The sequence below is a fragment of the Carcharhinus amblyrhynchos genome, chromosome 4 (genome assembly GCF_965287045.1).
Source record: "Carcharhinus amblyrhynchos chromosome 4, sCarAmb.v2.hapA, whole genome shotgun sequence".
NCBI classification, from domain to species: Eukaryota; Metazoa; Chordata; class Chondrichthyes; order Carcharhiniformes; family Carcharhinidae; genus Carcharhinus; species Carcharhinus amblyrhynchos.
Window position 1 is genome coordinate 138397447 of NC_137327.1, and position 72089 is coordinate 138469535.

At 43.8% G+C, this 72089-nt stretch overlaps 1 protein-coding gene across 1 annotated transcript; it reads left to right on the plus strand.

Annotated features, from left to right (window-relative positions):
• The first annotated feature begins 6951 nt into the window (after positions 1-6951).
• hmgn7 (high mobility group nucleosomal binding domain 7) lies at positions 6952-34849 on the plus strand. Its single transcript, XM_080187957.1, has 6 exons — positions 6952-7168; positions 10531-10554; positions 10677-10706; positions 10794-10844; positions 28703-28846; positions 33213-34849. The coding sequence occupies exons 1-6, from the start codon at positions 7151-7153 to the stop codon at positions 33258-33260; spliced, it is 315 nt and encodes a 104-aa protein (XP_080044083.1). The 5' UTR covers positions 6952-7150; the 3' UTR covers positions 33261-34849.
• Positions 34850-72089: the final 37240 nt, after the last annotated feature.

Sequence of the window (72089 nt, forward strand, 5' to 3'; positions counted from 1 at the left end):
AATTGGGACAAGCTCAGGGGTTAAGTGAAGGGGCAGCATGGACAAGTTGGGTCGAAGGGCCTGTTTCCATGCTGTAAATCTCTATGGCTGTATGATTCATTTTGGTAGCAGGAACAGGGAAAGAAAATATAAGATAAAGCCTAGAATTCTAGGATACAGGAACAGAAGGAACTGGGAGCACCTGTGCACAAATCATTGAAGGTGGTAGGGCAGGTTAAAAGAGGTGTTTTAAAAATATACGAGGTTCTGGGCTTTATTAATAAAGGCAAAAGGACAGAATCAAGCTGTATTTGACATTTTGCAACAAGGTAAGGGAGGCAGAATGGAATCTGAGTGGTTTGCTCTCTCCTGCTCCCAGTATCCCTGTGTACCCAATAAAGCACAGATGGTTAATGAGTGACTGTCCAGCAGGAAGGAGAACAATTATAGCTGCAAAGGAAACTTGCTTCCCAATCACTAAATCTTTCCCCATGCTCCTTCCCTTGCAGTTATTATCAGGTCTGGTTTCTCGTGCCTGTTTTAGATGGCACAATATAGTCAGCTCCTGTGGCCTTAAGTTAATATAAAAGGAAGTGTTGAATTTTTGTTTCAGCTGCATTCACAGTTGAATAGGAATCACACCCTGGTATTAATACATGACCTTCAGAGAATCAGCACTGTAGACCAGGACATCATGCGACAACAGGGTAATGCCATGATCGCAGCTAAAATTATAAAAGCTTGCTTTTCCCAGAGCTGGTTTTTATTATTCACTGAAGGTGCAAAAGAATGCTGTTAATAAATGCAATTAAGAATCATAGAGATGCTACATCTTCTCCAGCAGAATCCGCTGGCATGTTCAACCAGATCTTTCATGCCACTCTTGTGCCTCCTTGTTTTAACTGGCAAGAAAGTCTTCCAAGTTTTCTTACACCAAATACATGAAAAATTGTGGATAATGGAGTTGCCAAAATGTTTACTAGGCTGCTAATCGATGACTTAAAGAAGGTGGATGGGCTGGTGGTTTGGTAATCCATGTGCCTTCCATATTATTGGAGACTGACGTGATGACATCTGGTTGGTAACCTGACAGTATTGTGCCAAATGGTTTTGTCAATGTGTGTGTGTGTGTGTGTGTAGGTGGGGGGTGGTATGGGGGTGGGCGAGGATTGGGTAGGGGAAGTCCACTTGATTTGAGAACACAGCATCCAGCACGTTATGGTGAATCTGTGTAAAATATTGGATTGGCCTCAGCTGGACTGTCATGTCCAGATCAGCACACTTCAGGAAGGAGGTGAAGGCATTAGAGAGGATGTGAAAAAAATTCACGAGAATGATTTCAGGGGTGAGAAATTTCAATGACGGAGGTGGACCAGGGAACCTGGGGCTGCTCTCCCTGGAGATGTGAAGGTTGAGAGGAGATTTGATAGAGGTATCAAAAATGGCCTGCAGCAATTCCAGAAGGCAGCTTACCACGAGCTGCTCAAGGACAAGTTGGGATGGACAACAAATACTGGCCTTTCCAGTGACTCACAGGTCCAAAGAACAAATCCAAAAAATAAGAATTTAAATGTGGTAGAGTACAAAAAAAATCACTAAAGGTAGTAATGTGCGTTCATAAGGCCATAAAAATAGCAAACCAAGCATTATGGTTTACTTCCAAAGGCAAAGAAGTGACAAGAAGGATATTTATGCTAAACTTCTATTGAACTTTGGTTCAAGCAAACAGAAAAAAAGAACCCAGAGAATTCTTGTGCGGGGAAGAAGTGTGTGACTCGCAGGAAGAGGTCTGTTTTTTGGTTTGGCAGAATTGGTGACAGGAGCTCTTGGAGGTACTGTACAAGCTGGCGAAAGACATCTAAAAGCTGGAAAGCCCAGTGAATAACTCAGGTTCTCGGAAAAGTGGCAGATGGACTTCAACGCGGATAAATGTGTAGTGGTCCATTTTGGCAGGTTCAATGGGATGAAGGAGTACAATATCAAGGGTAGGAGTCTTAGCAGTGTTGAGGGGCAGAAAGACCTTGGGGTCCGGGTCCGTAGGACTCTTAAATCGGCCTCGCAGGTGGAGGATGCGGTCAAGAAGGTGTATGGTGTACTGGCCTTCATTAATCGAGGGATTGAGTTTAGGAATCAGGAGGTAATGCTGCAACTTTATAAGACCCTTGTCAGACCCCACTTGGAGTACTGTGCGCAGTTCTGGTCACCTCACTACAGGAAGGATGTGGAAGCTATTGAGAGGGTGCCGAGGAGATTTACAAGGATGTTGCCTGGATTGGGAGGCATGCCTTATGAGGTTAGGTTGAGGGAGCTAGGTCTCTTCTCCCTGGGGAGACGAAGGTTGAGAGGCAACCTGATAGAGGTTTATAAGATGTTGAGAGGTATAGATAGGGTGAATTCTCTGAGGCTATTTCCCAGGGCTGAAATGGTCACTACGAGAGGACACAGGTTTAAGGTGCTGGGGAGCAGGTACAGAGAAGATGTCAGGGGTAAGTTTTTCACTCAGAGGGTGGTGAATGGATTGGAAATATGGCAGCTATGACAAGTGGTTATCAGCCAGTCTCTCAGCGGTGGTAAACCTCCCATGATTAAGGGGCCGATGCAGAATACTCAGCCACTTGGGTGGAATGTCAGTTATGCTCAGCATTCAGCTAATTAATACCAATTATCGTAAAATTATAGATTCCTAAGATGACAAGAGCATAAGACATAGGAGCAGAATTAGGTCACTTGGCCCGAGTCTGTTCTGCCATCCAATCATGGCTGATTTTTTTTCTCATCCCCATTCTCCTAACCCTAACCCAAGGACACCATTCAGCCCATCGAGTTTGCATCAACTCTGAGAGAGAATCTTACCCATTAAATTCTCCCTGTTTCTCTCACATCCAGACCTTAAACAATGAAATTGCCTTGAGGGGGATTGTGTGTTGATCACCCACAGTAATTCACAGATTTTCATCATGGAGGGGATTTGCAGTCTTATTGTCACCCTTCAGTTAGAGTGAGGGTCAGAAACCAGCTGATTATTACTAGAAATTCATATCATCTCCATGGGCTGAACAACACATTGACGCGCTGCATTCTTCTAGAACACGCCGGAAAATTATTTTCAAGAAATCATAATATGTTCAACAATTTATTTCAAATTTACAATCACAATCATAATAAAGAACTTATTAAATGATGAATAAACGTCAGAAAACTGCATAATGTTAAGTGCTATAGTATTGCAGGTGTGAAAAAATCATTCATAAGAAATAGGAGCAGGAGTAGGCCATCTAGCCCTTCGAGCCTGCCCCGCCATTCAATAAGATCATGGCTGATCTGTCGTGGCTCAGTTCCACTTTCCCGCCCTCTCCCCATAACCCTTAATCCCCTCTCTTATCAAAAACCCATCAACCCGCGTCTTAAAAATATTGAGCGAGGCAGCCTCCACCACTTCAACGGGCAGAGAATTCCAGAGATTCACCACCCTTTGAGTGAAGAAGTTCCTCCTCAACTCCGTTTTAAACCGCCCCCCCTTTATCTTGAGGCTGTGCCCCCTAGTCCTACTGTCTTTTTTGAGCGGAAAGAGTCTCTCCACCTCTATCCTATCCATCCCATTCCTCATCTTATACGTCTCAATGAGATCTCCCCTCATTCTTCTAAACTCTAACGAGTACAAGCCTAGTTTATTCAGCCTCTCCTCATAGCTCAACCCCCTCAACTCCGGTATCAGCCTAGTAAACCTCCTCTGCACTCCCTCCAAGGCCAAAATATCTTTGCGCAGGTGCGGCGCCCAAAACTGCACACAGTACTCCAGCTGCGGCCTCACCAATGCCCTATACAGCTGCAGCAAGACCTCCCTACTTTTATATTCAATCCCCCTCGCTATGAAGGCCAGCATCCCATTCGCCTTCCTGACCACCTGCTGCACCTGCAAGCTGGGTTTTTGCGACTCATGCACAAGGACCCTGAGGTCCCCCTGCACCGTCGCCTGCTGCAGTTTTTTGCCACGTAAGTAATAGTCCTTCCTACCATTATTCCTACCAAAGTGGACCACCTCACACTTGCCAACATTAAATTCCATTTGCCAGTTCCTGGCCCATTCGCCCAGCCTATCTAGATCCTTCTGCAGACTCTCCACACCCTCCGCACAATTTGCCATTCCCCCAATCTTGGTGTCATCAGCAAATTTCGACACCCTACACTCGGTTCCCTCCTCCAGATCATCTATATAAATGGTAAAAAGCTGAGGCCCCAGCACCGACCTCTGGGGCACTCCACTAGTCGCCATCCGCCAATCCGAATAGCACCCGTTGACCCCCACTACATTCCAAGGACATGTAGACTTAATGTTCAAAACAAGAAAGATTTATTCACCCACAACACTTCTGTTTTGAAATGCAAAGGCAAACAAAATAGTAAACCATAGAATCCTTATCATTTGTCCCATCAGGTCTGCAATGACTCTCCGAAAGAACATCCTACCCACGCCCCCATCCCCATAACCCACATTTGTACCCCACTAATCCCCCTAACATACACACCTTGAGACACTAAGGGGCAATTTAGCATGGCTAATTCATCTAACCTGCACATCTTTAAACTGTGGGATGAAACCCACACATCACGGGGAGAATGTGCAAACTCCACACGGTCAGTCAAGGCCAAAATCAAACCCAGACCCAGGCCCCTGGGGTTGTGAGGCAGCAGCGTTAACTGTGCCATTGTGCTGGTGAGTACTTTCAAGGACATACATTCTTTTCCTCAGTTCCTTTTGCTCTAACTTAATTATTGTCCGATCTTTTATTCTTTTAGGTTTGGAGTTCATCATAATTGAATTTAATTGCCTCTGAAGGTTTCCCTTCACAGCTGCAAGATAAAGAGCCGGTCATTTAAAACTGACGTGCGAAAAATTTCTTCTTGCGGAGGGTGGTGAATCTCTGGAATTCTCTGCCCCAAAGGGTGGCAGAGACTGGACCATTAGAAATATTCACAGTGGAGGTGGATAAATATTTGATAGATCGAGGAACGGAGGACCAAGGGGAAAAAAGCTGAAGGTGGCATAGGCCAGCCATATTGGATGGTGGGGCAGGCCTGAAGGGCCTGGTGTGGCCTACTGCTGGTTCTGTTTCTTGTGTTCTCGGTCAATCTGCCTTTGTACAATTTCTTAAAGTTGTACGTCGCTACATCAGATACAGGGCTCCCAAAAACCCAGAGCTCACCAATCATCCCTCTTTGTTACTCCTCGCTGAACATGAATGGCAGCTGGAGATTTATCTTTTAATGGTTCTCTGTGAGTGAGATCTACTCATGTTATGACAAAATCTTGAAGAAAAACAGGGAAAACTGAACCGAATACTAAACTTGCCGCTGAACGTTAAAATTCAAGGAATGTACATTAAATATTGTAAACAGTATCACACATTAACCCTCCTAGAATTCGAAGAGTATCTACTCGGAGGAATAACTTTGCAACAACCTATCAGCTGATTGAGGAAGTCTGAGGAAGGTTCTAACCGTTAGAACATTAAAATGTGCTTGTTTAAAGCAAAATTTGAAACAATATTAACATTTGGGGGCTTTGTGGTTAAAAACTTTATTAAACATATTTATTAAAATGTGGCACATTATAAAAATGCAATATTTTGTTTCAGGAAGATGAAGTTTGTGTTTATGGTCCATATTTCACCAACGTGTTGTGCCATATTGAAGACGGCAGTACTTATTTTGAATGCAAATATAACATATGTGTCATAATTCACTTTAAATATATGTGATGAAAAGAAGATTGCCGAATTTTCTGTGGTTCGTTCTCCTGTACCTTTGTTATTCTGTACCTCTTATGCTGGACTGAGCACTTGGACAGGCCACCTAAACAATGCATTCAAGTAGACTCACAGGACTTCACAGAGGCGCACTCACTCAAACTGCACCGTCCGACAATTTATCTTCCAAAACCTGCCAGGAAATAATCGATACAGAAGAAAATTTAATGTTTTTTTAAATAAAATTATTATTTTTAGTATTTTACATGAATGAGGTGAAACAGTAGATGAATGATTAGAGGCAGCAGGGGATGGGGGGGTACAGTCAGTATCACTGGCTGTCTTTCTGTATGAAACTAATCATTATTTTATATTAGACTGGCCTCGCGGTCAAGGGTCATTGATATTTTGGGCCATCAGGTGACCATTTGGGAAGGAGCCCGGGGCCTGGCCTTTGATCAGAGCCGGTTTGTGGGGATTTTCAACGTTATAAACCCGCAGCAGCTGCAGTAGGAGGGCCCGGCTTCTCTGCCTGCCCCGAATGACCCTCCGATCAGCGCCGCCATCTCCTCACACGGTGGCTGCTGCTTTAATAATGAAGCTGAAGCTGGAAGCGTCCGGAGAGTCTGTCAGAGGCGACGGCGGCGGCACCGCGACCCGCGGCGCTTCACTGTCTCCGCTACCCGCCCGCCCCTCCCACCGCCTCCTATTGGACAGCGCACACCCAGCCCCGCCTCCCATTGCCCAGCACACACCCATCCCCGCCTCCCATTGGTTCGCACCCACCCAGCCCCGCCTCCCATAGGTTCGTACTCACTCAGCCCCGTCTCCCATTGGTCCGCACCCATCCAGCCCCGCCTCTCGTCGGCCGGCCCACTCCCTGTCCCGGCCACCTCCTCCCATTGGCCGGCACCCACCCTGTCCCGCCCACCTCCTCCCCATTGGCCGACACCCACCCGGTCCCGCCTCCCATTGGCCGAGCACGCCTTCACTCCCCATTGGTGATTAGCCGCCCCGCCTGCACCACCCATTGGCCAGAGCCTGTCCACCCTACCCTTCCATTGGCCCACATCCGCTTAGCTCCTCCTCCCATTGGCCGAGCTCCGAACATCCCGCTCTTCCCATTGGCCGGACCCGGCGGTGTGTTTGGGAGAAGGCGGGGACAGCCGGGTTTCCCGGTCTCCCATTGGCTGAGGCAGCTGTCAGTCACCGCGCCGCTCGGCAGCGGGGTTGGTTGCGGTCGTTGCGACTTGCTGTGAGTGGCCATTGGTGGTACCCGTGTGTGTTAAAGAGGGGGGTAAGGCGAAGGGGGAAAACCCGAGGCTTTTAAATATATATTAAATAACCCACTCCTCGGGGTCATTGCCCCCGCCTTTTGTTATTTTCTCTCCCTCCCCTTCATTGTTTTGATCAATCGAGTCACCATGTCATCCAAGAGAAAGGTACGTGCACACACAGAGACAGAGGGGGAGGGAGAGGAGAGCGCCGAGATGTCGGCTCGGAAAGTTGCATTAATGGCAGATGCCGCTGCCAGGGCCTGTCCCCCCCACCCTTCCCCTACCTGACCTCCGCCATCAGTGGCGGGGAATAGGGCGCCTCGAGCAGTGCCGGGGGTGGAGTGGAGTTGGGGGGGGGGTGCGGTGAGGGAATTCAGAGCCGCGCGGTCCTTTCTTTGTTCTCGGGGGCTTGGCTGCAGCGGTAGTGTGGACTCCGGCCGGTAGTGGGCGTGCGGTCGGGAGGTTGGCGGCTGGTCACTGGTGCGGCGGGTGGTTGGGGGGGGGGCGGGTTGAATTGGCCGCCGTTCCCTCACGCGCCGCTGGCGGCCGTTGAGAGCCGCGCGCGGTTTGTGTTTGGGTGGTGGGGGGGAGGAGGGGGCGGGGCGTCTCTCTTCCCTTCCCTTCCCCCCCGGCCGCTCCGGATTCAGGTCCACGTGATCTGCACCCCCCACCATGGAGAGAGGGGGGCGGGGCCTGCCGAAAAGAGCGGGAATCTGGAGTTGGCGCGCTGACGTCATGACGCTGCCAGGTTGCGCACGCGCTCCAGGGTGTAATCATGCTCCACGCCAATGGGTTCATCATTTGCAGGAGGAAAAATATGAATCAGTTCAGTGGCAGCTTTTAGCTTTAATGCAAAACGTTAAGATAAGTAGCATTCCCCAAATAAAACTCATGGTCATTCAAGATAGATCCTAATACATATTTTATCTCCTTGTTGAGTATTTAAAGACATGATCTGATGGTTTAGGTTACCAATAATCGTGCCTGGGTTTGTTACCCTTGTGGCAATGCCGGTGTTGGACTGGGGTAAACACAGTAAGAAGTCTTACAACACCAGGTGAAAGTCTAACTTAACTTGGTGTTGTAAGACTGCTTGCTTTGTAATCCTCCAGAGAGGGTAGTAATTTGAGTCTGCCACTTGTATTGTGGGGAGACTAGAACTAGTTGACACAATTTTTAAGAATAAGGACTTTGAACACTGAGTAGAACATTTGTTTATTTGGTCATCTCACAAGTAGGTTTACATCAACACTGCAATGAAGCTACTGTGGAAATCCTCTAGTCGCCACACTCCAGTGCCTGTTCGGGTACACCGAGGGAGAATTTAGTATGATCAGTGCACCTAACCAGGACGTCTTTTTGGACTGCAGAGAAACTTGAGTACCCAGAGTAAACCCACGCGGATATGAGGACAACGTACAAACTCCAAACGGAGAGTCACCTGAAGCTGGAATTGAACCTGGGTCCTTGGCGCTGTAAGGCAGCAGTGCGAACCACTGTATCGCCCAGTGGTCATTTGTCTGTGGAATTCTGTTCCCCACACAGCCATGGAAGCTGGGCCATTGAATTTCTTCAAGGCTGAGTTTGGCAGATTCTTGATAGATAAAGGAGTCAATGGTTATGACGAGCAGGCAGAAAAGTTGAGACTACAGTCAGAATAGTCGAGCAAGCACAAAGGCTGAATGGCCTGCTGCTGCTTATTCCAGTGCTGCTGTTATGAAGTTTGCTGTAGTATTTTGATAGCTTTGTTTTGGCTCACCTTGAATGCAATTTTCATTCAATTGTAATGAGATTAAAATGAGAGACGCTTCAATTAGGGTTTGGAGGTATGGTGTTAGCAATTATGAGTGGTGTGGAGGGTGGTTGTGTGGGCAGGGAGCTGGTGCTGTAGCTCTCCCAGGTGGCCTACTGCTAGTGTGCATGCTCACACAACAAAAATGCTAAGGCATATGGAGGCTTCAGTGTCTGACAAATAAGGGACTGGAGGAGTCCCATGGCAGGAAAGCCATCAAAAAAGGATAATTCCTTTATATAAGGACAGTTGGTCACCCTGGTATCTTTACGCATGGCTTTTGGATTGTCTAGCAGACCCAAAGGTCTAGCTGGTGTAACTCTTGTAATTCTGCCTACTTTTTCTTTCCATGGGATGTGATTGTCTTGGGCAAGGCCAGTATTTGTTGCCCATCCCTTGTTGGCCTTGAACTGAGGGGATTAAAAGTCAACCACATTCATGTGGTGTCTGGAGTCACAGTTAGGTTGGGGGGGATTTTCTTCGCTAAGGTATATTACTGAAACAGATGGGTTTTTACAATAATTGATAGTTTCAACTAGCTTTTGATTCTAGATTTATTAATTGAATTTAAATTCCCCCAGCTGCCATTATGGGATTTGAACCCATGTCCCCAGGGCATTAACCTGGGTCTTTGGATTACAAGTCCATCACTGTGCCACTGTCTCCTTCACAAACAGTAAAACAAGTTCTAGAGCTGTTGGTTTTTGATTCAGTACTGTACTTAGATAAAAGTTCTGGTTTATTTAGAGATACTGTACGATAACATGTTTTGACCATTTTTAAATTCATAAATTGAAATTTAATCATTTTATATGGTTTTCCCATCTGCCTTATTTGAATGTGATTACAGTATTTAATACAATTTTCTGTTGTGATTTTTTTTTGATCTGGATACGGGTTATAACTGCTTAAATGGTTACAGTTGGAGCTTTCATTTTATGTTCTTCAATTTGATAACTGCCTCCTAATCTCATTGGTTGGTAATTTTCTAAGCTATACCCCTGCCTGTATGTCATGGGTACTTGTATCTTGGAAGTAAAACATTTTAGGAATACATGAAGACACTTTACAAATTCACATTGATTGTGAAATAATAATGATAATGGATTGTAGGATTTAAAATTTTACTTTCTCAACTATGTCTCCTATGTTTGGGGATTTGTACCATTTAGTGGAACAGATCTTTGAGGAGTGAAGTGAAAGCTGCAAGTGTATGATGGTTAATTCCAGAACATTGATCTTTAAACAAAGGACATGCCTGTTGGTCTTGGTAGAAAACTCTGAATTAATGTTTGTTGGATCAGCATAGTGAATTTTAAGTGTTCGCCAGTAAGCTATGGCCTAAAGATGTTGCAGATGCTTGAATTTAGAATTTGCCGTAGTAAATTGCTGGATCAGAACAGGATTCATTTTCCTATAATAGATAAACTAAGCTTGTTTGCTACCTGAATTTGGCAGACCTTTTCTGACAATCTGCCAGTTACAACTTTAACTCAGAGTAGTGAGGGCGTGGAATGCCCTGCCTGCAACAGTATTGGATTCACCAATATTAAGGTATTTAAATGGTCGTTGGATAAACATAGAGATATTGGAATAGTGTAGGTTAGATGGGCTTTAGATTGGATTCACAGGTTGGTGCAACATTGAGGGCCGAAGGGCCTGTACTGCGCTGTAATGTTCTATGTACTAAACCAACAAACGTAACCAATAAAAATGTAATCTTTTGTTTTTGCAGCTTGCTGGTGACCAAAGAGAGGGGGTTGGTACCTTTTCTTTGTGATTTTTCTTTGATGTTTAAAGATTTTTAAGCATTTAGACATTTCTGTATATAAGAAAGATTTAACTGTTCTAAAATTAATACATCTTTTATATTTTCTAAAGCCACAAAGGAGATCAGCCAGATTGTTAGCAGTAAGTAACTTTTGTATCCATTATAATCATTCCTTTAATGAAATACTTTAGCAGAAGATTAATTGAATGCTTTTTACATTATTGCAGAAACCCACGGCTCAAGAAGCTGAGCCAAAACAAAAGAAGGCGCCAGCTAAAGTAAGTGACGTGATTTAATTGTTAGCACTTCTTAAAGTCTCCAAATATATGCAATTTATCTGTTTCCTTAACAAAAACATGCTATTTGGATAAGATTGGGATTTTATGAGAATTGACAGGACTGGAGAGACGAAGGTTGAGAGGCGACCTGATAGAAGTTTACAAAATGTTGAGAGGAATAGATAGGGTGGACTCTCAGAGGCTATTTCCCCGGGTTGAAATGGTCGCTACGAGAGGACACAGATTTAAGGTGCGGGGAGGGAGGTTCAGAAGTGATGTTAGGGGTAAGTTTTTCACTCAGAGGGTGGTGAGTGAATGGAATCGGCTGCCGTCAGTGGTGGTGGAGGCGAACTCGCTGGGGTCTTTTAAAAGACTCCTGGATGAGTATATGGGGTTTAATGAGATTGAGGGTTATAGATAGGTCTGTAGGTTGGTAGGTGATGATGTGATCGGCGCAACTTGTGGGCCGAAGGGCCTGTTTGTGCTGTAGTGTTCTATGTTCTATGTTCTATGACACCAAGATTGGGGGAACGGCAAATTGTGCAGAGGGTGTGGAGAGTCTGCAGAAGGATCTAGATAGGCTGGGCGAATGGGCCAGGAAATGGCAAATGGAATTTAATGTTGGCAAGTGTGAGGTGGTCCACTTTGGTAGGAAGAATGGTAGGAAGGACTATTACTTACGGGGCGAAAAACTGCAGCAGGCGACGGTGCAGAGGGACCTCGGGGTCCTTGTGCATGAGTCGCAAAATCCCAGCTTGCAGGTGCAACAGGTGGTCAGGAAGGCGAATGGGATGCTGGCCTTCATAGCAAGGGGGATTGAATATAAAAGTAGGGAGGTCTTGCTGCAGCTGTATAGGGCATTGGTGAGGCCGCAACTGGAGTACTGTGTGCATTTTTGGGCGCCGCACCTGTGCAAAGATATTTTGGCCTTGGAGGGAGTGCAGAGGAGGTTTACTAGGCTGATACCGGAGTTGAGGGGGTTGAGCTATGAGGAGAGGCTGAATAAACTGGGCTTGTACTCGTTAGAGTTTAGAAGAATGAGAGGAGATCTCATTGAGACGTATAAGATGATGAATGGGATGGATAGGATAGAGGTGGAAAGACTCTTCCTGCTCAAAAAAGACAATAGGACTAGGGGGCACAGCCTCAAGATAAAAGGGGGGCGGTTTAGAATGGAGTTGAGGAGGAACTTCTTCACTCAAAGGGTGGTGAATCTCTGGAATTCTCTGCCCATTGAAGTGGTGGAGGCTGCCTCGCTAAATATTTTTAAGACGCGGGTTGATGGGTTTTTGATAGGAGAGGGGATTAGGGGTTATGGGGAGAGGGCGGGAAAGTAGAACTGAGCAGCGACAGATCAGCCATGATCTTATTGAATGGCGGGGCAGGCTCGAAGGGCTGGATGGCCTACTCCTGCTCCTATTTCTTATGTTCTTATGACTGCACAGTTTAGTGGAAAAGCTTTTGACAAATCGAACTTTGGCAGCTCTTTTGAAGAGCCTGCACGTGAGCCAATTGCTTTGCCCCCCTGCCTTTCCTCCCCTCTTTCTCCCACTCTCCTAATCATCCTGCACACTTCCCTTCAGGTATACATCCAAGTCCCTTTTGAGAATCACAACTGAACCTGCTCCATTTACCATTCCAGGTAGCAACAACCACTGCGTTTTGAAAATAAATTTCTTTGGCTTTTAAAACATAGAACACAGAACACTACAGCACAAACAGGCCCTTCAGCCCACAAGTTGCGCTGATCATATCCCTACCTACCAGGCCTATCTATAACCCTCAATCCCATTAAATCCCATGTACTCATCCAGAAGTCTCTTAAAAGACCCCAGTGAGTTCACCTCCACCACCACTGATGGCAGCCGATTCCATTCACTCACCACCCTCTGAGTGAAAAACTTACCCCTAACATCTCCTCTGTACTTGCTTCCCTGCACCTTAAATCTGTGTCCTCTCGTAGCGACCGTTTCAGCCCTGGGAAATAGCCTCTGAGAATCCACCCTATCTATTCCTCTCAATGTCTTTTAAACCTCTATCAGGTCGCCTCTCAACCTTCGTCTCTCCAGGGAGAAGAGTCCCAGCTCCCTCAACCTATCTTCGTAAGGCATGCCTCCCAATCCAGGCAACATCCTTGTAAATCTCCTCTGCACCCTTTCAATAGCTTTGCACCCTTTCAATAGCTTTTCTTTTACTTCATGGAAAAAGTTTCTCAATATCTACTCCATCAAAACACTTAATAATTTTGAACACCCCATAAATCTACTCTTAGTCCCTTTGTTAGCTTTGTTAGACTGAATTCCCTGAACTCTGAGGCCATTGTGGCAAACCTCCTGTGCACTATCTAAACCTTTGATATCCTTTCTGATGTAAGGTATCAATAATTTGTAACAATAGTGGTACGTAAGGCTGAACCACTGATTTGTAAAGGTTTACCATCCACCTCAGTTAAGAAACCATAGAAATCATCATAGAAACCCTTAGTACAGAAAGAGGCCATTCAGCCCAACAATTCTGCGCCAACCACAATCCCACCCAGGCCCTATCCCCATGTCCATACATACTTCACCCACTAATCCTCCAACCTATGCACCTATGGTCAATTTAGCATGGCCAGTCAACCTAACCTGTACATCTTTGGACTGTGGGAGGAAACAGGAGCACCCGGAGGAAACCCACGCAGACATGAGGAGAATGTGCAAACTCCACACAGACAGTGACCCAAGTCGGGAATCGAACCTAGGTCCCTAGAGCTGTGAAGCAGCAGTGCTAACCACTGTGCCACCATGCTGTAAATAAATTTATTAGCAACTGTGTTATCTTGCCCTCCAACTTGTGCATATGAATGCCTGGCTGTCCCTTTCTGTATTTCTTTAAAATTTAACCATTTGGTTTTTTACTTGCATCATTTTCCTTCCAAAATGAATCATTCACATTTTTCTGAATTAAATTTTATCTGTGTCTATGTCTTTGAAATTGCCAGTTCAAAATTTGCTATTGGTAATTGTAACTTCCTTCTGATATTTTAAACCTGCCTGCTTGGTTAAATGTATTCAGTTTTCTCTCACATGCTGTTTCATGTCCTCCACCATTTTTCTATCCCCCTCCAACATCATGCTCTATGTGTGGGTACATCTGTCAAAATGCGTCAAATGATATTTTAACACCAAGCTTTTATTTTCCTCTTCCTTTCACTTTTTCCCCTTCCAACTTGTGCCTTTTTCTTGCCAGCATAATGAATTTTGTTACAATACTGTTCCACTTATACAGATCCAAGTAATCCCTCCTTTTGTGACATACTTGTTTTTTGCCGAGTGAGCTAATTTTGGTTGGAATAGGGTTAGGGACATTAACAGCAGACTACAATGTCTTATTAGGGTTCTTGGATATGTACTGTTTCATTGTCCAATAACCCATGTATGAAGTAAAATTTGTTCACATTGTCTTGGCTAACGTGAAGTGAATCACTTGAGTGTGTACAAGAGAGATTCTGGAAATGGAGTCCATTTGCTAGCATAAATCAATGCTTTCAGAAGAATAGGAAAAAAAGGGAATTGCATTTCAATAGAAAAGTGACTTATTGATTATCTTTAAATCCTTGTTTAAATTTAGTGGTTCCTACATAGCAATTGGCTGACTATTGGTTTTGAATTTATATGTATTTCTGAATATAATTCACTGTAATTTAGCTGTTAAACTTTATGATGCAATTTTGTAATGCCTACAAGTCACTAGTCTCTAGCAGTTGATGAACTTAGAAGGAAGGGCATCAATTAAGCAAAACTAACAAAAGTGTAGCCAAAAGAGAAAATGCTGGAAAATTTCAGCAGGTCTGGCAGCATCTGTAAGAAGAGAAAAGAGCTGATGTTTCGTGTCCAGCTGACCCTTTGTCCAACCCCTTGACTCGACCATGTATTGAAACCGCGTCCCTTCCCTTACAAGAATATCAACTGGTGGAGCCTTGTCCGTCCACGAGGAGAGCCATAAGGAGGACACAGATGACACATTACATCTATCCCTGTCATCCAACACCCACACCATTCAGCGTCAAAGTGGCAAGCAATTCGGTTAGCGATTTTTTTTTTAGCAGATAAATTTTTGGGTCACCATCTAGTGAACACTGTCATGCTTATCAGGTAGAGATGGGCGTCCCAGAGATCGGGCAGTTGGAGATTGGATCTCGGAACACAGCTGTGCCCCAGCCAAGTTCCTTGCCTCTGGAGATGTTAATTTCTCAGCTGCTGGAAATGCAAAGGCAGAGTTGGGAGTACCAGGAGGGGTTGTCAGTGACATTCCTATGAATACAAGGGCCCCAGAGCCTCAGTTACAGGAGATGTTGCCAACATGGTGTGGCACCTGACTTTGTACGCATGCTGACTGCAGTGAAAGCCTGGGGCAGAATGTCAGGACCATGACATCATAGTGCAGACACTGATGGACCTCCAGGAATTCAGTCCAGCTGCCCTACCGCCCCATGGAGTAACCAGAGGCCAATGAGTACCCTAGGGGAGGAGGAAATACTGGAACCCGTTTTGGGGCTTTTCAGGCAGTGGGCAGAACAGAGTGAAGGAGCAACAATTGCGCCACCTGAAACTGTGCTGGAGCCCTCCACATCCAGGACCTCCAGATCCAGGTCCTCCAGAGGATGCTTGCTGAGTGCATCTTTAGCAACAGGAAGGTAGCAGGCCATCCAAACACAGCTTTTCCAACAGGCTGTCAATGCAAGGTGAATGGAAAGGCCCTCTCCACCAAGAGTCACATGTATTCTGGCAGAACTGTGCCATTAATCAGTGAACCCCTGACTTGGGTCATTTTTCCCCCCCCCACCTCTAGAGTAATGGAACAAAGGGATGCGATACTGACCCTCGCTTACACATACGTCAGTGGAGGGGGCAGGTTGTGGAGCTGCTGGACAACAACATGGTCATAATGTGTGAACTGGGGAGCTATTAGGGCATCCCTGTTCCTCGTGCCCATGCAAACCCACACTGCTACCTGGCCTCCATCCTCAGGCTTTCTGTCCTAAACGTCTTCCTCATCAGAAGGAACGTTCTGCTCCTCCTAGAACTCATGAAGACATCACCCACTGCTGCACTAGGTTGTAGAGAGTGCAACGCACAACAATGTGGGAGATCCTCTGTGAATGTACTGAAGGGCTATAAGCACATCATTAGCAGCCCAATGTGCTGCTCTATCACAGACCAGGTGGCACTGTGAACCTCGTTGTAATGCGATTCTGCCTCAATCTCAGGCTTCTGTTCAGTTACTTCATTCTGGGGCTAGGGCCATCTGGACATGGAATATAAGCTCATTTCTCTCTGTACAGATGCTGCCAGACCTGCTGAGATTTTCCAGCATTTTCTCTTTTGTCTACACTTATGTTAGAATGAGGGGCATTAATTAAAGGAAAACTAAGATCACTGGCTGGCCAGCATTTATTGCCCATTCCTAGTTGCCCAAGGACAGCTGAGGGTCAACCACATTGCTATGGCTGTGGAGTCACATGAAGGCCAGACTAGGTAAGGATGGCAGATTGCCTTCCCTAAAAGACATTAATGAACCAGATGGGTTTTTCTGATGATTAACAATGATTTCATGGCCGTCATTAGACTTTTAATTCCAAATTTTTTTATTGAATTCAAATTCCACCATCTGTTGTGGCAGGCTTCAAACCCTAGTCCCCAGAACATTAGCTGAGATTCTGGATTAATAGTCTAGCAGCAGTACCACTTGGTCATTGCCTCCCCTTTATCATCAGCCAATATTGTAGCAATATCCCTTGTCCCTGACTACGTATCCCTGCAACCTGGAGTGACTTTTAAAAATCCAGGGAATTTGCAACTGCCAATAATTGCGGTGCACGCTCCCTGGAAAGCATGCACACGTTTGCATGATGTTGAAGTGGTGGCCACACAACAGATGGAATTAAGGGAGTGGGTCCTTCCTGTTGATAAATGGGACTCTGATGTCATGGTGGAGCCATGTGTGTCCCATTGATGGACTGGTGATGGAACCAAATTCTGCAGCCCTCGTCCTGGTGGATCTGGTCATGGTCAAGCCTCGCATAGGGTGCATCTGTCACTTCGCAGATGCATTTGTGTGTGGATGACTGCAAGATCCCACACACATCACCCTTTGAGCTTTGGAATGATGTGGTGACATTAAAATTGAGGGCTGCCGTGACCTTCATGGCTATAGGGAGCAGTTGCCCTCCTCCATGTGGAGCAAGGTTTGATAGACAGTGGTGGTGCTGCCAAACCACCCCCCATGTCGGGCAGTCTCTTGCTGTCTGAAAGCTCCATGAAGGACACCCAGGTACTTTACACCCTTGATCTCCTTTGTATATACCTTCAAGTCCTGGTGAGTGGCTGACCCTGTAGCTTCCTTGTGCTGTGTTCCCCCCTGGGTGCAGCCTGTCTTAACTGCTGCAAACTGTGCTCTTCTAGTACAGTGATTAGAATAATCGCCAGCTCCACGGGCTTCATCTAGAGATATTTAGGAACTCTACAAGGGATGAGAAACAGAAAAGGGCAGTTGGATTGACGTTCTATCCTGTTACCTTCATGTCCTCCTGGTCTTACAAACTGACATCCCTGAACCTCCAGCAGCCAGCAGTAACACATGTCTGTAGCCTTTCCAAATTCATCGCTTGACTGGTCCTAGTCTATGGCTTGTTTTGATTTGATTTATTATTGTAACGTGTATTGGGATATAGTGAAAAGTATTGTTTCTTGCATGCTATACAGATGAAAACATATCGGTCAGAGATTACATAGCGGAGAAGGAGAGAGTGCAGAATAGTGTTGCATTTGCAGGTAGGATGAAGCAAAAGAAGATCAACTTAATATATAAGGTTTATTTATTAGTCACAAGTAAGGTTTACATTAACACTACAATGAAGTTACTCTGAAATTTCCTGAGTCGCCACACTCCGGCACCTGTTCGGGCCAATGCACCTAACCAGCAGATCTTTCAGACTGAGAGAGGAAACACAAGCAGGCTGGGGGAGAACATGCAAACTGCACATGGTGACCCAAGCCGGGAATCGAACCCGGGTCCCTGACGCTGTGAGGCACAAGGGCCAACCACTGTGTCACCAGATATAATAGGTCCACTCAAAACTCAGGCAGCAGGGAAGGAGCTGTTCTTGGACTGGTTGGTATGTGTTCTCAGATATTTTGTATTTTTTTCCCGATGGAAGAAGCTGAGAGTGGGCTGGATCTTACAGCCTTGCTCAGGCAAGGCTGGAAATTCCCGTCCAAGGTCAAAGGACATTTCCGTTGTCCGCCACTTGCCCACTCCGATCTCTATGGTGAGGCAGTAAAATTCGGGCGAGTACGTCTAGTGAGCGTGAGGTAAAAGATTTAAAGAGAACGTTATTAGAAATTTTAAAGAAGTTAAACTTTTAAGTTTTTGAGTAAAAGATGGAATTATAGGGCATGCTGGGAACAACTCACAAGAGGTCACCTCGCTCCAGTGCCATCTTTTCAGATTTGCCTATGACTCTCCCCCCGCCCCCCCACCCCAAACCTCGGGCGTGCCCACACACTCTAGTTGGTCCTTCCCTTAATATCTGCATCACAGCAGGTTCTGGAAGGCTTTTAGTGTTCGCCCATCCATCATGTGCTGGTCCAACTGAGTGCTTGTGTAAACATTGAGGGCTATTGGATTCTCTATGGTAGGTGTTGGCCTGCAGCTGTTGAGCTCAACCCATTCCATTCTGATGCCCTGCACCCAATTTTTAATCCTTGATATATAAGTTTTCACTCTTTCTTTGACTTTGAGAATGTGGGCAGCTTTCAAGGCGTAAATCATGATGGCCAGTTACTTAGACAAGCTTGACTGAGGAATGTTAGAACAATTGCTCTTGAGGTAGAACAGGCAACACTAATAGGCACTGTTCATGCACAAGCTTTGTCATTCTGAGATCTCGTTGCTGTCAAGCCTTAACACCTTGAGACTCAGGCAGCCACTGCACAACCTTTAAATACCTGCCCCCCGCCCCCCCCCCCCAGCTGCCTTCACCCCACCTATTCATTACCATCCTGCCTTCCCTTTTGGGGACTCATCCAGCCAGCCCCTTAAGCTGGCTTCCTTCAGTTTCATCATGCCCATACCCCCAGGAACATTGCAATCTGAAATCTTGCTGTGCAAATGCTATTCTTGGCCTCTTAAAGATTTAACAACCATAACAGGATTCGTACCTGTGGCGAATGGGCCCTGAGAGTTGCACCCCGTTGATGAAGTGTTAAATCAAGGCTTTGATTGCCTGTTAACTGATTTGAGAACATCAAAGGGGACAAAAAAACTTGTCTTTCTGGATTTGAATGAAGGAAATGATCAGTGCAGTTATTTAATGCTCCTAATAACAAGTGCTTGTTCAGAAAGATCTTTTTCTAATTTTGGTTTTGATTTGGTAGGTTGTGTGGATGGTATAAGTTCTTTAGAAATGCCAAGGTAAGGCTTGGGTACAATATATTTTTAATTCAAAGTTCGCCTTTTTGCTTCTTTGAAATAATGAATTAGCATTAATTTAAACGTTAAATTTCTACTCTTGTTTAAAGAATTGACTTAGAGTGGATTGTCTGCAAGAGGGCAGGAGAAGAATTAAATTTACTTCAGTTTGGAAATAATTTAAATTAGAAACCTGAAGGGAGTGCTGCATGTCAGCAAGCACTGCTTCAAGACCTGTACAACATCGAGACGAGCTGATAAGTGGTAAGTGACATTTGTGTCACGTGAAAGTCAGACAATGAACATTTCCCTCATGAGCACCTCTGCATGATGTTCAGTGGAATTGACATTGTCAGATCCTCTGCCATCATCACCATCACAAGGGGATTTGATTTGATTGATTATTGTCACATGTATTAGCATATAGTGAAAAGTATTGTTTCTTGTGTGCAATACAGACAAAGCATACTGTTCATAGAGAAGGAAACAAGAGATTGCAGAATGTAGTGTTACAGTCCTAGCTAAGGTGTAGAGAAAGATCAACTGAACATGAGGTAAGTCCATTCAAAAGTCTGACAGCAGCAGGGAGGAAGCTGTTCTTGAGTCGGTCAGTACGTGTCCTCAGACTTTTGTATCTTTTTCCCGAAGGAAGAAGGTGGAAGAGAGAATGTCTGGGCTGTGTGGAGTCCTTAATTATGCTGGCTGCTTTGCCGAGGCAACAGGAAGTGTAGACAGAGTCATTGGATGGGAGGCTGGTTTGCGTGATGGATTGGGCTATGTGGATGACCTTTTGTAGTTCCTTGTGGTCTTGGTCAGAGCAACAGCCATACCAAACTGTGATATAGCCAGAAAGAATGCTTTCTATGGTACATCGGTAAAAGTTGGTGATTGTCGTAACTGACATGCTAAATTTCCTTACTTTTCTGATATGTGCAGATCTATCAAACTGAACCAGCTGCTTAAGTACCTTGGCTAACTTAGGCTTGGTATCCTGCAGTAATGTCTCATGACTCCCCAAAACATCTAATCCCTGTAATTCACAAGTCAGAAGTATGAGAGGATATAATTGATATTAGACAACAAAGGCAGTACCTCCAAAATCTATGATCTCTGTCACATTGACAGTCAATGACAGCAGGAGGATCTCCAGGTCAGGTATCGTCTCAACTTGCTACCTCAGTTATTGTTGTTATAAATTGGTAGATGTTAAACATTCTAAGTGAGTCAAAGGAAAATGGGGATTGCAAGCATTTCTCCCTCCATCAATAGCTCTCCCCACTGCAGAAAACTTTTTATTTATCTTATTACAATTTTTGGGATATTTCTTTGCAAAAAAACTGTTAAATGCAAAATTGTCACTGCACCTCTTAGTCGTTAATTGCGCATCAAGCACAGGTCAAAAAGGACCGTAGAGGAGAGGTAATAACCACTCGGTTACGAGTGGTGTGCCTCAGGGATCTGTTTTGGGGCCACTGCTGTTTGTAATTTTTATTAATGATCTGGATGAGGGCAGGTGCAGCAGGTGGTCAGGAAGGCGAATGGGATGCTGGCCTTCATAGCGAGGGGGATTGAATATAAAAGTAGGGAGGTCTTGCTGCAGCTGTATAGGGCATTGGTGAGGCCGCAGCTGGAGTACTGTGTGCAGTTTTGGGCGCCGCACCTGCGCAAGGATATTTTGGCCTTGGAGGGAGTGCAGAGGAGGTTTACTAGGCTGATACCGGAGTTGAGGGGGTTGAGCTATGAGGAGAGGCTGAATAAACTAGGCTTGTACTCGTTAGAGTTTAGAAGAATGAGGGGAGATCTCATTGAGACGTATAAGATGATGAATGGGATGGATAGGATAGAGGTGGAAAGACTCTTCCCGCTCAAAAAAGACAGTAGGACTAGGGGGCACAGCCTCAAGATAAAGGGGGGGCGGTTCAGAACGGAGTTGAGGAGGAACTTCTTCACTCAAAGGGTGGTGAATCTCTGGAATTCTCTGCCCGTTGAAGTGGTGGAGGCTGCCTCGCTAAATATTTTTAAGAAGCGGGTTGATGGGTTTTTGATAAGAGAGGGGATTAAGGGTTATGGGGAGAGGGCGGGAAAGTGGAACTGAGCCACGACAGATCAGCCATGATCTTATTGAATGGCGGGGCAGGCTCGAAGGGCCAGATGGCCTACTCCTGCTCCTATTTCTTATGTTCTTATGTTCTTATTAGTAAATTTGCTGATGACACCAAAGTCGGAGGTGTGGTAGATTGTGAGGAAGGGTGTCGTAGTTTGCAGGGAGACTTAGACAGGTTGCAGAGCTGGGCCGAGAGGTGGCAGATGGAGTTTAATGCGGAGAAGTGTGAGGTAATTCACTTTGGTAGGAATAACAGATGTGTTGAGTATAGGGCTAACGGGAGGACTTTGAATAGTGTGGATGAACAGAGGAATCTAGGTGTATGTGTACATAGATCCCTGAAAGTTGGGAACCAAGTAGATAAGGTTGTTAAGAAGGCATACGGTGTCTTGGCGTTTATTGGTAGGGGGATTGAATTTAGGAGTCGCAGCGTCATGTTGCAACTGTACACAACTCTGGTGCGGCCGCACTTGGAGTACTGTGTGCAGTTCTGGTCCCCACATTACAGGAAGGATGTGGAGGCTTTGGAGAGGGTGCAGAGGAGGTTTACCAGGATGTTGCCTGGTATGGAGGGAAGGTCCTATGAGGAGAGACTGAGGGATTTGGGGTTGTTTTCGCTAGAAAAAAGGCAGCTAAAAGGGGATCTTATTGAAACATATGAGATGATTAGAGGTTTAGATAGGGTAGATAGTGATAGCCTTTTTCCTCGGATGGAGAAAGCTAGCACGAGGGGGCATGGCTTTAAATTAAGGGGGGGTTGTTATAGGACGGATGTCAGGGGTAGGTTCTTTACCCAGAGGGTGGTGAGGGATTGGAATGCCCTGCCTGCTGCAGTTGTAAATGCGCCTAGTTTGGGGGAGTTTAAGAGATCCGTGGATAGGTTTATGGACGAAAAGGGATTGGTTTAGGTTAGTGGGTCATTGTTTTTTAACTGGTCGGCGCAACATCGTGGGCCGAAGGGCCTGTTTTGCGCTGTAGTGTTCTATGTTCTATGTTCTAAGCTGTGGATAACGAAGGAGGTGAAGGAAAGTGTTAAATTAAAAGCGGACGCGTTTAGAGTAGCTGAGAGTAGTGGGCGAGAAGAGGATTGGGAGAGGTTTAAATGTCAACAAAGATTGACAAAGAAGTTGATAAAGAAGGGTAGGAGAAACTATGAAGCTGGGCTAGCGCTTAATATGAAAAAGGATAGCAAGAGTTTTTATAGATATATAAAAAGGAAGAGGCTGGCTAGGGTGAACGTTGGACCCTTAGAGGATGAGAAGGGGGACTTAGTGGTAGGGGATGGGGATATGGCTGAGGTCTTGAATAACTTTTTTGTTTCGGTCTTCACGGAGGAGGACGTGAATAATTTGCCGGGTGTTAGAGATGGAAAGGTGGTAGGACTGGAGGGTCTCAATGACATTACTGTTACTAGAGAGGCGGTGCTCGACAGACTGGAGGGGGCTGATTGTGGACAAGTCCCCAGGACCGGATGGAATGCATCCGAGGGTTCTGAAAGAAATGGCGGAGGTGATAGTGGATGCCTTGGTGGTTATTTTCCAGACGTTGCTGGATTCCGGGGAAGTGCCGGAAGATTGGAAAACGGCTAATGTTACGCCGTTGTTTAAGAAGGGTGCCAGGTAAAAGGCAGGGAATTATAGGCCGGTTAGTTTAACGTCTGTTGTAGGTAAAATGTTAGAATCCGTCATCAAGGAGGAAATAGCGAGGCATCTTGAGGGGAATTGCTTGATAGAGCAGACGCAGCACGGTTTCGTTAAAGGGAAGTCGTGTCTGACAAATTTACTGGAGTTCTATGAGGATGTGTCCAGGGCGGTGGATAGAGGAGAGCCGGTGGATGTGGTCTTTCTTGATTTTCAGAAGGCGTTTGACAAGGTACCTCACAAGAGGTTATTACAGAAGGTCAGGGGACATGGAGTTGGGGGTAGGGTGTTAGTGTGGATAGAGGATTGGCTGTCAAATAGGAGGCAGAGAGTGGGGGTCAATGGGTGCTATTTGGATTGGCGGTTGGTGACTAATGGAGTGCCCCAGGGGTCGGTGCTGGGGCCTCAGCTATTTATCATTTATATAGATGATCTGGAGGAGGGAACCGAGTGTATGGTGTTGAAATTTGCTGATGACACCAAGATTGGTGGAACGGCAAATTGTGCGGAGGGTGTGGAGAGTCTACAGAAGGATCTAGATAGGCTGGGCGAATGGGCCAGGAAATGGCAAATGGAATTTAATGTTGGCAAGTGCGAGGTGGTCCACTTTGGTAGGAATAATGGTAGGAAGGATTATTACTTACGTGGCGAAAAACTGCAGCATGTGACGGTGCAGAGGGACCTCGGGGTCCTTGTGCATGAGTCGCAAAAACCCAGCTTGCAGGTGCAGCAGGTGGTCAGGAAGGCGAATGGGATGCTGGCCTTCATAGCGAGGGGGATTGAATATAAAAGTAGGGAGGTCTTGCTGCGGCTGTATAGGGCATTGGTGAGGCCGCAGCTGGAGTACTGTGTGCAGTTTTGGGCGCCATACTTACGCAAGGATATTTTGGCCTTGGAGGGAGTGCAGAGGAGGTTTACTAGGTTGATGCCAGAGTTGAGGGGGTTGAGCTATGAGGAGAGGCTGAATAAACTAGGCTTGTACTCGTTAGAGTTTAGAAGAATGAGGGGAGATCTCATTGAGACATATAAGATGATGAATGGGATGGATAGGATTGAGGTGGAGAGACTCTTCCCGCTCAGAAAGGACAGGAGGACTAGGGGGCACAGCCTCAAGATAAAGGGGGGGCGGTTTAGAACGGAGTTGAGGAAGAATTTCTTCACTCAAAGGGTGGTGAATCTCTGGAATTCTCTGCCCGTTGAAGTGGTGGAGGCTACCTCGCTAAATATTTTTAAGAAGCAGGTTGATGGGTTTTTGATAAGAGAGGGGATTAAGGGTTGTGGGGAGAGGGCGGGAATGTGGAACTGAGCCACGACAGATCAGCCATGATCTTATTGAATGGCGGGGCAGGCTCAAAGGGCTAGATGGCCTACTCCTGCTCCTGTTTCTTATGTTCTTATTTCTAATATTAAATGGAAGCCTTTCTGTTAAGATTTGGAAAAATGTTTGTGGAAGAAAGTGGATAATAGGTGCATGGTTAAAACTGCAAATTGACATGAGTTTCCTTGTTGAAATATTAAGTGAGTATATTAAGAAAATATGGTCATAGCAATCTATTTGAGTAAAAGTTTGACCCCTTGATAAATTAATAACCTGTTAAAAGGAAGAGCTTTTTTTGAAAGGAGAGGAATTGGGACAAAGGCAAGTTTGGAATTGAACAAAGGACATTGTATCTTGCAGCTTGGTTGTATCCAAATGACTCCATGAACCCTTCTCTTTCTCTTATACTTATCCATCTATAAGCAGTTAAAATGGAAATGTGTATAAATAAAATTATAAGTAATTTTTAATTTTTTTCACTATTGATAAATGGAAGTACTTTGTTTCCAGAAGTGAGACGTTTATTTCTGAACTTCTTAAATTTCTCCTTTTCATTTTACCTTCCACGTATGACACAAGACAATCCTCCTGCTTCTTATAGATGCCAGAGGCCACAAAATAAATTTAATTAGAAAAACGTCAAAGAGTCAGGTGGAGCATTTTTATCTAAATCTTTCATTATATAATTACCTCAGCTCTTATGGGCAATTAAATGTCTTTTTCATTAAATACCTGTAACGAGTACCTTTTTAAAATTTGTTTTCACTTAAGGACTTTTTGCTGAAATGAAAAGAATCTTTCGAATTTTAAGTTAAGCAAACAGCCTTGTTTCCAGCATATTTTAAAAACTAATTTGGAGGAGGAGCTTTATGCAGACAGACAATTGGCACAGTCATGGCATGAGGCCAGACATGGGCAAGGAAACCAACAGATTACTATGCACCTCATAGCCTCAGCTGGTGAATCAGTACTTCATGTTGAACACCATTTGGAGGAAGCACTGAGGGTGCAGAATGTAACCTGGATGTGTGTATATCATGCCTAGCACTGAGAGTGGATTGGTGGCACCACTGCAGACCAGGCTGTCATTGAGTCCTAAAATGTTTAGCTGTTAGATTGGGTATGCAGCAAGTGGTGAGAGAACGAACAGGAAAGAAGTCCGTACTTTCTGCAACCTCACCAGCCAGCCTGCTGCGGGTGCAGCTGTCCATGACAGTTTCTGGAGGATTAACCACAGCACGGTCTTTGTAGAGACATAGCCCCCACTCCACCATTATCGCCAAGCCTTGAAATCAAACCTGGTTAAATTAAAATGCAGGTGAAGCAAGGAACAATACCAGGTGTACATAAAAATGAGATGTCAACCTAGTGAAGCTACAAAACAGAACTAATTGAGTGCCAGACAGCACAAGTAACAAATAATAGATCTAAGCAATCCCACAGCCGACAGATCAGATCCAAGTTCTGCAATCCTGCTATCTAGTTGTGAATGGTGGTCAACTCACTGAAGGAGGAGGCTCCACAAATATCTGTATCCTCAATGATGGAGGAATCCAGCACATCAGTACAAACGATAAGGCTGAAGCACTGACAGTAATCATCAGCCAGAGCTTGCAAGTGGATTATCCATCTTGGTTTCCTTCAGAGGTCCCCACCGTCACAGATGCAAAAAGGCCTTTAGCAATGCATAGCATATCAGTGCATGGTTGGTGGGCTGAACGGCCTGTTCCAGTACTATTATTTGCAAATTGATTCACTCTCTGTGATGTCAAGAAATGGCTGAAGGCACTGGATACTACAAAGGCAATGGGTCCTGAAAATATTTTAGTGGTAGGTCTGAAGACTTGTGCTCTGGAACTTGCACCTCCAGCCAATATGTTCCAGTACAGCTACAACACCAATATGCCATTCTCCTGGCAATGTGGAAAATTGCTCAGGTATGTCCCGTACGTACAAAGCAGGACAAATCCAACTTGGCCAATTAACTGCCCCATTAACAACTCTCGACCATCAGTAAAGTGATGGCAACAGTCATCAGCTGTACAATCAACAACGCTGAGCGATCACATGCTCACTGCCATTCAGTGTGTGTTCTGTCAGAGCACTCGGCTCTCGATTACAACTTTAGATCAAAATAGACGAGACGAGGTGAGGGCGACTGCCCTTGGTGTCAAGGTAGCACTTAACCGAGTGGCATCAAGGAGCCTGAGCAAAACTGGAGTCTGGGGGAATCAGCGTGAAAACTCTTCACTGATTGAGGTCAAAGTATCACAAAAGAAGAGTGGGTAATAGTTAAGAAGTCAATCATATCTGTTCCAGGGTAAGACTGCTGGAGTTTCTAAGAGTAGTATCCTAGACTCAACTGTCTTCAGCTGCTTTATAAGAACATAAGAAATAGGAGCAGGAGTAGGCCATCTAGCCCTTCGAGCCTGCCCCGCCATTCAATAAGATCATGGCTGATCTGTTGTGGCTCAGTTCCACTTTCCCGCCCTCTCCCCATAACCCTTAATCCCCTCTCTTATCAAGAACCCATCAACCCGCTTCTTAAAAATATTTAGCGAGGCAGCCTCCACCACTTCAACGGGCAGAGAATTCCAGAGATTCACCACCCTTTGAGTGAAGAAGTTCCTCCTCAACTCCATTCTAAACCGCCTCCCCTTTATCTTGAGGCCGTGCCCCCTAGTCCTACTGTCTTTTTTGAGCGGGAAGAGTCTCTCCACCTCTATCCTATCCATCCCATTCATCATCTTATACGTCTCAATGAGATCTCCCCTCATTCTTCTAAACTCTAACGAGTACAAGCCTAGTTTATTCAGCCTCTCCTCATAGCTCAATCCCCTCAACTCCGGTATCAGCCTAGTAAACCTCCTCTGCACTCCCTCCAGGGCCAAAATATCCATGCGCAGGTGCGGCGCCCAAAACTGCACACAGTACTCCAGCTGCGGCCTCACCAATGCCCTATACAGCTGCAGCAAGACCTCCCCACTCCTATATTCAATCCCCCTCGCTATGAAGGCCAGCATCCCATTTGCCTTCCTGACCACCTGCTGCACCTGCAAGCTGGGTTTTTGCGACTCATGCACAAGGACCCCGAGGTCCCTCTGCACCGTCGCCTGCTGCAGTTTTTCGCCACGTAAGTAATAGTCCTTCCTACCATTCTTCCTACCAAAGTGGACCACCTCACGCTTGCCAACATTAAATTCCATTTGCCATTTCCTGGCCCATTCGCCCAGCCTATCTAGATCCTTCTGCAGACTGCTTTCTTATAGGGTCAGAAATGGGGATGTTTGCTGATAACTGCACAATGTTCAGTGCCATTCATGACCCCTGTGATACTGCAGCAGCCCATGTCCAAAAGACCTGGACAATATCCGAGCTTGGACTGACAAGTGGCAGGTGATGTTCGTATCACACAAGTGCCAGGCAATGACCACTTCCTCCAACAAGAGAGGATCTAACTATCAGCCCTTGACATTCAATGCCATTACCATCGCTCAGTCCCCCACTATCAATATCCTGGGGGACTACCATAGACTGGAAACCAAATTGGACAAGCCACATAAATACTATGGCTAAAAGTACAGGTCAGAGGCTAGGAATCCTTTGGCAAGTAATTCACCTTACACTCCTTGCCTGGATGAGTGTAGCTGTAACGACACTCAGCACCATCTAGGGCAAAGCAGTTTGCTTGATTGGTATCCCATCCACAAACATTCACTCCCTCCATCATTGTTACAGTGGCAACAACATGTACCATCTACAAGAGGCACTGTAATTTTTCGCCAACCTTGGACCAAACATTGCAAATTTGGGACTGCTGCTATCTTGAAGGAGAGGTTGCAGCAGAGACGTGGGAATACCATCACTGGAAGGCCCCCCCTCTGAGTCACATCATCCTGACTTCACTGTCATTGGATCAGAATACTGGAACTACTTTCCAAACAGTGTTATGGGTGTACCTACAGCACATGGATTGCAATAGTTTAAGAAGGCAACTCGCCATCATCATCTTAATGGCAGTTTGGGGTGGGCAATCAATGCTGGCCTAGCCAGTGAAACCCATATCCCATGAATATATTTTTAAGAGTATTCAATCACTCTGCCAGCACTTGGGGCACTTCTTAAAATTTTATAATTTTAGAAGAAAGCTAACATATTATGTAGGGCAGTAACTATTTCTAATGTAATTATTTAAAATTAAGCAAAAGTTTACAACAGATTTTGATCTCATGGCATCAGTGAAACATTAAGTGATTAAGGTAATTCATTTTATTCCAAAATTGTTTGATTTTGCTTTTAGCACTAACAGTTTGGTGCTGATAAATTGGATTCATCTTTTCAGAAAGAAAAGGTTGCTAATGACAAGAAGGAGGAAAAGAAAGCACCAGCAAAAGGAAAAAAAGGAGCAAAAGGCAAAGAAGAACCTAACCAAGAGGATGCAAAGGAAGAAACTCCCTCTGAGAATGGAGAAGCCAAAAACGATGAGGTGAATTTCTGATTGGGAAGCAACATTGTTTAACAGTGTCTGCTTCATATAACTAACCAATAGTATTTTAAAAGCTGTATCCAATTGTTGTTTGTTCATTCCTTGTTTTTTGAATAGTTTTAGTTTGAGATTTTGCTTATCATGTACTCTATTGTCTCCTCTTTCCCTCTTCCATTTCCCCACCCAAACTTGCACAAAGTTCCTTAATTTGGAAGGGTCTAAAATACATAGCTGATTTACAGGTGAGAGGTTATTTGATCCATCTTGACTCATGCATCCAGAAAGATCTTGTCATTTTACTTCATATTTTAAACAACTTAACAGCTTTTGTTGTTTTAGTGCTTTCCTTGGCTAGGAGTTGTATTTTTTTTTTAAGTGTAGTCTATTAAAAGTACTTCATTTAACTTGTACTTGAACACTGGCTGTACGGTCAGGACTATGTACTGCTTGCCATTGAACATGCTAAGTTCAATGCTAAACAAGCCTTTCATCAGCGGGTATTACGGCATCATTCAGCTCTTTTATGTTCTGTGCAAATAATAAACATGATGTGGAGGTGCCGCCATTGGACTGGGGTAAACACAGTAAGAAGTCTCACAATACCAGGTTTAAGTCCAACCAGTTTATTTGATAGTAAACCCACAAGCTTTAAGAAACGCTGTTCCCTCGTCAGGCGAGTGGAAGGTTCTGATCAGAGAAGCGCATATAAAGGCACACACAGTTTACAGAATACTGATTTAGAATGCAAGTCTTTACAGCTAACCTGCTATTAGCTGTAAAGGCTCACATTCTAATCAGTATTCCGAAAGCTTGTGGGTTTATTATCAAAAACTGGTTGGACTTTAACCTGGTGTCGTGAGGCAAATAATAGACTACAGTTATTTTAAACTTGCAATAGCTACTGGTCAGTTTTGACAGAATGACTGATTTAAGCTCAAGATTTCTGTCACTTTGTTTCTGGGAGATGCTTTGCCATTTTCCAGCTTTTTCCAATGTTGCAACGAAGGTGAGAAATACTCCATCCGAATATCTCCTGTGTGCAATTTGGGTACAAGCACGTTTTTACTGAATTTTTTTTTCGTACTTGCAGACTGTTTGCTCTTTTAGGGGAAAAATTGCATTTAATAAACTCAGTTTCAGAAATGACATAATCCAAACTGGGGAGCAGTAAAATATTTAACCGTTGAATCATAAGACCATAAGACATAGGAGCAGAATTAGGCCAATTGGCTCATTGAGTCTGCTCCGCCATTCAGTCATGGTTGACATTTTTCTCATCCCCATTCTCCTGCCTTTTCCCCATAACGCCTGACCCCTTTATTAATCAAGGATCTATCTATCTGTTTAAAGACACTTAATGACCTTGCATCCACAGTCTTCTGGGCAAAGAGTTCCATAAATTCACCACTGTCTGATTGAAGAAATTCCTTCTCATCTCTGTTTTAAAGGAGCGTCCTTTTAGCCTGAGTTTGTACCCTCTGGTTCTAGTTTTTCCTACTAGTGGGAACATCCTCTGCACATCTACTCTATTCAGGCTTCGAGGTATCCTGTAAGTTTCAACAGATACTCGCTCGTCCTTCTAAACTCCAACTACAGGCCCAATAAACTCCAACTACAGGCCCAATGTACAATAAACTCTTCATTCCAGGGATCATTCTTGTGAACCTCCTCTGGACCTTTTCCGAGGCCAGCACATCCTTAGATGTGTGGCCCAAAATTGCTCACAGTACTTCAAATGGAGTTTGACCAGAGCCTTATAGTCTCAGAAGTACATCCCTGCTGTTCTACTCTACCCGTCTCGACATGAATGCTAACATTGCATTTGTCTTCCTAACTGCTGAGTGAATGTGCACATTAACCTTAAGAGAATCTTGAAAAAGACCCCTTTATCCCCGTTCTTCAGTCCGTGCCAGGATCTTACCCATAACACCATGGCCCTTTAACTTATTCAGCTGTCTCCTATGTGGCACCTTGTCAAAGGCTTTCTGGAAATCTAAATAAATCACGTATACTGGTTCTCCTTTATCTAACTTCCTTGTTACCTCCCCGAAGAACTCGGGTAGCAGATTTGTCAGACATTACCTCTTGACAAAGCCGTGCTGACTCGGTCCAACTTTATCATGCACTTCCAATCATTGAGTGTTGTGCGTTGTGCCTGGAAGTGGGAAGGTGGAAAGTTTCTAGAAGTATACAGGGTACATTGCTGCAGGAGAGCAGAGTGTTTGAGATCTATTTTCCTCAGTTGAAAAAAGTGACATAACCCAGCAGTGCTTTCAAATCGACTTGTCCAATAATTTTTCTTTTCTTCCTCGATTTCCTTGCCATTGTGTTAACTATGAAGTCAAGTTACATATATAGAGACATACGTAGAAAATAGAGGCAGGAGTCGACCATTCAGCCCTTTGAGCCTACTCCATTATTCATTAGGATCATGGCTGATCATCAGTTTTAATACCCTAATTCCTGCTGTCCCCCACCCATATCCTTTGATCCCTTTACCTCCAAAAGATATATCTAATTCCTTTTTGAAATCACACAACATTTTGGCTTCAGCTACTTTTCTGTTGTAGTGAATTCCAGATCCACCATTTTCTTCACCTCAGTCCTAAAAGATTTACCCTTATTCTCAAAATGTGACCCCCTAGTTCTGGACTCCCCCATCATTGGGAATGTTTTTTTAAATCTACCCTGTCTAATCCTGTTAGAATTTCGAAGAAGCTATGAGAACCTGACTCATTTTTCTAAGCTTCAATGAATATAATACTAACCGATTTAATCTGTCTTCATTTGACAGTCCTGCCATTTTAGGAATCAATCTGGTAAACCTTAGCTGCACTCCCTGTATAGCAAGAACATCCTTCCTCAAGGACACCAAAACTCTCCTAAACAATTGCAGTAAAATATTGCTATTCCTATATCCAAATCCTCTCGCTACGAAGGTCAACGTACCATTTGCCGCCATTTCTGGCTGCTGTACCTGTACGCTGAGTTTCAGCAACTGATACAAGACACCAAGGTCTCGTTGAGTATCACTTTTCTCAACCTACACCTATTCAAATAATCTGCCTTCCGATTTTTACTAACAAAAAGGATAACCTGACATTTATCCACATTGTACTGCAGATGCCCATTCACTCAGTCTGTCCAAATCACTGCCTGCCAATGGAAAGAAGACTCATTTATTCTAATTTTTTTCCTGTCTGCTAACCAGCTTTCTATCCATCTCAAGACACTGAGACTTTGTCAAAAGTCTAAATGAACCATATCCACTGGTTCTCCCTGGTCAACTCGACTAGTTACATCTTCAAAGAGTTCCAGTAGATTTGTCAAGCATGATTTCTCTTTCATGTATCCATGCTGACTTTGTCTGATCATACCACTGCTTTCCAAAATGCTGTGCTATGAAATCTTTAAAAATGGACTTTGGTAACTTTCCTACTACCAACATTAAGCTCACTAGTCTATAGCTCCCTGTTTACTCTCTATCTCTCTTTTTGAACAGCAGGCTTACATTATCTGTTGTCCAATCCTCCAGACTGCACAGAATTTTGGAAAATGACCACCAATTGATCTACTGTTTCTAGGGCCACTTCCTTAAGTATTCTGAGAAGTACTTAAATTGTATTATGTCAATGGTATGAGTAACAACAACCTATCTGTCCCTTATTTGATGGTGGCTACTGCCTTCTGATCAATAAGACAAATTAGATCGGGAAGAGGGAATATGATTTAATTATCTGGAGAGATATATGTTATAACTAACAAAGTAACATTCAGTAAATTTAAATGCTTGTTTGAAATCATGTTGAAGTTTGATATACAGACTTCAGTGACAAGTTAAAACAAAATACAATCATTCCCAAGTCTTTAGGAATATTGTGAGCTGGCTGAGCAAAGATATATTTTACAGTTTTCAGTTTTTTTATGCATTAAGGCTACGAGGGGACATAGCTTTAAATTGAGGGGTGGTAATTATAGGACGGATGTCAGAGGTAGGTTCTTTACTTAGAGGGTAGTAAGGGCGTGGAATGCCCTGCGTGCAGCAGTTGTGGACTCGCCAACTTTAAGGGTGTTCAAATGGTCAGTGGATAGGCATATGGATAACATTGGATTAGTTTAGGTTAGAGGGTCATTAGATTGGTTCCAGTAGTCGGCGCAACATTGAGGGCCAGAAGGCCTGTACTGCGCTGTAATGTTTTATGTTCTATTTATCTGGTTACAAATAGCAATAATGTCCTTCTAAAGCCACCTGTTTTCTGCAATTTATTTAACTTTATTGCTTTGAATTAATTGATAAAATGTGGGTGTATCTAGCAATGTCAGCATTCATTGCCCTTATAACTTTGTACCTTTTTTCACATTTTAGGCACAGTCTACTGAAAGCTGTGAAGAGAAAGAAGCCAAGTCAGAGTAACTGCATCTGCCCGTCATCTCCATCAATGGCATCCATACCTCCATACTGTATTGTTAACAGAGAGGAATATTTTTATCAACTATTTTATAAATACAAGGTTTTTTTAGCATGAATTTAATTATGGAAACACCCACATCTCAAGATTATTTGGGGTATGCAACCCTAAAGAATCATTGTTTTAAAATTGTGATTGTCGTAGTTAGTGTGATATGTGGGATAAGTAAATGGTGGTAGTTATTGGCTTCTGTCAATGTTCGTCTTGTGTCATACTTCAAAAGGTCTGATTTTAATTCACCAGATATTTGTGGTGTTAGACTATTATACGTGGGGAAGAGTAAGGAGAAAGTTGTTTGTGTCAAAACATTCCAGTGGTTTTGTGGGTTAGTTTTGTAACCAGGTAAAATATTTTGGTGAAAAAAAATAAAAATGTGGGGCCTGGAAATCTAATGTGAAAAATATTTTAATTTTAAATTTGTCATTTTTGTAAAGAAAAACCTTTGCAATCATGTAAAACTAGTTTCTAATGGAAATTAACATCTCTTTTAAAAGGGCAGATGGCTGTATGTACCCACTTCCTGTCAGAATTTTTGCTGGATGAATTACCTTAATAAAAAAAACCTCCCCAAAGTTTTGCTATATGAAGTATCACTGCTATTTCATTCTGTTCAAAGCACATTTTAAGAATTGAAGAATAACACCAAAACACAATCCAGCAATTTGCAGTTCATTATAAATCTTCTGTACGTAAGTATACAGGGAGAAAATCAACACTTAGCACAATTGTGAACTACTTCGTAAAGAATGCATTTAAATTTTTGCTGCATACAATATCTTGTATTCCTTAATGAAAATATTTTTGGCATTGGGAGGAACTTTTTTTACAAAATGTTCTCTCATGACAGTTGAGGTGTCTACATGGAGATATCCTGCTCCTCTATACTATAAGAATATATTTATTAATGGTCATGATTCACTTTTCTCAGAATATAAGGAATATCTGTGTTACACTGGTCTCCTTTTTCTCCCAAATACTTTTTATAACTATTTTGGCTAAGCCTTTCATCTCCCACTGGAATATGTTTAAAAGAAAGACTTGCACTAGCTTCAGGGGTTATTTGAAGTGCTTGAAACCATTTATAGTGGACATAATTGAGGCTTTTCGCAGTGAACCTACATGTGATTATTGTGATAAGACTGACGTGGCTGGATTGGAATGGTGATGGGGTTTCTTTGATTCAAGACAAAAATTGTAATGAGTTGCTGCATGCCTGTTGGTGTCATTTAAACTTTTGATAACTTTTTTCATTTTGGTGTGACTGCACAACCTGTGGTATCTGAAACTTGATCCCAGTGCCAGTTCTAATCTTCATATTGCAGCTCTGACTTGTCTCAATATTGGTTCATGTAGTTTATCCTAACCAGTACAAGTCAAGAGTCCACTTATCAATACCAATGAGTATTATCCAGGCACTGCTTGTTTGTAATCAAAATGAACTGGCTAATGCATTTTTGTGCTCTTAACTTTCATTTTGGTATGCAGCATGAGGGAAGGTCTTGATAACCACTGTTATTAAATCAACTTTTTGAAATGATTCCAAAATTGATGTTTTTCTGCTTGATACCCATCTTGGCACAGTTTGTGTGCAATTCATAGGTGACAACAATTGATGCAATTATGTTTGTGGCTCAGGATGCAAGATCCTTTTCAGCTTCTACTTGTTCAAAGGGAAGGAATAATAAGCTTTGTAGTGAGTTAATGAGTGGCTGTTTGATCATCTTTGTTATTGATATACTGAGTTGTGCACAGAGTTGGGACTGTCTGCTAAATAGTGGCAACGAGCGTTCTGAGAGGGGAGAAAATGGGTGCACGGGGAAGGAAGTGCTTTAAACCAAGGTGCAACAACATACTGTGACAATCTACAACAAGGGCAGCAAAACCTGAGGAATTAAGCTAAGTGTATGTTTGTGAAGCATCTTCAGTAGTTACTGGTGTAGATGTAACTGAAGGAAAACAATAAATTAATTACTATTTAAATGTTAACAAGATGAGTAAATCACTAATTTCTCATTTATTTGATACCAAATTAAATTGATCTTTATAGTTATACCTCAAGTAATTAATTAGTTATTAAACTATAGATAACCAACAAATTAACTGATTTAAGATCAGACAGTTTGGAATTGTGGTATAGGAATTTGTAAAACTTGACAGCCAGTTCAGTTGTTAAACTGAATTCCTGGCTGGGGCCACGAAGGGAGAAAGAAGAAGTGCTGGGGAATTTATTCCTGCGTTCAGCCTCATTAGAGGAAAGCTCAGGTACTTTGTCAGCCGTGTAAGGGAAAGATATTGAAGGATGTTCAGCAGATACTAATCCTGTCCAGTTACAGGGTGCTGCTTGCCTGTCAGCATGAGAGAGACTAGGAAGGGCAAATAGAATGCTGATCAAGAAGGATGTTATCTAGAGGGAGAAAGATAGTTATTGCATTCTATGTAATGTTCTTTAGTAGAACATCAAGAACCTGGAGGGCGAGTTGAGTTGGTGTGAGTGTAAAAGTCATTTAAAACAACTGATAGAACCTGGAGGAGAGGCTATCCAGTTGTATTCCCATTTAGGAATCTGCAATATAGCAAACATTAGACAAGCTCTTGCAACCTCCACTTGGGAAATAAGGAACGGCAGGTGACAGAAGTGTTAATGAGGGATCACTTTGGGACCAGTCACCATAATACTATTAGTTTTAAGGTAGCTATGGAGAATGTTAGGTCTAGCCCAAAAGTTAAAATTCTAAATTGGGGCAAGGCCAATTTCGATGGTATCAGGCAGGAAGTTTCAAAAGTTAATTGGGGAAGTCTGGGAAGGCAAAGAGGTCTTTATCAAGTGGCAGGCTTTCAAAAGAGTGTTAACCAGGGTTCAGGGTAAGCACATTCTTTTTAGAATAAAGGGCAAGGCTGGCAGAAGTAGGGAACCTTAGAGGATTTGGGATATTGAAGCCCTGTTCAGGAAGAAGAAAGAGGCATATAACATGCATTGGCAGCTGGGATCAAATGAACCTCTTGAAGATTTTAGGGAGTGTAGGAGTAGAGTTGAGAGAAATCAGGAGGGCAGAAAGGGTCATGAGATTGTTTTGGCAGATAAGGCAAAGGAGAAGCCAAAGAGCTTCTATAAATACATAAAGGGCAAAAGAGTAACAAGGGAGAGAGTAGAGCCTGTTGAACATCAACAAGATCATCTATGTGCAGATCCACAAGGGATGGATGAGAACCTAAATGAGTATTTTTCATCAGTATTTACTGTTGAGGAAAGCATGGATGTTAGGGAACTTGGGGAAATAAATAATGATGTCTTGAAGAGTTGGAAGGACGTGCTGGAAGTCTTAAAGTGCATCAAGGTAGATAAATCTCCAGGACCTGGTGAAGTGTACCCCTGGACATTGTGGGAGGCTAGGGAGGAAATTGTGGGTCCCCTAGCCGAGATACTTGAATCATCGATAATCACGGGCGAGGTGCCTGAAGATTGGTGAGTGGCAAATGTTGTGCCTTTGTTTAAAAAGGGCTGCAGGGAAAAGTCTGGGAATTACAGGCCAGTGAGCCTCACACCTGTGATGGGTAGGTTGAAGTTATTTTGAGAGACAGAATCTACAGGCATTTAGAGATGCAAGGACTGCTTAGGGACAGTCAGCATGGCTTTGTGAGTGGAAAATCATGTCTCTCAAATTTGAGTTTTTTTTTGAAGGGGTAACCAAGAAGGTAGATAAGGGCAGTGCAGTTAATATCTACATGGACTTTAGCAAGGCTTTTGACAGGGTACTGCATGGTCAGTTGTTGTATACGGTTAAATCTCTCAGAATCCAGAGTGAGGTATCTAAATGGATACAAAATTGGCTTTGCGATAGAAATTAGAGGGTGGTAGTAGAGAGTTTTTCAAATTGGAGCGGTGTGCCACAGGGATCAGTGCTAGGTCCACTCATATTTATATTAATGATTTGGATGAGAACATAGGCATGGTTAGTAAGTTTGCAGATGACATCAAGATTGGAGGCATAGCGGTCAGTGAAGGAAGTTATCTCCAATTGCAGTGGGATCTTGATCAGTTGGGCCAGTGGGCTGACGAATGGCAGGTGGTGTTTAATTAAGACAAGTGTGAGTTGATGCATTTTGGTAGATTGAACCAGGGCAGGACTTACTCAGTTAATGGTAGGGCACTGGGGAGAGTTACAGAACAGAGATCTAGGCATACATGTTCATACCTCCTTGAAAGTGGAGTCACACTTGGACAGAGTGGTAAAGAAGGCATTCAGCATGCTTGGTTTCACTCAGAACGTTAAATACAGGAGTTGGGACTTCTTGTTGAAGTTGTATGAGACATTTAAGGCAACAATTGGAATACTGTGTACGGTTCTGGCCACCCAGTTACAGAAAGGATATTATTAAACTAGAAAGAGTGCAGAAAAAATTTACCAGGATGTGATGGATTGAGTTATAAGGAGAGGCTGGATAGAGTGGGATATTTTTCTCTGGAGTGTAAAAGGCTGAGGGGTGATCTTAGAGGTCTATAAAATAATGAGAGGCACAAATCAGCTAGATAGTCAATATCTTTTCCCAAAAATAGGGGAGTCTAAAACTAGAGGGCATAGGTTTAAGGTGAGAGGAGAGAGCTATAAAAGGGTCCAGAGGGGGCATTTTTTTCCACACAGAGAGGGTGGTGAGTGTCTGGAACAAGCTGCCAGAGGTAGTAGTGGACGTGGGTACAATTATGTTTTTTAAAAAGCATTTACACTTACATGGGTATAGAGGGATATGGGCCACATGCGAGCAATTGGGATTAGCTTAGGGGTTTTGAACAAAAAGGGCGGCATGGACAAGTTGGGCTGAAAGCCTGCTTCCATGCTGTAAACCTCTATGACTCGAAGATGTTGTCTTTTGAGAGTTATCTTGAAAAAAAGAAACTCGGGTAGTAATCTGAAGTTCAGCATAAACCAATAGATTAGGAAAGTGAACATGTGGGAAGAGATTCTATGTCTAAGTGGTATATATGGACTTTAGTAAGGCGTTTGATAAGGTTCACCATGGAAGGCTTCTGCAGAAAATGCAGATGTATGGGATTGAGGGTGATTTAGGTAATTGGATCAGGAATTGGCTGGCGGATAGGAGACAGAGGGTGCTGGTTGATGGTAAGTATTTGTCATGGAGTTCAGTTATGAGTGGTGTGCCTCAGGGATCTGTTTTGGGGCCACTGCTGTTTGTAATTTTTATAAATGGTCTGGATGAGGGTATAGTTGGGTGGATTAGTAAATTTGCTGATGACACCAAAGTCGGAGGTGTGGTAGATAGTGAGGAAGGGTGTCTTAGTTTACAGGGGGACTTGGACAAGTTGCAGAGCTGGGCCGAGAGGTGGCAGATGGAGTTTAATGTGAAAAAGTGTGAGGTAATTCACTTTGGCAGGAATAACAGATGTGTCGAGTATAGGGCTAACGGTAGGACTCTGAATAGTGTGGATGAACAGAGGGATCTAGGTGTATGTGTACATAGATCCCTGAAAGTTGGGAATCAAGTAGATAAGGTTGTTAGAAAGGCATACGGTGTCTTGGCGTTTATTGGTAGGGGGATTGAATTTAGGAGCCGCAGCATCATGTTGCAACTGTACAAGACTCTGGTGCAGCCGCACTTGGAGTATTGTGTGCAGTTCTGGTCCCCACATTATAGGAAGGATGTGGAGGCTTTGGAGAGGGTGCAGAGGAGGTTTACCAGGATGTTGCCTGGTATGGAGGGGAGGTCCTATGAGGAGAGACTGAGGGATTTGAGGTTGTTTTCATTAGAAAAAAGGCAGCTAAGAGGGGACCTTATTGAAACATATAAGATGATTAGAGGTTTAGATAGGGTGGACAGTGATGGCCTTTTTCCTCGGATGGAGAAAGCTAGCACGAGGGGGCATAGCTTTAAATTAAGGAGTGGTAGTTATAGGACGGATGTCAGGGGTAGGTTCTTTACCCAGAGGGTGGTGAGGGATTGGAATGCCCTGCCTGCTGCAGTTGTAAATGCGCCTAGTTTGGGGGCGTTTAAGAGATCCGTGGATAGGTTTATGGATGGAAAGGGTTTGGTTTAGGTTAGAGGGTCATTGCTTTTTAACTGGTCGGCGCAACATCGTGGGCCGAAGAGCCTGTTTTGCACTGTTATGTTCTAAGTACCAGCACCACAGGTCATGAAGGGGCTGTAGTATAATCACAGAAATACACAGCACAGAGAGAGGTCATCACGTCCATTGTGTGCACCAGCTGAGAGGGAACTCGCTAATCCCACTTTATTGTTCTTGGTCTGTAGCCTTCAGATGCGCATACAAGTACCTTCTTAATTGTAATGATAATTTTGACGACTTCTCAGTTCAGCTACCATAATCTGTCAGGAAGAAATAATGGGAGAAAATAGTGAGATTTTACTGTGTATATATATTGGGATTCTGTTAAGTATCTAAAAAGTCCAAAATAAATCACTGTTAGATCTTGAAATGGGTAGTCAACCAGAACTGATAGAAGAATATTATGATCACCAAATAGTCCAATTCAAAATTTAATTGAAATGACGAGTAGGGCAAAAATGTCAGGTAACAAATAAGAAATAAGGTTGGAAGTAAAGAGTGCAATAAGAGAAATGTATTGTCTAGGAGACGTATGTTATATGTTTACGTGGTTGCAGATTGCTTTGAGAGCTGATCACATGATTTGATAATGTCATTAGGGTGTTGCACAGGCTGCTGTTTTACTTTGTACTCTACAGGCAAGAGGTCCTAGAATAATTCTGTTGTTAGTTTCAGTCTGTGCAAACTACATCTTTTTTCTTCTTGTGTAAAAACCCACAACCCCCAATATAGCTCAGACATTACAACAAGGTTACAAGGGGATTCAAAGAACCTTTAATAGAACAGAAAAGCAGTATTGTAAAGGAATATAGAAGTAAGTTCTCTATAGACACCCAGTTGCAAAAGGGTGGATACAATGGAGACAGGACCATATAAGATTGCAGTAGATTAACTAAGTTCAAGGGCCGAATAATCTCCCATTTCAAGGGTGTTCCCCACATCCAGAGATATATTACTGGGCATGATGAAGTACATTGGCATGGCTAACTTCTGTGCCAGTTTTGGGTAATATGGCAGGCAGCCTTAAAATTGGGATCCTGCAAGCATAATGTGAAGTTTCATTATATGTGGTTAATTAATGACCCAATTGACTACCATAATAGTATTTGTGCAATAATATGCCTTTTGTCAGATTCATGCCTTGTGTGATTCCTGTTCAAAGGAAGCTTGCTAGGTCTAAAAGCTTTGAGCCTGAGTTTCCGCTTAGTTGCTGTAGCTCTGTACTATTGGAAGTGAGCTCTCAGGCCCTGAGCTCAGCCAGGGTAATAGCATGCAAGTCAGAGTGCATTCCAACAATTGCATCTGCACTGCACTCGATTTGGATGGTCACCAGTTTATCCATGGAAGAAGCTTGCTGCTCCAAAGTCTGGACGATTGGCATGCATGTGCCTGGATGGACACCTCTACTGTATTGGGCAATCCCTCTGGTATGTTCGCCAAACCTTCACTTACCTCATGTGGGCATTCAGCATCTGCCACCTTAAAGAAAACTTCAGACGCTCAACATCCGACTTGAAATCAGTCTCTGAATCCCCTTGGACACTCCCACCCTGCTTCACTACACTCTTCAGAAACTACATATGCAGATGTAAAGTGCTTTCACCAGTCTATGCATGTCCTCAGTCTGACATGCTAATGCATGCTGAGTTTCTGATCTCTGCAATGCTGCTTGGTGAAAAGAGAGGTTGTAAAGCTTCATTTTCCAAGGGCACTTCCTTGGAGGGAAGCGTTGATGTGGTACCTAGAGCAGGGTCAATGGAAGAAGACTCATCTGTGACAGAAATACGTCAGGTTAGTGGGCATTGTAGCTTTTGCCAACTCAGTGCAATGACAAGCTTAGCAACATGTCCAATTTAGATGTGACTGCAGTTACACACTTGATCAATGATCTAATGTTTACATTGATGAAACTTGTTGGGGTTTCAGTGTCTGAACTATATAAATGGATGCGTGCCTCTCACTTGCTCTGTCTCCTTTTCTATCTGAGCGTTTGCCATCTCACCAGACTCAGGTCTTCCTCTAATCTCACCTCTCTCAGGTGAATTCTTTGTGCACATCAGCACCACCTATTCAAAAGGATTCTGTACAACCAATTTTGTAACATCCCCACTTGCAAGTGGTGGTGTGCAGGCAGTGTGGGCTCACATCTCCCAAAATGACAGTAAGAGTGCGCTTGTTAACAATTTCAGATAGAGTTTTCTGGACCTTTAACCTACCAGCTAAAACTGGTGGATGCAAATTCCATGGGAAATCTAGAAGATAATTGGACATGTTCTTGAAGTTTTTTGGTGTAGGGGACAGAATTGGACTACTCTTCCAAAGCTGACACAGGCACAATGGGCTGAACAGCCTTCTGTACTGTAAAATTCTATAATTCCATAATTAAGTGATGTTAATGCCTCAGTAACAATGAATCTTACGCTGGATTTTTTTCTAAAGCACTGGTGTATCTTTTCTGTTGGGTGGACTTAAATTTCATGCAGGATCTATATCTTGTTCTGTCCTCCAGTGAGTTCAAACGGTCCTTTGCCTGTAAGCATTAGAAAACTTCCAGCCATCTGTTTTAGTATATTCACAGTATTTTGCTTCGATTGTCTATTTAAGTTGGCTTCCTTCACTAGTGGCCATTCTGGCCCAATGCCTTCCCTCAAGATTTTCTGGCACTGGTTTGCTCCTGGCAAAGATTACCTTAGTAAGAAGTCTTACACCAGGTTAAAGTCCAACAGGTTTATTTGATAGCAAATGCCACTAGCTTTCGGAGCTCTGCTACTTCATCAGGTGAGTGGGAGTTCTTTTCACAAACAGGGTATAATAAAGACACAAACTCAATTTACAGATCAGAGTACGAGTCTTTACAACTAATCAAGTCTTAAAGGTGCAGAAATGTGAGTGGAGAGAGCGTTAAGCACAGGTTAAAGTGATGTGTATTGTCTCCAGACAGGACAGTTAGTGAGATTTTGCAAGTCCAGGCAAGTCATGGGGGTTACAGATAGTGTGACATGAACCCAAAATCTCACTTACTGTCCTGTCTGGAGACAATACACATCTCTTTAAACTGTGCTTAATGCTCTCTCCACTCACATTTCTGCACCTTTAAGACTTGATTAGTTGTAAAGACTCGCATTCTGATCTTCTGTAAATTGAGTTTGTGTCTTTATTATACCCTGTTTGTGAAAAGAACTCCCACTCACCTGACGAAGTAGCAGAGCTTCGAAAGCTGGTGGCATTTGCTATCAGATAAACCTGTTGGACTTTAACCTGGTGTAAGACTTCTTACTGTGTTTACCCCAGTCCAACGCCGGCATCTCTACATCAAAGATTGCCTTAACAGATGACCAAATTGTACAAAGTAAGAAGTTTCACAACACCAGGTTAAAGTCCAACAGGTTTATTTGGTATCACGAGCTTTCACGGTGGCCACACCTGATGAAGGAGCAGCGCTCTGAAAGCTCGTGACACCAAATAAACCTGTTGGACTTTAGCCTGGTGCTGTGAGACTTCTTGCCCCAGTAAGACCACCCCAGTCCAATGCTGGCATCTCCACATCAAATTATACAAGTTAAGACTATTTGGTGCTACTGTCTTTTGGTTATCTGAGGAGCTACAGCTATAAATGTGATCTGATGTGTATTTCCTGTTGAAAAGAAATGGCTTCAACAATAACTTGTCAAATATGGAAGCAAACTGCAGACTCTGACCACTAAGAGTAGGCACCGCCTTTAAGTCAAACTGCAAGCTAAAGTTTGGTGCTGCATTCAGACCCAGTTAGCTCTTTCAAAGAACCAGCACAAGTGAGATGGACCAGATGGCATTTAATATTATCATTGTATGATTCTGGGTAAAGAGAAAACAATGGATGCTTGGATCGAGGCAACTAACAGTAAGAATTAATCTAGGCAGCTTTGAACCAAAAACCATGTTTTCATACCACCCCGGTAAGCGGAACGAGCCTCAGTTAGCTCCTTGGACTATTACTCATGCTGAGTTCATTTAGATTGGGAAAGATATGTGTTGATTCAAACATTACAACAGGTAAATTTTGGGTGGGTTCTAGCCCATCTTAAGTCTTGGAACAATGGCTACATTTTTCTATATCGTAGGTATCTTGGGTTCAATAAAGAGTTACAATTACTAAGGTACTTTTCCTTAGGCTTAGTTTTGGCTCCAATATTTAATGGCTCATTAGAGCTTCCAACATAACAGTCAGCTTTCACACTTCTAACATTATCATCATAGTTGTAGAATTTTACATCCCATTATGTCTCCATTGACATCAAACACCAGTCTTTTCTAATCCCGTCTTCCAGCACTTGGTCTGTAACCTTGTATGCTGTAGCATTTCAGGTGCTCAGTGGAGCAAAGATCATTGTTCATACAAGCTTGGGAAACTAAAAATTCCAGATTTATCAATACACTGCAGATATGAAGCTTTTCTTTAACGTTGAACTTCAGACAAGGGGAGTGAACGCAAAATACTGCAGATGCTGGAGATCTGAAAAAAAAACCAAAACGCTACAAATACTCAGTATGTTGACAGCATCTGTGGAGAGAGAAACAGAGTTAATGGGTGGGATTTTCCATTCTTTTGTAATTTACTCTCTTGCCTTCTACATCCTCAGTTTTCTTATTCTTCACATGTTTCTGCTGTCATACAAGAGCAGTACCTTATTCATTATACCAGCTGAATATGCTCTTTGTCCAAAAAAAGGTATTTTGTCAATAGTGTTGTGGAACCTGAATCTGGAAGTCACGCCCATTATTAAAGCAGTCAAACACAATATAAGATTCTAGTCAGGACGTGTTAATTGTGGTAACTTCTGATTGTACTTGTCTTTTTTTGCACTAGGCCCTGGAAATCAGACCAGGAAGGTTGTTCTGTCTTCTACCACTTTGTCTTCATTTCTATGACTGCCCCTCCTGACCTTGCCAACCATGGCTAACCACAGCCACCTCACATGTTTTCCTCCGCCATACACCCCATATTCTCACAACCTCACTATCCTTGCTTGCTGGTGGTCTTCAGGGCAGCCTCCTGCCTCACTGGTGCTGGAAAGGTTTGGTTTGGTGCTTCGCTGTTTCTGGCTGGTCTGCCCTCAGCTTAGCTGGGTCAAGTCACCCCTGGCCAGCTCCTCTCACTGCTCGATTGGCTGGATCACCCTGTGGCTTTTGCCCAGTGCCTCATGCCTCGCTGTTACAAGCTGGCCTGCTCTCCTCTGTTCTGGGGCTCAGGTTGCCTGTTGTCTACTTCCCTCAGTGTTTGAGCCTCACCGTGCTGTTGGCTGCTTAGTCTGCCCTCCTCAGCCCAGGTAGAGTCGGCCCTTGCTGTTTGATGACAGCTGACTGGCTGGCTCACCTTAGATTGTGGCTTTTGCCTGGTACGTGCCTTGTCTGACTGTTGCTACCTGGCCTGCCCTCAGTCGAGGAAGCCTGCTGACTGTGCCATTTTCCACAGAAGTAAGTTACAGGACTTTTTGCCTGTGACCCTCTCTCCTCGCCTACACCCCTCTCATTCCTTGCATGCATGTGCCTCCACGTTCAGACCAGTTTTCCCAATCTAAGGGGACTCCACGAATCAGCGTCTGATGGCAGTCTGCATTTCCTGCTGATAACTCTGCATTGGTGAATCTATCAGGTTCTGATCGGTGCCCACAAACACCAGCTGGCACAGGCACGCCAGTGGTCATGGCCCTGTGCTCATGCACAATATCTTTCATGGTAAATCACCTCTGCCTAGATTAACATTTTCAGTGTTAATTATTAGAGGCAGAGAAATAATTAGACACCATTTTACCTTCATCTTCTAATAGTGTTTTAACAAAACCAGTGGCAAAGTTCCATTTAGTGCAACGTGCTTAATACTGTATTTGCTTTTATTTTCTCCTATGCTTGGGAGAATGAACAAAGTGACTTTGAGCTAGGGTTTCTGAATGAACTCACACATGAATATCATCTGAAGCTCATTGACCAAAGATGAAGTGATTTTGGTTTTGGGTTGGAAGCTGCATAGATGGAACAGTTTTCTGTCTGCTGTGTAGGTTATCTGCATGCCTCTAGGTAATTTGTTGAAGATGAGATGCAGCATTACATTGAGGATTATGGAGAAGAGGTTTGGTGCAACGACAGAGCCTTGTTTCACTCCAGTCTTCACTGAGATAGGATTTATAGTGATTCTATTGGTCAGGATCGTGGCTTACGTGTCATTAGAGAAAAGGCAGAGTACGGGGACAGACTTCTGAGGGCAGCCAGATTTGAGGAGGCAGCCATAGACAACACAATTCATCACTGGTTCCAAAGTGTCAGGTCAGAGTATTTGAGCACCAATATCTCAAACCAGAACTAAGGTCATGGTTTACTGAGCAGCAGAGTTTCCTGAAATCCCGTATGCTTCAGAGATTTGGATAACCTACAGCTGACATCTCAATACAGAGGGGGAAATGCCACCAGTGTGCTTTCACAAGATCCTCCAAATTGGTGGCGAGAAAGCCAGTCCAAGAGGAGGAGTAGCAAGCTAACATGTCCTCTAGTTGATCAAAACCAGCTCTGCTAAGCAGGACACGTTATTTGTATGCCTCTGATGCCAGACTCCCAAATCAACTGCTCTACTCAGACCATGGTTGTGACAGGAGACTCCTAAGGGAGAGGAGAAACACATTGGGGTTGCTTTGAGAACATCCCCAAAGAGATCAGACATGGATCTGTGGGCCTGACCAAAATGGAGAAGACTCACTTGGAAAGGCATCAAACATATTGAGAGACTTGGTGAGGAACACGCTGAAGCCAGGCCGAGACACTGAAGAAAAAGCCATCTACACGACCCCCTTCAGGAACCAACTAGCAGAGTCTGCAGATTGCACATTGGATTTATCAGTCATCTCAGAACCTTTCAAATCAGAATGGAAGCGGATCATCCTCAATCCCAAGAGGATGCGAAAGAAGAATTGCTTTCAGGTGCTGCTCTCCCCAAGGCATTGGGGTGGTTTCGTTAGCTCAAGATGTGAGGTTTTGGTATTTTTTCTTACCAAGAAAACCTGGGCTGGTATGTGGCTTGTCAGTCAGTACACACATTCAACATTTAATACCTGTCTGGTTTCATGTCGCAAATTTAAAATTCCCTACGGCTATTTGTAATGTTATGAGTGGCAGACACCTGTGTCAATAAATGGTATTTCCATTGGGCTAGTCTCAGCAACAAGACGTTTACAAATTGCCTGCCTATATATTTAGCTGGTGAAATACATTCACCTTGACAACTGGCTGAGAAAGGAAAACATCAAAGCGAGACCTGTCAGAGCTCGTGTTTTGACGCTACAGTTAGAGAAAGGACCAAGGCATTTCACAGCCAGTTAAGCACTTTGGAAGTGTAGTCATTATTGTCAGGTAGGCAAATATAGCAGCCAATTTGCAAACAGCAGAGTCCGACAGAAGATAATCAGTTCTTTAGCCAGTTGGTTGTATTGGTTGCTGGATAAATGTTGACTACAGCAACAGGCTCCTTTGAAAAATGTGCCATGGAGTAGTTTACATCCACCCCAACAGGCAAACCTATTTAACATTTCACCTGAGAGATGATATCTCTAACGTGCAGCGCTCCGTAGTACAGCATTGAGGTATTTAACCTGGATCACACATTAAAGTTCTGGCTAAAGTTCATTCTGAAACTTAAATAGAGCTTTCGAGAGGCAACAGCGTGACCAACTAATACAAGCTGATACAAGTTTCTCCCCTGGGAGAATTCCTTAATTAGAGCTGTCTGTTGCTTTGGTACATCTAGAAGGTTGAAAAATTACTTGGCTGTCCTGAATAATCAGTCACTCAAATATTGCTGTTATAGCTGGTTTAATTAATAATCTGTAGATTTGTCGGACTAAGTAATCAGAGGCATATTAGGAAACTAGAAGTTGATAATTTCCTTGAATTTTGGTGAAAATATACATTCAACTTATTGTACAAATAAATTATATCAAACCAAGGGGCCTTGGGGCAAATGGGAGTTTTCAAATTTAGTGCTGGATGTAGCATGCTCTCAAAATAAAATTCAGTGTTAATTTAGAGAGCAGGATTAAGGAAAAGTGCCCCACACATCTGAAGCACAGGAGACAGGATGAGCAGGTTATGTGAGAATCTGCAATGCCTCAGGTGTCAGTCAAAACGGGGGCTTGGGTAAGAACAGAATCTTTAGTATCTGACCGCTTTCTGGAATATACATTTGCAAAAAAGGTTTGTAAAGAGATTTTTGTCCTATGCACGAAAACTAAGTCTTCTGTGGACTGTTCCCAGACACACACACACAGACAAATATTAACTGCTATTGGAGGTGAAAGAGACTCTGTTGAAATCTGTTGGTCTATCAGTGCAGATTGGCATTTTCCAAATTCCAGGACTACCTGCTGAAGGATGCGCTGCAGTGTGGGCAAACCATCAGAAAGGCAAAATGTAGAAGGGCCACAGGCCAGAAAGGCCTCTCTTCAAAGGCTCCACCCCTTTGATGTACTGTGGAAAACCCCTCGGGTTGCCTGCACTAGAGAATGTTTGACTTGAAATGTAAAGGTACATTATAAATATAATCTGTAATTGTAAATGTGGTGAGCCACCTCAGGGTGCTATATTCTGTACTGAAATTGAATTGTCTTGCACTTTATGTAATGTCAAATTTGAATTGTTATGTATTGTACTTTTATGAATCTTATGAATAAAATGCATCTTTTGAAAAAAGATCTTTGGTAACTCAGATATTTAAACTGAAGGATCAATGAGGGAACCGAGTGTAGGGTGTCGAAATTTGCTGATGACACCAAGATTGGGGGAACGGCAAATTGTGCGGAGGGTGTGGAGAGTCTGCAGAAGGATCTAGATAGGCTGGGCGAATGGGCCAGGAAATGGCAAATGGAATTTAATGTTGGCAAGTGTGAGGTGGTCCACTTTGGTAGGAAGAATGGTAGGAAGGACTATTACTTACGGGGCGAAAAACTGCAGCAGGCGACGGTGCAGAGGGACCTCGGGGTCCTTGTGCATGAGTCGCAAAAACCCAGCTTGCAGGTGCAGCAGGTGGTCAGGAAGGCAAATGGGATGCTGGCCTTCATAGCGAGGGGGATTGAATATAAAAGTAGGGAGGTCTTGCTGCAGCTGTATAGGGCATTGGTGAGGCCGCAGCTGGAGTACTGTGTGCAGTTTTGGGCGCCGCACCTGCGCAAAGATATTTTGGCCTTGGAGGGAGTGCAGAGGAGGTTTACTAGGCTGATACCAGAGTTGAGGGGATTGAGCTATGAGGAGAGGCTGAATAAACTGGGCTTGTACTCGTTAGAGTTTAGAAGAATGAGGGGAGATCTCATTGAGACGTATAAGATGATGAATGGGATGGATAGGATAGAGGTGGAGAGACTCTTCCTGCTCAAAAAAGACAGTAGGACTAGGGGGCACAGCCTCAAGATAAAAGGGGGGCGGTTTAGAACGGAGTTGAGGAGGAACTTCTTCACTCAAAGAGTGGTGGATCTCTGCAATTCTCTGCCCGTTGAAGTGGTGGAGGCTGCCTCGCTAAATATTTTTAAGACGCGGGTTGATGGGTTTTTGATAAGAGAGGGGATTAAGGGTTATGGGGAGAAAGCGGGAAAGTGGAACTGAGCCACGACAGATCAGCCATGATCTTATTGAATGGCGGGGCAGGCTCGAAGGGCTAGATGGCCTACTCCTGCTCCTATTTCTTATGTTCTTATGTTCTTAAAGAGTAGGTAGGGAGGAGGGTGAATTACAAGAGGACTAAAGTTCAAGGTAATTGGCAAAAAAACAGTGGAATTGATTTTTTTACACTGAGTTATTACAATCTGGGACAGGTAGAAGAAGGAAATTCAACACTGATTGCCACAAGAGGAGTGGATATATACTTAAAGAGGAAATATTTTCAGGACAAGTCTAAGTGGTTGGACTATCTGGACAGCTCTGTTAAAGAGTTAGCACAAGTAGGATGGGCCAAATGTCTTCCTCCTATGCTGTATGATTCTCTAAGATCCTGATAGTCAAGGTTTTTTTGAATAGTGTGTTGTTCCATGAATGAAAATGGTCATCTGTATGAACTTATGGTTTGCAGTAATCACTCGTAGCAGTGGGAAATCAGTATCTGATTGGTGACTTTTGTGACATTCATAGAATAATGTGAATAAATAATTGGCATGCCATAGTTTTAATAATTGTATAAGATGTCAACAGAACCAGTCATGCTGTTGCCAAAATTCCAAGCAACCTTTATTCTTGGTAAGGCGATTTTGCAAGTTCTCTAAATTATCATCGAGATTAATTTTAAATCACTGTGATAGAGGCAGATGAAAGAAATTTCAATGATATACATAAAATTCACAAGAGAATCATTTTCTGCATGCATAATAAACCGTGGATTTAGATAGTTAAAAATGATAACATTGATGGTATTGTGTATTAAAACTTCCTTTGCCCAGCCAAGTCTAATTTGAATTTAGGGGATATTCCGCAGCTAAGTGAACACTTTGGGCTTGAACACCCATGGGAATGTTAATACTGGGGATGTAAAAACTGCTACAACACCAGAGGGGAGGAATGTCTGCTGTTGGTGAAGGATGCAGCTGATCCTGCTGGAATTAGTTTTTGATAAGAGAGGGGATTAAAGGTTATGGGGAGAGGGCGGGAATGTGGAACTGAGCCACAACAGATCAGCCATGATCTTATTGAATGGCGGGGCAGGCTCAAAGGGCTAGATGGCCTACTCCTGCTCCTATTTCTTATGTTCTTATGTTCTTAGTGTTGATAGAATGGTTCTCAGCTGGAGTACTGTGTGCAGTTTTGGTCGCCGTACTTACGCAAGGATATTTTGGCCTTGGAGGGAGTGCAGAGGAGGTTTACTAGGCTGATACCGGAGTTGAGGGGGTTGAGCTATGAGGAGAGGCTGAATAAACTGGGCTTGTACTCGTTAGAGTTTAGAAGAATGAGGGGAGATCTCATTGAGACGTATAAGATGATGAATGGGATGGATAGGATAGAGGTGGAGAGACTCTTCCCGCTCAGAAAGGACAGTAGGACTAGGGGGCACAGCCTCAAGATAAAGGGGAGGCGGTTTAGAACAGAGTTGAGGAGAAACTTCTTCACTCAAAGGGTGGTGAATCTCTGGAATTCTCTGCCCGTTGAGGTGGTGGAGGCTACCTCGCTAAATATTTTTAAGACGCGGGTTGATGGGTTTTTGATAAGCGAGGGGATTAAGGGTTATGGGGAGAGAGTGGGAATGTGGAACTGAGACACGACAGATCAGCCATGATCTTATTGAATGGCGGGGCAGGCTCAAAGGGCTAGATGGCCTACTCCTGCTCCTATTTCTTATGTTCTTATGTTCTCAACTGACCGCTAATAGATGTGTTTCAAGAAGCGATTTAACCCATTCAATGCCTCAAGAAGAGACACAATGGTGGCATGGTAGCATTGTGGTTAGCACTGTTGCTCCACAGTGCCAGGGACCCAGGTTCAATTCCTGGCTTGGGTCACTGTCTGTGTGGAGTTTGTATGTTCTCCCCGTGTCTGCGTAGGTTTCCTCCTGAGTTCTTCAGTTTCCTGCCACAGTCCGAAAGATGTGCTAGTTAGGTGCATTGACCCGAACAGGTGCAACTAGGGGAATTTCACAGTAACTTCATTGCAATGTTAAAATAAGCCTTACTTATGACTAATAAATTAACTATTTTTTAAATCACGTTTTCTCACAATTTTTTTAAGAAATAAAAGTTTATTTCTCAACACCAGAATATATTCACAACAACAACCACATATAGACACACATACACAGAAGAAAAGGTGATTACAAAGAGAGAGGTTTTCTAAATGGCCCAAAAATTCACTAATATACTTGAGTCTTTCGAGATAGAAATTTTAAACATTGCAGGCTCATGATTCCCACATGGTTTGCTGAAGAAATGGAAGTTGGAAATTGTTTGCCACGAATTTGCAGTGGCTTATGACTGGTAGCAACAAGTTTCTAGCTTTGGTCCAGTTGCGATGCACTCAAGCCCATGTGGCAAATATCTAGCTTGGTTCTTCCAAGCAGTGGATAAAAGAACATAAGAAATAGGAGCAGGAGTAGGCCATCTAGCCCCTCGAGCCTGCCCCGCCATTCAATAAGATCATGGCTGATCTGAAGTGGCTCAGTTCCACTTTCCCGCCCTCTCCCCATAACCCTTAATTCCCCTGTCTATCAGAAACCCATCTACCCGTGACTTAAATATATTCAGCGAGGTAGCCTCCACCACTTCAATGGGCAGAGAATTCCAGAGACTCACCACCCTTTGAGTGAAGAAGTTCCTCCTCAACTCTGATCTAAACTGCCCCCCCCCTCTTATCTTGAGGCTGTGCCCTCTAGTCCTGCTATCCTTTCTAAGCGGGAAGAATCTCTCTACCTCTACCCTATCCATCCCTTTCATTATCTTCTAAGTCTCTATAAGATCCCCCCTCATCCTTCTAAACTCCAATGAGTACAGACCCAGTCTATTTAACCTCTCTTCATAGTCTAACCCCCAAAAGGCCAGCCTGACTCCTTTACCTTTTGGTAGATTCTCGCCAGAGTCCTTCATTTTGCTGCATTGGATTTCTTCCCTCTGTGTCTCCTTGTCCCCCTGACTGGCTAACTGCCCTCAAAAATATTTGTGAATAAATTGTCTTTATCAGAACCTGGTTTCTATCAGATGACGATAGTATCTGTTTTGACATTGTCCACACAAGTAGTCCTTGATAATTTAAGCTTTGACTCTCAATAAGAATTGAATTTCAGCCATTTGCAACTCCGTGTAATAGAATGGTTTCTCCTCACACCCATTCTGTGGAACTCCATTCTATTCTACAGTCAACAGTTTAATATCTTGTATGAATTTCTACAGGTACTTGGACAATAATATCCATTAAATCCACAGAGAAGACCTATTGCATTCTAGTGTCTTCTCTTTGCAGCTTCATGTTTATTGGCAGACAAGAATGGAGATCATCTGACCTCACAACTCCATCTTATTTAAAGCATTCTCTATTTTGTTTTGAAAAACAAAGTGTCCATTTTCCATAATTCCATGGTTCAGACTGCCTGAGTGTGACAGTCAGCTTAGTGAAGTATTGTTGGACAGGCTAGTATTTCAACTCTTGTAAAAAAGGCTTAACTCGTGGTTACAGGTGGGGATTTAAAAGCCAATAGCAACTTAGAATAGGAGCAGCTCCTGGCAGCTCAGTGGGTAGTCGTCAGTTTTTCCTCTTGATACAATTTATGACTGTGGGGGTTTACCTTTGGTATCTAGACAGTCTCAGCACCTAAAAGATAGGAGCAACCTTCAGTGATGGATCCCAAACTAGACTTGAGGTAGCAGCACTGAGACTCATTCAGCATGTTAGTAACATGGGTTTATGGCTCCCAATGGATGAAATTAGACTGGGCAGACTGCAGCAGCCTCATCTTCCTGGTATTTTGTTTCAAATCCTTGATAAGCAGTGAAGCCTACCTAACAACCACCCAGGAGGTTACTCTGCTGCTCATCCATGTCTGCTGAAGTAACCGAGCCTTCCCTTCTGAACCCAATCTACTTCATTCAAAATGGGCCTCGTGGTAGCAATGTTCTGCTGGTAAGTTTGGCTGTTGAAACTCACGTAATGAGTCATGGATGGAAGTGATACACTTTCTTTGCCAGAAGCCATCCTGATACTGGCGGTCTACCCTGAGTGGCTCTAGTTCCTAATCCGATGATTTCCTGTAAATAGGCATTGATGTGCCTGGTTCATAGTTACACTTAGAAATATATTTGAGCAGTGATATTCTTTTTATGAAATTCTGCATGCGTGAGTTTCCTCCGGGTGGTCTGGTTTCCTCCCACAGTCCAAAAGGTATGCTGGTTAGGGTGCATTGGCCATGCTAAATTCTCCCTCAGTGTACCTGAACAGGTGCTGGAATGTGGCGACTAGGGGATTTTCACAATAACTTCATTGCGCTGTTAATGTAAGTCTCCTTAGGTCTAATAAATAAACTTCAAACTTTTTAAAAAATTCATTATATCCAGAGGAGCCTCAGGTGAAGATTGGTTACATCTATTTATGATGTGGATATGCCGGCTTATTCACCTGATATTCACCTGAAGAAGAGTTTAACTTCGAAAGCTTGTGAGTTTACTATCAAATAAATCGGTTGGATTTAAACCTGGTGTTGTCAGACTTTTTACTACATCTATTTACCCAGAAGAGCTGAGATTTTCCAGCGCTTTCTATGTTTATTTCCGATCTCCAGCATCTGCAGTATTTTGCTTTTACTATAAAAGGTCTGATGTTCTGACGTCCAGAATGAACAACTCAACAGTTCTCCTGTATACACAGCGTCCTGTCCCCCACTGCAGCCTGGAAATATGAAATATCATTGGGCAGCATGGTGGCACAAGGACAGGGACCTGAGTTCGATTCCCGGCTTGGGTCACTGTCTGTGTGGAGCTTGCACATTCTCCTTGTGTCTGCGTGGGTTTCCTCTGGGCGCTCCGGTTTCCTCCCACAGGCCAAAGATGTGCAGGTTAGGTTGATTGGCCATGCTAAAAATTGCTCCTTAGTGTCCTGAGATGCTTAGGTTAGAGGGGTTAACAGGTAAAATACATAGGGATATGGGGGTGGTGCCTGGGTGGGATTATGGTCGGTGCAGACTCAATGGGCCGAAGGGCCTCTTTCTGCACTGCAGGGTTCTATGATTCTATGAAAAATACAATTTGACAACCAGTGGGCAGAGACAAATTATAATAAACCCAAACCGCAAGCTAGCATTCTGAAGGTGACTCACTTCATTCACATCTTCTTTAGGGAAATGAAGTGGGCAGAGGCACTCCTAAATAATATCCTCATAAGACCTCAGAGACAAAAGGCTTATTGTTGGCTCAGATCTGATTCTGATGGTACATTCTCATGATGACTATCGTACCTGTATAGTATCTGAAGATCACAATTGTACTGAAGGTTCCGGGGCACTGATTTACTCTGGAATGAGGAACTTCTGAAACATCGGAAATGGTTCTGTGAGGGTCTCACTGATGGTCCCTCTGGCACCTGTAACCATGTAAACTGGGGTCATTTAGTTATAGGGTCACAGAGGTTTACAGCACGGAAACGGACCCTTCAGCCCAACTTATCCATGCCACCCAGTTTTTACCATTAAGCTAGTCCCAATTGCCCACGTTTAGCCCACATCTCCCTACACTAATCTTACCCATGTAACTGTCTAAATGCTTTTTAAAAGACAAAATTGTACCCGCCTCAACTGCTGCCTCTGGCAGCTCGTTTCAGACACTCACCACTCTCTGTGTGACAAATTGTCCCTCTGGATCCTTTTATATCTCTCCCCTCTCACCTTAAACCTATACCTTCCAGTTTTAGACTCCTTTACCTTCGGGAAAAGATGTTTGTCTGATTTGTCCGATATTTACCCTGGTTTTTGACATTGGTTTATTTAGGGATGTTCAAATCAGTCATAAAATCTGCTAAGACAGGCAGCTCAGAGTTAATTAGGTGATGCATCAAAAAACTGAAGGTTTCAAAGGAACAGCAACAATAGCAGCAACATGTCCAGTCACGTTAAACCTGGAGGCAAAGGGCGTGCCAAGGCTATGAACTTCTCCCGTGCCAGTGTCCAGTGCCCCTCCCAACACAGCTCCCCCCACTCTGACACTGCTCACCGCTCCCCCCCACAATCCCCCACTCCAATCCTGAATGGCAAGAAGGGCTAAAAGGGGACTTCTGGAGGTTGGCGGAAGAGAACAGAGCCCTGAGGTGGAGGGCCTCACCTGTCACCTGGACGAAACCTCAAAGGACAATACCTGTAGGGCCACAACCTGTATTTGCAGCAGCAACTCTGGAGCTGGTCACTGGATGAGATTCTGGTTCTCATAATCACAGCTTCATCGCTAATGGGATGTAATTCTTATGCTTTAAACTGGGGAGGCAATGGCTTAGTGGTTATCACTAGATTGTTAATCAAGAAACTTAGCTTATGTTCTGGGGTCTGGGTTTGAATCCTGCTCATGGCAGGATTTGAATTCAATTATCAAAAATCTGGAATTAAGAATCTACTGATGACCGTGAAACAATTGTCATAAAAAACCCATCTGGTTCACCAATGTCCTTTCCTGGCCTCATCTACATGTGACTCCAGAGCCACAGCAATGGAAAAACTGCCCTCCAAGGGCAACTAATAAATGCTGGCCAGCCAGCAATACCCATGTCCTACGAATGAATAAAACAGTGTAGTATCCACATGGTAGTGAGCCAGCCTTTACCCTTTGTGTTGCAGTGCCGAGATTGGCATGTATTACCCCCACATTGCTGGTCTCCTGATCATTGACCAGCCCCGTGATTCCCACATCGCTACCCCACCAATCCCCCCATGGCCCAACCATTGGTCTCCCAGACATGTCCAGGCCAGCCCCGACTCCCCCACCCCCCCCCGGCCCACCTCAATCTCTCCCCTGCCAGCCCCAACTGTCCCCCCCACCCCACATAGCCCCAAACCTAGGAGTACCGACATGCCTCCCCACACTCCGGAACACCACACCCCCCCCTCAGTCTCAACCACCCACCCCCCTCCCCCCCCCCACCAGCAGGCTGACCCCCTGTCCCCACCCCAATGGCCTGCCCCGATTGCTGGCCTCCCTCCCTCTGTCACTGATCCCAATGCAAAGTGGCAGCAGGACCCTCCTCCATCCCCACCGATCTCCCCGCTGAGGCCCTGCCCCTCTCTGGCACTGCCCCCTTTGGCACTGCCCAATACCCAGTGGGCAGTACCATGGTGTCCCCTGGGCATTGCTCCTTTGCCCCTTGGACAATGCCAGGGGCCAGGCTGGCACTGCCAAGATGGCAATGTCCAGGGGGCATCCCTCTTAACCCCTGGTCATCTCTGGATCCCCATGACTCCCCTCCACTCCAGCAGGGTTGGGCCTCCCATTCGTGGGGAGATGTTGCAAATCCTGCTGGAGTGGAACACTCCCGGCGGGGTGGGAGAGGCTAGCGGGCCTGGAGAATTCAGTCCTGGGCCCATGAATAATATTTAAATGATTATTTCCACAATTTATTCAGCTCTGTGCCGATTTCTGGTGTGGAGCTGACGATGCTGGAAGTGTGGTGGCTGTGGAATCTGTGGTGTCCAGCGGTCGATTCACAGGGTTTACATGAGCATTCACGCCCCGCTTGCGTTTCCCAATGTTGGATTTCCAGCTGAGTTTGTTTTGCGCTGGAAATCGGCAAGGAGATGCAGAAGTGTTTTAAATGATCATTTCCCTACAATTTAGATGAGATTAGCGGGCCCAGGACTGAGGTGTCTGGGCCTGTTAGCCTCTCCCACCCTGCAAGAGTGTTTCACTACAGTGGGGATTACACTAGATCCTCACTTTTGGGGAATTAGTGGACCAACAAGGGGTAAGCCATGGGGTACAGTTCTCTGGCACAGAGGCTGTCCCTTGTTGCTCAGAAGTGGAGGGGGGAGAGGAGTAGAACATTAGTCATTGGGGACTCCATAGTTAGAGGGACAGATAGGAGATTCTGTGGGAACGAGAGAGACTCGCGGTTGGTGTGTCGCCTCCCAGGTGCCAGGATCCATGATGTCTCGGATCATGTTTTCGGGATCTTTAAGGGGGAGGGGGACCAACCCCAAGTCGTGTCCACATAGGCACCAAAAACATAGATAGGAACAGGGATGGGGACGTAAGGCAGAAATTCAGGGAGTTAGGGTGGAAGCTTAGAGCCAGAACAAACAGAGTTATTATCTCTGGTTTGTTACCCGTGCCATGTGCTAACGAGGCGAGGAATAAGGAGAGAGGGCAGATAAATACGTGGCTACAGGGATGGTGCAGGAGGGAGGGATTCAGATACCTGGATAATTGGGGCTCATTCTGGGGTAGGTGGGACCTCTACAAATGGGATGGTCTACACCTGAACCAGAGGGGTATTAATATCATGGGGCGGGTGGGGGGGGGGGGGTTGGGAATTTGCTAATGCTCTTCAGGAGGGTTTAAACTCATTCAGCAGGGGTTAGGAACCTGAATTGTAGCTCCAGTGTACAGGAGGTTGAGAGTAGTGAGGTCATGAATAAGTTTTCAAGGTCGCAGGAGTGTACCAGCAGGCAGGAAGGTGGCTTGAAGTGTGTCAATGCCAGGAATATCCGGAATAAGGTGGGTGAACTTGCAGCATGGGTTGGTACCTGGGACTTCAATGTTGTGGCCACTTTGGATGCATGGATAGAGCAGGGACAGGAATGGTTGTTCCAGGTTCCGGGGTTTAGATGTTTCAGTAAGATCAGAGAAGGTGGTAAAAGAGGGGGAGGTGTGGCATTGTTAGTCAGGGACAGGATTACGGTGGCAGAAAGGACGATTGATGAGAACTCGTCTACTGAGGTAGTATGGACTGAGGTTAGAAACAGGAAAGGAGAGGTCACCCTATTGGGAGTTTTCTATAAGCCTCTGAAAAGTTCCAGAGATGTAGAGGAAAGGATTGCAAAGATGACCCTGGATAGGAGCGAAAGTAACAGGGTAGTTGTAATGGGAGACTTCAACTTTATAAATATTAACTGGAAAAGCTATAGTTCGAGTACGTTAGATGGGTCAGTTTTTGTCCAATGTGTGCAGGAAGGTTTCCTGGCACAGTGTGTAGATAGGCCAACAAGAAACGAAGTCACATTGGATTTGGTACTGGGTAATGAACCAGACCAGGTGTTAGACTTGGAGGTAGGTGAGCACTTTGGTGATAGTGACCACAATTCAGTTACGTTTACATTAGCGATGGAAAGGGATAGGTATATACCACAGGGCAAGAGTTATAGCTGGGAGAAAGGAAATTATGATGCGATTAGGCGAGATTTAGGATGCATAGGATGTGGAAGGAAACTGCAGGGGATGGGCACAATTGAAATGTGGAGCTTGTTCAAGGAACAACTGCTGCATGTCCTTGATAAGTATATACCTGTCAGGCAGGGAGGAAGTGGTCAGAGCGAGGGAACTGAGGTTTACTAAAGAAGTTGAATCTCTTGTGAAGAGGAAGAAGAACACTTTTGTGAAAATGAGACATGAAGGCTCAGTTAGGGCCCTTGAGAGTTACAAGTTAGCCAGGAAGGACCTAAAGAGAGAGCTAAGAAGAGCCAGGAGGGGACATGAGAAGTCTTTGGCAGGTAGGAGCAAGGAAAATCCTAAAGCTTTCTATAGGTATGTCAGGAATAAAAGAATGACTAGAGTTAAGGTTAGGGCCAGTCAAGGACAGCAGTGGGAAGTTGTGCGTGGAGTCTGAAGAGACAGGAGAGGCATTAAATTAATATTTTTCATCAGTATTCACACAGGAAAAAGACAATGTTGTCGAGGAGAATACTGAGATACAGGCTATTAGACTAGACAGGATTGAGGTTCAGAAGGAGGAGGTGTTAGCAATTCTGGAAAGTGTGAAAATAGATAAGTCCCCTGGGCCAGATGGGATGTATCCTAGGATTCTCTGGGAGGAGATTGCAGAGCCTTTGGCTTTGATCTTTATGTCATCAATGTCTACAGGAATAGTGCCAGAAGACAGGAGGATAGCAAATGTTGTCCCCTTGTTCAAGAAGGGGAGTAGAGACAACCCTGGTAATTATAGACCAGTGAGCCTTACTTCTGTTGTGGACAAAGTTTTGGAAAGGATTATAAGAGATAGGATTTATAATCATCTAGAAAGGAATAATTTGATTAGGGATAGTCAACACGGTTTTGTGAGGGTAGGTCCTGCCTCACAAACCTTATTGAATTCTTTGTGAAGGTGACCAAAGAGGTGGATGAGGATAAAGCAGTTGATGTGGTGTATATGGATTTCAGTAAAGTGCTTGATAAGGTTCCCCACGGTAAGCTATTGCAGAAGATACAGAGGCATGGGATTGAGGGTGATTTGGCAGTTTGGATCAGGAATTGGTTAGCTGATAGAAGACAGAGGGTGGTGGTTGATGGGAAATGTTCATCCTGGAGTTCAGTTATTAGTGGTGTACCTCAAGGATCTGTTTTGGGGTCACTGCTGTTTGTCATTTTTATAAATGACCTGGATGAGGGCGTAGAAGGATGGGTTAGTAAATTTGCGGATGACACTAAATTCGGTGGAGTTGTGGACAGTGCGGAAGGATGTTGCAGGTTACGGAGGGACATAGATAAGCTGCAGAGCTGGGCTGAGAGGTGGCAAATGGAGTTTAATGCGGGGAAGTGTGAAGTGATTCACTTTGGAAGGAGTAACAGGAATACAGAGTACTGGGCTAATGGTAAGATACTTGGTAGTGTGGATGAGCAGAGAGATCTCGGTGTCCATGTGCATAGATCCCTGAAAGTTGGCAACCAGGTTGAAAAGGTTGTTAAGAAGGCGTACGGTGTGTTAGCTTTTATTGGTAGAGGGATTGAGTTTCGGAGCCATGAGAGCATGTTGCAGTTGTACAAAACTCTGGTGCGGCCGCACTTGGAATATTGCTCCAAGTTTTGGTCGCTGCATTGTAGGAAGGATGTGGATGCATTGGAAAGGGTGCAGAGGAGATTTACCAGGATGTTGCCTGGTATGGTGGGAAGGTCTTATGAGGAAAGGCTGAGGAACTTGAGGCTGTTTTCCTTGGAGAGAAGAAGGTTAAGAGGTGACTTAATAGAGGCATAAAAGATGATCAGAGGATTAGACAGGGTGGACAGTGAGAGCCTTTTTCCTCGGACGGTGATGGCTAACACAAGGGGACATAGCTTTAAATTGAGGGATGATAGATATAGGACGGATGTCAAAGGTAGGTTCTTTACTCAGAGGGTCGTAAGGGCGTGGAATGCCCTGCCTGCAACAGTTGTGGACTCGCCAACTTTAAGGGCGTTTAAATGGTCATTGAATAAACATATGGATGATATTGGAATAGTGTAGGTTAGATGGGCTTTAGATTGGTTCCACAGGTCGGCACAACATCGAGGGCCGAAGGGCCTGTACTGCGCTGGAATGTTCTGTGTTCTATGTTCAACCCTGCTGGAGTTAAGTGGGGGCAATCGGGGCCCGTTATGGGCATAGACGATGCAACGGGTGGTGGCTCCTAGACATGGGTACTCTGGCAGCTTGTGCCCCCCTTGGCACTCTCCAAGGGGCAAAGTGCCAATGCCCCTTGGTGTTGTGGGGGGGAGGTTTAACTGTCAGGGGGAACTGAGCGGGGGGGGGGCGGTGGTGGCTGCAGAGATTGGGGTGGGCCAGGACTGGTGATGGGGGCTGGGCCCTGGAATGGTCAGGGGGCCAGCGATTGGATTGTGCTGCAGGTGGGAGGTGGGGGCAGAGGGACTGGCCTTACGGGGGTTGTGGAGTTGGCCAGATATCGAGTTGGTCAGCAAAGAGGGAGGCTGTTAGTGTGAGGCCACCGCGCATGTGCCAATCCCAGCACTGACAGATCGGTGCGTGTGCAGTTTCCCACTCAGCCTTTCCAGCGGGAATAGGCCCTGCCCCCTGAAATTAAACAATATTCAGGCTGGTGGCCTCTGTAGTGCAGAGGGTGGGAGATTCTTGCCTGAACTCCCATTGAAAATAATTGTGAATTACTCCAGTTTTTACCCGAATTTGGCACTTTGAATTTTTTGGGAGAATTCTGCCCCTGGTCTCAAAAAAGACAGTAGGACTAGGGGGCACAGCCTCAAGATAAAGGGGAGGCGGTTTAGAACGGAGTTGAGGAGGAACTTCTTCACTCAAAGGGTGGTGAATCTCTGGAATTCTCTGCCCGTTGAAGTGGTGGAGGCTGCCTCGCTAAATATTTTTAAGAAGCGGGTTGATGGGTTCTTGATAAGAGAGGGGATTAAGGGTTATGGGGAGAGGGCGGGAAAGTGGAACTGAGCCACAACAGATCAGCCATGATCTTATTGAATGGCGGGGCAGGCTCGAAGGGCTAGATGGCCTACTCCTGCTCCTATTTCTTATGTTCTTATGAATCCAACATTACAAAGCCAGCGTAACAATCAAACTTTGAAACCTTCCCCACCTTAGAGAGACATCATTGCACAATAGCCTTGATTTTCATGATAGATTTTCTCATGAATTGAAACAGAGTGGATCTGAGAGCTGTCATATTTCTCATAACAAATAATACTTGATATTAATTAGTGTTATTGAAATCAAAATAGAAGTTTTCTTAAAGTTCTCATATAATACTTTTCCGATCCTATTTCTGGTAAATTGGAACAAGGTAAAAGCAATGCCCTTATGTGGATATTTTTCATATGATGAGGTCACGGATGAGATATTTAAGGATTTAAATCTTCTCCCAGCTGCACAGCTTTACATAAAATATTACGAAGAAGTATTAGGAAGGTCAAGGCTGGGTTGCAAATGGTAAACATACTTATCAGTCTTCCTAGGAATGATGAATTCTGTGAAGATAATGATAATCCCCAGATTAAGCTTTTCAAAGGAATGGAATCCTTAATGCCTTTAAGTGAGTTGTTTGCAAAAACGATAAAGGATTTTGGCCAGAAAAATAAGCAGAGATCTTAAAACCTGAAAAGGTTGACATATTATTTTGAGTCACAGATAGTCACAGCCCTTAATTATACGTGAATTTTGAGTGAGTCAGGTAACAGGCATCCAGAAAACCAGAGCTGAGCAAATGGTAAAAGTTATCAGCTATCTTAAATCAGTTATCTAGTGTCCCCTTTTTGTCCTCCTGCTTTCTCTTAACTCTACTCTGGCACCCTCTATACTCTTCAAGTGATCCACTTGATCCAAGCTTGATCTCAGCTGCTTATGTCTCAATATCCTGAGTTATCCAGGATTCACTGCTTCTACCAGCCTTGCCCTTCACTCTAAAAGGAATGTGCTTACCCTGAACCCTGAAGCATAAGAACATAAGAACTAGGAGCAGGAGTCGGCCTTCGGGCCCCTCGAGCCTGCTCCGCCATTCAATAAGATCATGGCTGATCTTTTTGTGGACTCAGCTCCACTTACCCGCCCGCTCACCATAACCCTTAATTCCTTTACTGTTCAAAAATGTATCTATCCTTGCCTTAAAAACATTCAATGAGGGAGCCTCAACTGCTTCACTGGGCAGGGAATTCCACAGATTCACAACCCTTTGTGTGAAGAAGTTCCTCCTCAACTCAGTCCTAAATCTGTTCCCCCTTATTTTGAGGCCATGCCCCCTAGTTCTAGTTTCACCTGCCAGTGGAAACAACTTCCCTGCTTCTATCTTATCGATTCCCTTCATAATCTTATATGTTTTTATAAGATCTCTTCTCATTCTTCTGAATTCCAATGAGTATAGCCCCAGTCTACTCAGTCTCTCCTCACAAACCAACCCTCTCAACTCCAGAATTAACCTAGTGAATCTCCTCTGCACCCCCTCCAGTGCCAGTATATCCTTTCTTTAGTAAGGAGACCAAAACTGTACGCAGTACTCCAGGTGTGGCCTCACCAGCACCTTATACAGCTGCAACATAACCTCACTGTTTTTAAACTCCATCCCTCTAGCAATGAAGGACAAAATTCCATTTGCCTTCTTAATTACCTGCTGCACCTACAAGCCAACTTGAGATTCCTGCACAAGGACACCCAGGTCCCTCTGCACAGCAGCATGCTGCAATTTTTTATCATTTAAATAGTAGTCCATTTTGCAGTTATTCCTACCAAAATGCATGACCTCACATTTACCAACATTGTACTCCATCTGCTAGATCCTCGCCCACTCACTTAGACTATCTATATCCCTTTGCAGACTTTCAGCATCCTCTGCACACTTTGCTCTGCCACTCACCTTACTGCCATCTGTGAATTTTGACACACTACACTTGGTCCCCAACTCCAAATTATCAATGTAAATCATAAACCATTGCGGTCCCAACACTGATCCCTGAGGCACACCACTAGTCATTGATCGCCAACCAGAAAAACACCCATTTACCCCCATCTTTTGCTTTCTGTTGGTTAACCAATCCTCTATCCACGCTAATACATTACCCATAACACCATGTACCTTTATCTTATGCAGCAGTCTTTGGTGTGGCATCTTGTCAAAGGCTTTCTGGAAAGCCAGCCATCCCTTTGCCTGCCAACAGGCTCCTCCAAGCAACTTTTGAAAGTTCCTGTCCAATAACATCAAAATTGACCTTGACCCAATTTAGAATTTCAACTTTTGGACTAGACTTATCACTCTCCATAGCTATCTTAAAACTAATGGAATTATGGTCACTGGTCCCAAAGTGATCCCTCACTAGCACTTCTGTCACCTGCCCTTCCTTATTTCCCAAGAAGTCAAGTTTTGCCCCCTCTCTAGTCGGGCCATCCACAAACTGAATGAGAAATTCCTCCTGAATACACTCAACAAATTTCTCTCCATCCAAACCCCTAATACTATGGCTGCCCCAGTCAATGTTGGGAATGTTAAAGACCCCCTAGATATCCAACCCATTTTTCTTAGAGCTATCTGTAATCTCCTTATATATTTGCTCCTCAGTTTCCTCCTCACTGTTTGGGACACTATAGTACAATCCTATCAAAATGATCTCCCTCTTCCTATTTCTGAGTTCGACCAATATAGACTCAGTGGGTGAACCCTCAGAAGTATCCCGTCAGTGCTGCTGTGATGTTCTCCCTGATCAAAAGTGCAACCCCCCCCCCCCCACCCCGTGCTCTCTTACCTCCCGTTCTGTCGTTCCTATAGTACCTGTACTCTGGAACAATGAGCTGTAAGTCCTGGCCTTCCCTTAGCTATATTTCAGTAATAACTGTAATATCCCAATCCCATGTACCCATCCATGTCCTAAATTAATCAGTCAGGATTCTTGCATTAAAATAAATGTAGTTTAATCTGGATTTCCCTTGCTCTCTGCTCTGCTTTTGCGTGACCCGTCTAGTATTGGATTACTGTCTTTACTATTTAACGTGCTATTTTTAATTCTGTGCTGTCCTCAACCTTCTTGTCTGTCTCCCGACTGATTTGGGATCCCCCCTCCACCTCCCCCCCTCCGCCGCAACCCCCCCCCCCCCGCGACCCCCCACCCACATCCCCCACCAAACTAGTCTAAACCCTCCTGAGTAGCTCCAGAAAATCTCCCTGCAAAATTACCTGTTAGTGTCAGGGGATTAGCTGGGTAAATACATGGGGTTACAAGGATAGGACTTGGGTGGAATTGTTGTCAGTGCAGATGCAATGGGCTAAATGGCCCCCTTCTGCACTGTAGAGATTCCATATTTCTATAGTAAGTGTCATAAAAGTTAGGATACACTGTTACACACCAGCTAACCAGTAAAGGCAGGCAGCTTATGGATCCCAGTTCTGAACTTGGTGGTTTCACCAGGATCATGCTTTTTGGATTATTTCTGGCTACTGGAGGTTGCCTGCTTTTAGGTAGTCATTGAGGGAACAGGGTAAAAAAGATTGTTGCAGTATCTTCTGCAGCTTAGTGTGCGGGATCACGGAGAAAAAAATGTTTTTTGTCTTTCTATTTTTTGAAAATTAAATGGCCCACTTCAATGATTCACTCTGCAGCCATTGGCATCTTACTTTGCCACCCTTTTAATTTTAAACATTTAAATGCTCCACACACCCACTGTCAAGAGTGCAATGATTTATTGATACCCAATACTGCTAGGATATTTATAATGGCAAACACATCAGATTTTCTGTCATTTTCTGCTGCTTTGAATGTGTCTGCTCAAAATGAGCAAAAAAGATTAGAGAATCCAAGGCAGCAGTTCTGCATCACTTTTTAGTGCAGTTTCCCTGGTAACTGTTGTGTTTTGCTAATACTACAAAGACATCAATCGCTCATAAGAGATTGGATTTACTGGGACTTGGCACATGAGAACATATGTACAAAAGTAGAAAGGTTTGAAGACATCAACAGCGGAGCTGAGTGTTCTGTGCTCTACTCATAGACCAAAATGAAACTGAGTCTGGATTACATGACACAATTCCCTTCTAGTGATTTCATGCTCCTATCCCTTAAAGGCATATTATGACACCACCTTATTAAAATATACTTACCCCACTTCCAAAGTATAATTATTTATTATATGAATATAAATATTCATATTTAGTCTCCGTTTTAAATGAGTGACCCCCTTATTTTTAGTATGAAGTCTCACAAAACCAGATTCAAATCTGACAGGTTTATTTGGCATCATGTTCCTTTGGAACATTGCTCCTTCATCAGGTGCGTATCATGGCTACCCTAATTTTTAAACAGTGATTCTTAGTTCTAGATTCTCCAACAAGAGGAAATATCTCCTTTACATCCACCCTGTCAAGATCCCCCAAGGCCGCTCGGTGGCACAGTGGTTAACACTACTGCTTCACAGCTCCAGGGACCCGGGTACAACTCCAGCATTGGGTTTGAGTGAACTTTGCACATTCTCCTCTTGTTTGCGTAGGTTCCCTACGGGTCCTCCGGTTTCCTCCCACAGTCCAAGGATGTGTGGGTTAGGTGGACTGGCCACTGTAAATTGCCCCTTAGTTTTCCAAAATGTGTAGGTTGGATTGATTAGACATGGTAAATGCATGCGTTACAGGGATAGAGCTGGGTGGTGGACCTGAAGAAGATACCCTGTCAGAGCAAAATGACCGAAAAGCTTCCTTCTGCACTGTAGGAATTTGATTCCATGATCTTAAAGGTTTCATTCAAGTCACCTCTTAATCTCAGTGGACACAAGCCCAGTCTGTCCAATGATTCCTTATAAGACTATCCACCTGTTCCTGGTATTATTTGATAAACCTTCTCTGAATGTCTTCTAACACATTTCCATCCTTCCTTAAATAAGGATACCAATACTCTACACAATACTCCAGATGTGGTCTTACCAATGCCTTGCATAACTGAAGCATAACTTCTCTATTTATGTATTCAATTCATCTCACAATAAATAATAAACATTCTATTAGCTTTCCTAATTATTTGCTGTGCCTGCACATTTGCCTTTTGTAAGTTATGCACTAGGTCACAGAGATCTCTTTGAATCTCAGAACTCTGTGATCGCTTATCATTTAGATAATAAGCTTGTTTTTTATTTATTCCTTCTGAAATGGAAAATTTCACATTTGCCCATATGATACTCCATTTTCAAGATCTTTGCTCACTCACTTAACCTTTGTATCTTCTCATGTATCTCTTCGCACCTTACCTTCCTACCTACCTTTGTGTCATTAACAAATTTAGCCACCATCTCTTTGGTCCTTTCACCCAGGTTATTTGTATAAATTGTAAGGGGTTGAGTCCGAGCATTGATACCTGTGGCATAACACATAGCACATCTTGCCAATCAGAAAAACACCCATTTTTGCCATCTCTCTGCCAATCCTTGCCAATATTTTACCATGAGTTTTTATTCTCTTGCAATAACATCCAACAATTAAAATATGACAGAATAAGATTCTAGATTTTCAGTAGTTAATTTTAATGCTAGAGAGGTTGGTTTTCAGTGACAAACACTTAACACTTGTCATCATAAGGATATTCAGACTTGAAAAGGACAAGACTTAAGTTTCTGAGGCAAGTTTATTTTGCATCAATCAACGTATTTCAATGATGAAACAAACAGTGAAATGGTGTTTTCGTGAAACTTATGGCAAGTCATGCAATTTGGACAACTGCCTTTGGATCTTTTGTGTTAAATTATGCATCTATTCTCATTTATAGCTGATTTAACATATGCACAACAATAATGGCAAGCAGCCTGAGCCTTTTAACAGCATATCACGGTGCTTCATGGTTTAGCTGGTAATGTATATTAGAGTTTCTTAATAGATTTCTATAGGAATCTGGGTTAGCTTCTGTGATTTTATGTTATTCAAAAACACGATGGAGAATATTATCACTAATTTTAGCAATGAAAGAAAACCATGAGGCCACCTTCCTAGATTATCATTCACAAGAAATGACAAGTTCAGTGGATGGAATAATTAATGTCTAAAGGTAAAGTTTATTTATTAGTCACAAGTAAGGCTTACTTTGACACTGCAATGAAATTGTGGAGAGAAACATAGATAATTCAAGAAAATTGCAGGTACAAAACAAAGAAAGAAACCCAGAAGTTATGTACACAATGAATCATTGTATGTATTCAGTCAGCAGGAAGCTGAATGTTAGTCAATCACTGATAATAATCTAGGGAGCATTTGAGTGGAAACCAAAACTGGTTATTAAAACCTTATGCTACTTATCAGTTGGGCCAAATTCAGAATATTCAGAGCGACTATAAGAACATAAGAAATAAGAGCAGGAGTAGGCCATCTAGCTCGATCGACTATCGACATTCTGTTTTTAAACAATATTAACGTAGTGGAAAAGAGTTCAGAGAGAAAGAAAAAAGATGAAGCGTGATCTCAGCCACTTAGGAAGGAAGCCCTGCTGAAAGATCTGATGATGACTGTGGTGGAAACTTTAACTTTTTCACCATATTAATGAATTGTACTGAGGCTCAGTAGGGATTCCCAGCATAGAGCTACAGTAATGGCCAAAACCTAACCAAGTGACCAATTACATTAAAGAATTCTCACAGACAGCCAACCTGGAAATGAAAAGCTCTGAAATAAGATCAGTTTTTAAAATTTTTCACAGATCAGAATAAAAAAGGTAGAAGGTGAAATTTCATGAAAAATACTTACTCGAAGAAAAGTTATTTTAATAAATTAGTATAAAAGATATTGTAATTAATAACACTCCATAAATATGAAATTACTTTTCAGGGCCAGATCTGTTGTTCAGCAACAGTTATTATTATTTGATTAACATAAAACACTCAGTCACAATGGATTGAAGAAACTTTTCATAAGGTTTCCAATAGCAATGTGAGGGAAATGAAAACTACATTTTAAAAAATAGAAACTGCACTTATTTGGCACCTATAACCAACACCGGATGTCGCAAAGCTCTTTACAGCTAATGAAGTACTTTTGTAATGTAGTCACAGTTGTTATAGGAAATGTAACAGCTAATTTGCACACAGCAAGCTTCCACAAACAGTAATGTGATAATAACCAGATAATCAATTTTTGTGACGTTGACTGAGGGATAAATAGGGATTATTGTCCTGTTCTTCTTTGAAATAATACAACGGGATCTTATATCCACCCTAGCAGGCAGGTGGGGATTTGGTTTAATGCCTGTTTTGAAAGACAGCCCGTCTCGTAAGTACTGCAGTGTCAGCCTTGATTTTTGTGCTCAAGATTTAAAGTGGGACGTGAACCTGGAATCTCTTGACTCAAAAACCAGAAACTATGGAGCTACACTGAGAAAGGAAAAGGTTGTCATCACATCAGCTAATTTCATTGATTACTGGCTCTGGGAGGGGCAGGGGTAAGGGTGGTCCACCCTGTAGCACACCTATGAATGACAGAATACAAATTCAGGATTTCCACATCAATCAGGGCTTGCGCTCAGTCCAATGGGTTTCCCCAAAAGGGATACTGCCGACTTTGATTTGATTTGATTTATTATTGTCACATGTATTCACATGTAGTGAAAAGTGTTGTTTCTTGCGCGCTGTACAGGCAGAGCGTATCGTATACAGAGAAGGAAACGAGAGAGTGCAGAATGTAGTATTACAGTCATAGCTAGGATAGAGAGAAAGATCAACTTAATGCGAGGAAAGTCCATTCAAAAGTCTGACAGCAGCAGAGAAGAAGCTGTTCTTGAGTCGGCTGATACATGACCTCAGATTTTTGTATCTTTTTCCCAGATCTTTTTCTCAATCTGGACAGAATATATGGAAAACACTCAACTTGGGTGCAGAACATTCTGAGGTTGCCAAGTCATTGGGCTCAGCCAGAGAAGTTGGTAAGATCGGAGTTTGGGACCAGGTGCTTGAGAGATCTGCAAAGTATAATTTCAGCCTTGCTGATGTTGTGCTTTAGCAGTTTCCAGTGTCACCAACATTTGATTCATATCGAGTGTTGAATGACTGCAATAGTCACAATGATGTGATTTTTTTCAGCTGCATTGCCAAGGAGCATCTGCTGTTTGCCTGATGGTCATAAAGTTGTCACAATAGCAATGTGACCTCATCCTCTTTTGCGAAGAGAAGCATTTAAAGTACAAATAACAACTTTCTGCTTAAGAATAGAATTTTCTCTCTGTCCTTCTCTGTTTTTAATCCATTGCCAGAACCTTAGCTCCTGAGGTTTCTCCATTTCCCGTACCATGTTCTTCAGCGATATGTCTGCCACACTCTTAAATTGCCATTGTTGAGGAAATGGATTCTCCAGTTTCAATAAAACGAGGTCTAAATTGGATGCTTTTCTTTACAAGGTCTTTCAGCAGCAGATTATTGACTTATTGTTACAAGATTTCACAACATATTTGATGGATTGTCATTGTAATTGGGATGTGCTCCAAATAATGACTAATTCATTGTTGAGTGATTGAAACTACCCCATGCTAGCATTTCAATTGTAAACATTATGACATTGCATACTGCTTTCCCGTATAATAGTGCCAATTTTGGGTGGGATTTTCCTGGCTCTGCACACTATCTAGTACTTCCGAAAGTCAGTGGGATTTTAGTTGGATAGCCGCACTCCTTGAAGCAAGACCCACCACAGACAGGGCTGGAAAATCCCAGCCATTTATTGGAAACTGCATTCCTGGTGTTGAAAACATGTAAAGTATTCATTTCACATCCCAAAATAGCAAAACATATTGATCAAAAGCATCCCAAAATCTGAAGCTTTCTTCTGAGTATTCAGATCCGGTAATCCCATTCTCCCTGTATCTCCGTGGGTTTCCTTCGGATGCTCCAGTTTCCTCCCCCAATCCAAAGATGAGCGGATTAGGTGGATTGGCCATGCTAAATTCCACTTTAGTGTCAAGGGGATTAGCAGGGTAAATAAATGGGGGTTACAGGGATAGGGATGCAGTCTCAATGAGCTGAATGGCTTCCTTCTGTGCTGTAGGGATCCTGTGATGCCTAATACCTTTTCTCTTTTATTTAGCCTGTAAACCTATACATTTTTCATCATTCCTTTTGTAACTTTACAACATTAGCGCTTATTTCAGCTCAAGACAGGTCTGATTCCCCTAGTCACAGATGATCATTCTCTATCGCCTCTGTCTGTCTTCCAGAATTAGTTGCCAGAATCCCAAGTCGATGTCAAGTGAATGAATCTTGAAAATTAGAAGCAGTGTAACAAACTCACAAAATGAAACAAGAAAATGCTGGCTGCCATGATCGTTAATTAGAACACATTCTTTTCCTTCCCCTCTGCCAAACATCGTAATGTTTAAATTACTAAACCCAACCAGGTTTCTCGTCATTCCCCTCTTCCCCCTCACTGTGCTTGCCACTTCTTTTCAAATTAACTGTAGAAGCATATCTTTCAAAGCAGAAATTCAAACGTAACTGAGGCAAACTATTCATCAGAATGAATGCTGAAGAAGCTGCCATTCTCCCTCCTCCTGTCAGCTTGAAATTGATGGAGAACAGTCTCACGTCTCCAGGGACCCGGGTTCGATTCCTGGCTTGGGTCACTGTCTGTGCGGGGTCTGCACGTCCTCCCCATGTCTGTGTGGGTTTCCTCTGGGTGCTCCGGCTTCCTCCTTGATGATTATTTTCCAAACCTCGCTGGATTCCGGGGAAGTGCTGGAAGATTGGAAAACAGCTAATGTTACGCCGTTGTTTAAGAAGGGTGGCAGGCAAAAGGCAGGGAATTATAGGCCGGTTAGTTTAACGTCTGTTGTAGGTAAAATGCTTGAATCCATAATCAAGGAGAAAATAGTGAGGCATCTTGAGGGGAATTGCTTGATAGAGCAGACGCAGCACGGTTTCGTTAAGGGGAAGTCGTGTCTGATGAATTTATTGGAATTCTATGAGGATGTGTCGAGGGCGGTGGATAGAGGAGAGCCGGTGGATGTGGTCTTTCTTGATTTTCAGAAGGCGTTTGATAAGGTGCCTCACAGAAGGTTGTTACTGAAGGTTAGGGGACATGGAGTTGGGGGTAGGGTGTTAGTGTGGATAGAGGATTGGCTGTCAAATAGGAGGCAGAGAGTGGGGGTCAATGGGTGCTATTCGGATTGGCGGTTGGTGACTAGTGGAGTGCCCCAGGGGTCAGTGCTGGGGCCTCAGCTATTTATCATTTATATAGATGATCTGGAGGAGGGAACCGAGTGTATGGTGTCGAAATTTGCTGATGACACCAAGATTGGTGGAACGGCAAATTGTGCGGAGGGTGTGGAGAGTCTGCAGAAGGATCTAGATAGGCTGGGCGAATGGGCCAGGAAATGGCAAATGGAATTTAATGTTGGCAAGTGTGAAGTTGTCCACTTTGGTAGGAATAATGGTAGGAAGAACTACCACTTACATGGCGAAAAACTGCAGCAGGCGACGGTGCAGAGGGACCTCGGGGTCCTTGTGCATGAGTCGCAAAAACCCAGCTTGCAGGTGCAGCAGGTGGTCAGGAAGGCGAATGGGATGCTGGCCTTCATAGCGAGGGGGATTGAATATAAAAGTAGGGAGGTCTTGCTGCAACTGTACAGGGCACTGGTGAGGCCGCAGCTGGAGTACTGTGTGCAGTTTTGGTCGCCGCACTTACGCAAGGATATTTTGGCCTTGGAGGGAGTGCGGAGGAGGTTTACTAGGCTGATACCAGAGTTGAGGGGGTTGAGCTATGAGGAGAGGCTGAATAAACTAGGCTTGTACTCATTGGAGTTTAGAAGAATGAGGGGAGATCTCATTGAGACGTATAAGATGATGAATGGAATGGATGGGATAG

Bases quoted from the DNA above. Each gene is read 5' to 3' on its own strand.
- hmgn7 (XM_080187957.1), top strand. The intron at 10,555-10,676 runs GTTGGTACCTTT...TATTTTCTAAAG, and splicing joins CTGGTGACCAAAGAGAGGGG to CCACAAAGGAGATCAGCCAG. The intron at 28,847-33,212 runs GTGAATTTCTGA...TTCACATTTTAG, and splicing joins GAGAAGCCAAAAACGATGAG to GCACAGTCTACTGAAAGCTG.